The 69,694-nt window shown below is 43.1% G+C and overlaps 6 protein-coding genes across 12 annotated transcripts in view; 2 read left to right on the top strand and 4 right to left on the bottom strand.

Annotated features, from left to right (window-relative positions):
- LOC106602585 (pre-mRNA-processing factor 19) overlaps positions 1-5,096 on the bottom strand; it is a 9,329-nt gene extending 4,233 nt beyond the window's left edge. Inside the window, exons 1-13 of the mRNA XM_014195301.3 lie at positions 4,880-5,096; positions 4,405-4,554; positions 4,110-4,186; positions 3,852-3,993; positions 3,430-3,500; positions 3,127-3,195; positions 2,882-2,923; positions 2,559-2,633; positions 2,055-2,130; positions 1,696-1,805; positions 1,370-1,525; positions 1,148-1,217; positions 68-241 (exon numbers count right to left, since the gene is read on the bottom strand). Coding sequence (XP_014050776.1) covers positions 68-241; positions 1,148-1,217; positions 1,370-1,525; positions 1,696-1,805; positions 2,055-2,130; positions 2,559-2,633; positions 2,882-2,923; positions 3,127-3,195; positions 3,430-3,500; positions 3,852-3,993; positions 4,110-4,186; positions 4,405-4,554; positions 4,880-4,898 — 1,231 coding nt within the window. The 5' untranslated portion in view covers positions 4,899-5,096. The remainder of the gene's footprint in view (positions 1-67; positions 242-1,147; positions 1,218-1,369; positions 1,526-1,695; positions 1,806-2,054; positions 2,131-2,558; positions 2,634-2,881; positions 2,924-3,126; positions 3,196-3,429; positions 3,501-3,851; positions 3,994-4,109; positions 4,187-4,404; positions 4,555-4,879) is intronic.
- Positions 5,097-23,005: 17,909 nt separating this feature from the next.
- On the bottom strand, positions 23,006-25,062 carry LOC106602586 (transmembrane protein 109-like). Its single transcript, XM_014195302.3, has 3 exons — positions 24,625-25,062; positions 24,284-24,386; positions 23,006-23,500 (listed from the first exon to the last, which is right to left on the bottom strand). Exons 1-3 carry the CDS (start codon positions 24,823-24,825, stop codon positions 23,127-23,129), a joined length of 678 nt encoding a protein of 225 aa, XP_014050777.3. The 5' UTR covers positions 24,826-25,062; the 3' UTR covers positions 23,006-23,126.
- A 1,531-nt stretch (positions 25,063-26,593) lies between these two features.
- Positions 26,594-29,362, bottom strand: si:dkey-9i23.14 (L-asparaginase). Of its 3 annotated transcripts, none has more exons than XM_014195392.3 (7): positions 29,266-29,362; positions 28,578-28,714; positions 28,353-28,448; positions 28,096-28,256; positions 27,870-27,953; positions 27,542-27,704; positions 26,594-26,867 (listed from the first exon to the last, which is right to left on the bottom strand). In XM_014195392.3, exons 2-7 carry the CDS (start codon positions 28,710-28,712, stop codon positions 26,715-26,717), a joined length of 792 nt encoding a protein of 263 aa, XP_014050867.1. In that variant the 5' UTR covers positions 28,713-28,714; positions 29,266-29,362; the 3' UTR covers positions 26,594-26,714. The 3 variants fall into 3 exon arrangements, with proteins under 3 accessions (XP_014050867.1, XP_014050866.1, XP_082830344.1); XM_014195391.3 differs by lacking the exon at positions 29,266-29,362 and adding an exon at positions 28,931-29,232; XM_082974218.1 differs by lacking the exon at positions 29,266-29,362 and having other exon boundaries at positions 28,578-29,233.
- Positions 29,363-30,602: 1,240 nt separating this feature from the next.
- Positions 30,603-39,972, bottom strand: tmem176 (transmembrane protein 176). 2 transcript variants are annotated; one of them, NM_001141900.1, is given in 7 exon segments: positions 30,610-30,963; positions 32,011-32,127; positions 34,902-35,072; positions 38,492-38,548; positions 38,761-38,871; positions 39,504-39,654; positions 39,831-39,972. In NM_001141900.1, coding segments are annotated over 6 exon segments (642 nt in total). In that variant the 5' UTR covers positions 39,630-39,654; positions 39,831-39,972; the 3' UTR covers positions 30,610-30,903.
- On the top strand, positions 39,957-55,816 carry si:dkey-9i23.16 (uncharacterized). Its single transcript, XM_014195304.3, has 6 exons — positions 39,957-40,190; positions 46,650-46,731; positions 47,131-47,244; positions 54,787-54,843; positions 55,152-55,322; positions 55,479-55,816. Exons 2-6 carry the CDS (start codon positions 46,651-46,653, stop codon positions 55,602-55,604), a joined length of 549 nt encoding a protein of 182 aa, XP_014050779.1. The 5' UTR covers positions 39,957-40,190; position 46,650; the 3' UTR covers positions 55,605-55,816.
- A 283-nt stretch (positions 55,817-56,099) lies between these two features.
- Positions 56,100-67,509, top strand: LOC106602588 (uncharacterized). 4 transcript variants are annotated; one of them, XM_014195308.3, is made up of 5 exons: positions 56,100-56,279; positions 58,149-58,257; positions 59,631-59,802; positions 63,109-63,191; positions 63,499-67,509. In XM_014195308.3, the coding sequence occupies exons 2-5, from the start codon at positions 58,165-58,167 to the stop codon at positions 64,207-64,209; spliced, it is 1,059 nt and encodes a 352-aa protein (XP_014050783.3). In that variant the 5' UTR covers positions 56,100-56,279; positions 58,149-58,164; the 3' UTR covers positions 64,210-67,509. The 4 variants fall into 4 exon arrangements, with proteins under 4 accessions (XP_014050783.3, XP_014050782.3, XP_014050780.3 ...); XM_014195307.3 differs by lacking the exon at positions 56,100-56,279 and adding an exon at positions 56,316-56,391; XM_014195305.3 differs by lacking the exon at positions 56,100-56,279 and adding an exon at positions 56,336-56,536.
- Positions 67,510-69,694: the final 2,185 nt, after the last annotated feature.

Below are 69,694 nucleotides of genomic sequence, written 5' to 3'. Positions count from 1 at the left end.
CTAATCTTCTCTCTCACGTGTGCGCTCACACACACACACTTCTCTCACAAACACACAGCAATCTCACCTGTAGCCAGGTAGTATCCGTTCTCAGAGAAGGCGATGGAGGTGACGGGGCCGATGTGGCCGGGGAAGTTGGCCACGTTGGTGCGCTCCTTCAGGTCCCAGATCTTGATCTGAGAGTCGGCCGTCCCCGTCCCGAAGATCAGACCGTCAGGGTGGAACTGGGCACAGGTCAGAGCTGGAGGGGTACAGGACAGGATGTGCAAAGAACATGTATTTGCAATGTATCAGCGTGCTTTCGGAGAGTACAGGGGACTGGGTGGGTGGAAATATGGTCTTTTATTTCGGTTACTCCAGTTAGGTACTAGGTCAGTCAATTCACAGGGGGGAGGATGGATTAAATGTTATTGTTTTTTGTCTATCTATTTACATAGGAAAGACAACCTGGCATTTAGGGGGCTTGATATGTGTGAAATTATTTGGTGGGCTGACCCCACAGGAAATGCTACTTTTGGATACTGACAGACAATTAGAGGAAGCTGGTCCCTAGCAACATCTGGTCAATAAAACGTCTTGTCCCTAGCAACATCTGGTCAATAAAACGTCTGGTCCCTAGCAACATCTGGTCAATAAAACGTCTTGTCCCTAGCAACATCTGGTCAATAAAATGTCTTGTTCCTAGCAACATCTGGTCAATAAAATGTCTTGTCCCTAGCAACATCTGGTCAATAAAATGTCTGGTCCCTAGCAACATCTGGTCAAAAAAATGTCTTGTCCCTAGCAACATGTGATCAATAAAATGTCTTGTCCCTAGCAACATCTGGTCAATAAAATGTTTTGTCCCTAGCAACATCTGGTCAATAAAATGTTTTGTCCCTAGCAACATCTGGTCAATAAAATGTCTGGGAAGACAAAGAGACAGGTCCAACGGTATGGTCCAGCGATTAGAGCTGCCACAATCGCCATGGTTCAAATCCAGACTAGTGTCCTGTCTAGAGGGTGTACCTATACATCAAGCTGCCTCACACCACAGAAACAGGATATATGCTCCTGCCCTATGGGCCGTTCTGCCTTGGACAAGGCTACTTACGTACTCCGGTCTCCTCAATAGAAATAATAAAGAGCGGGAGAGAGAAGCACTCACCACATCCTGCAGCCTCATCAGTGACCTTGGTGAGAACACGACCTGTTTGGATGTCAGAGAAGGCCCAGTACTGATGGAGAGAGAAAAGGGACGAGATAGAAAGTAGAGAAAGAGGGGGAGACAGTAGATTAAAAAGTCTTCACATAACATTCTTGACATCCAAATCCATGTGTGTTTTTTGTATTTGTGTGTGTACATGTTTTGTGTGTGTGTGTACGTTACCTGATCCTCGGAGGAGCTGAGCAGGTAGTCTCCGGTGGCGTGGAGGGAGAGCCCAGTGACGCTCGCCTCGTGAGCCCGCACCACCTGGACACAGTTGCCCCCGGTAACGGACCACACGCGGATAGTGCTGTCTGGAGAGGCCGAGAACACTACCGACTGGAGGGAGAGAGGGAGAGTGCGCAGAGAGGGAAAGGGGGGAGCGAGAGAGAGAGAGAGAAATTGTTGTGGTAAGGGATAGAGTTACAGAGTAATTCCAGTGCAAGACATTGCTGCGGACTATGTGAATGGAAAGTAAAGGAAAGGAAGTGTGCGTGTGTGTGTCTCACCTGAGAGGGGTGGTAGATGACAGAGGTGACCTTCTTGGTATGTCCTTTCAGGGTTGCGATGATCTGCTCCTCCTTCTTATCAAACACCACCACGTTCTTATCAGCCCCGCCTGTAGAGGGAGACAGAGAGGTTATGGGTTGAGTCCCAAACGTCACCCTTCTGATCAAGAGCAGTGCACTATATAGGAAATGTAGGGTGTGCCATAGTATTTTTGGTTTCTTCAAGGGAGGGAGGAAGCATTTTGATGGAATTCACACAGAAACAATGTGTGTGTATATCTACAATGGGCAGTGGACTGTGTGTGTGTGTGTGTGTGTGTGTGTGTGTGTGTGTGTGTGTGTGTGTGTGTGTGTCTCACCAGTGAGCACTTTGTTGGTGTCGGAGGGACACAGGTCCAGAGACAGGATCCCAGGCACACTGGCACTGTGGAGACCCTGACAGACAGACAGGAAGAGACAGAGAACCATCATTTAGAGCTGTGTTCAGTAGGAATGAAATGGAAGAACCATCATTTAGAGCTGTGTTCAGGAGGAATGAAATGGAAGAACCATCATTTAGAGCTGTGTTCAGGAGGAATGAAATGGAAGAACCATCATTTAGAGCTGTGTTCAGGAGGAATGAAATGGAAGAAACATCATTTAGAGCTGTGTTCAGTAGGAATGAAATGGAAGAAACATCATTTAGAGCTGTGTTCAGTAGGAATGAAATGGAAGAACCATCATTTAGAGCTGTGTTCAGTAGGAATGAAATGGAAGAAAAATGATCTGAAACAGGGAGGAACCTTTCTGAACGTGCCCAAGGTTTGAAGAATAAAGTGTTCCAACACCAGCCATAGCTAGAGGTCACACACACACGTACTCACAGCATGGGTAGCCACTTGTCTGTACTTGCTGAGGTCCTCCGTTCGGACCAGCTCTTCTGGAACAGTCTTTCCTCTCTGTGGGAAGACAGAGACGGCAGAGGTGAGGTTTGGATAAAAAGGTATCCTAGCATGGCTACGTCCCAAATGTCACCCGACGGCCACCGTTCAAAAGTAGTGCCTCATGTAGGGAGTAGGGTGCCATTGGAGACACAGCCCATAGCCTATACTAAGCTGACAACTGGTTGGACATTAGGTTGGTTCTTCTATGAATAGCAACAGGGAAGTTGTTTGAAAAGGACTTCTTTGGCGTTTGGAATAGTTACCTTCTTTCTCTCTGTGGTCAGGACAGTGGCCTTGTCTTGCAGCTGTGGAGAGAGGCGGACATCTTAGTATAGGCCACTCTGTGCTGTGTAGTGTGACAGCATGGTTGATTGGTTATTTCAAGGTTTGATACACCACAGCCTTATATGGTACTATTTGCAATGAACGCACATGACAGTCTAGTATGACAGTGTGGTATCATTCCTCTTGTACTGTGAATGTGAATGTATGTGAGGTCATCGCTTACCTTCTGTATGATCTCTGGTATCATTCCCACCTGCTCACTGACCTCCATGGGCTCTCCTGCACCTCCAGCCTGCGAGATGAAACACAGAATCAATAACAAACGAGAATGGTACATTCCTTATTAGAAAATGTGTATTTGCGTCAGCTGTTAAAAGTCATATTTTTATGGACGAAATAGATACTACAACTTTACAGGTCTCACTTAGACCGAAGACTTCAATCAAGAAACAGACTTTGAGCTCATGCGAACCAGTTAACTATCAATTTAAACATATTGACTGAGGGCTTTGAGCCAATCACTGACCGTGACATGGGGCTGGGAAGCGACTGCCTGAGCCACCACCAATCCCGCCTGTGGCTTCAGAGTGGCCAGAGCTACGGGGAGAGAGAAGGGTAAAACATAGCAGAGGAGAAATGAGAAGTGACACCCCATGGCCACTAACATCCAAAGCTGTTTCCAGATGAACATAAGAGTGTGTGCTAGTATGCTTTCATGTGTGTCTGTCTATAATACTGTGTGTGTGTGTGTGTGTGTGTGTGTGTGTGTAAGTGAAAGAGTGTGTAGGTGTGTTAGAATGTATAATCAGAGTGTACAAGCATGTGTGTGTATATAAGTGCATAATGTGTGTACACAAGCGCGTGTGTGTGTGTGTGTGTGTGTGTGTGTGTGTGTGTGTGTGTGTGTGTGTGTGTGTGTGTGTGTGTATATATATATATATATCTCACCCTCTCTGGCGGCAGTGACCTCCTTGGTGAGACGGGCGATGACCCTGCAGGCGGCGTCGTGCTGGTAGAGGGCGTGGCTTAGTTCTTGACGCGTCGTCTGCAGCTGCTGCCTCAAGGTGAAACTGTGGAGCATCACCGCATCCTGAGAGAGAGAGAGAGAGAGAGAGAGATCGTTTTAGAAGAGTGGGTGTGTGTGTGTGTCTGTGTCTCTGTTCAGACACAGGGAAGGGGAGTGTAGCCGAGTATACATGGACTCACCCACTCGTCCTGCAGAGCTTTGAGGATGGCTGGGATGCTAGTGGATGAGGGAGCTTTGGGTCTGATGGGGTGAGAGACTGAGGCAGGGGGGGAGACAAAGATAGCTTAATGTAGTGAGATATCCCCTGACTAGTGGGGTTACCATTGTTGTTGAAGTGGCAGAATGCACTTTAGCCTAGAGATCACCGGGCGCCATGCAGGAATAGTTGGAAGTCAAATAATATGGATTACCCTTATTGTGTTGACTTCAGCTCAGCATCAGATCTGAACACACTCTCCTCCATGTCTCCCTCACCTTTAATGTCTATCAGCTGCTCCTCGGACAGAGGCTGGCCATTCATAGGGTCTGCTCCATTCTCAGCTATGTACTTCTCAATCAGCCGCCGCTCGAACACCTGGTTGGACACCGGCGACACGCACGGGTGTTCCGGGACCTCATTTGATACTGGATGGACGGTAGAGCGAGAGGGGTAAATGTGCATGCCCGCAATTACAATATTATTAACGGCAAACGTAACCCTAGTCAGAAGATGGAAGGACACATTACCGTTAAAGTGTATTTTGCAGATATAACACCGATGTCAAGCTGATCCACAATGTTTGAAAAGGGTTGCTTGCTAATTGAAACGTATAACATGCATATGGTGACAATAATAAGGGAAGGTTCTAGAGACATTATTATACACAAACATACGTGATATTTTCGGTCTGTGTACCGCTAACGTTCCGGAAGGGTAACTCGACTCATTCATTCATTCATTTGAACTTACTTGCACAAACCAGGGACATTTTCAGTAGCTAGCTAAACCTTCGGTCGTTCGTTCCCTCCAAGATCACCGTATCAGTACAGATAAATTAATGTTCTTCGGATCCAACTGTAGCTTCTTTTTGTGTTGATTGTAATATAATAATACTCCGGGTAAATAAAATGTTGATGTATTAATTTTTCTTTCCGTATGATCCGCGGCTGCGCGTGTCGGGTGCAGCTCCGACTATTGCATGCTGGGATAGCATGAGTCTTCCGACCCCGCCCCTAGTCTGAGGTCCCCAACAAACTATAGTGCTATTCAAAATCCTTGGGACACTCGTACCTTAAACCATAACCATTTTAAATGTCAACTTCAATGGGGGTAAGGGCACCCCAAAGATAGCAAGGATCAACAAGAGATAGCCTAAATACTATATGGTCATCAAATTGTGTCAAAGGCAGTGCTGAAACATGTGTGAATCTGCTTTTACCATTCATGGCAACTCAGAAGAAGTAGACTTATAGTCTAGAGTAGTAGACAATGGACTTGATCGGACAGCTCAGAGCCTCTGCTCTTTTCTGTCCATAGAAACAAATGGATTGGTGGAAGAGGCAGGGCAGGCCAGGAGCAAGGAAGGAGGGTGTGGTCAAGCAAGGCATCCCCCCTAGGCTAAGTGCCCTAAGGGTTTTATCAGAACAGGCGTAGGTTAGTTTCGCCTTATCCTTTTCCCGACATGAGTTTGTTGTGTAAAAAATAAAAAAATACAACAACTAAAAAAGTTAAAAATAAAAAATATCTAAGTAAAAATGTAAAAAATCCTAAGATTATAGCACACAACTCTGCAGGGGGAGGGGGAGGGTGTTAAGGAGTGCATTCACATATATCTACACACTTTCATACGCACACATGTTAGTACAATAATTTTTCTCTTTTGTTTTTTTGTTTTTTTTCCTCCTTTAGGTCAGTTTCAGCATTATGGACATGGGTGTATCTGTAGTCCATTTGGCCTGTCCCACAGCCTCCTTCAGTGATGGGTTGCGAGTGGCTCTGTTGATGAACTTCTGGCCGATGATTGACTGTCTATTGTTGATTGATGTGAGTCCAGATATGCTGTTAACGTAGTGATTGCTGATGTATCTTGGTAGTCTGTAAGCCATTTTTATTGCCATGTTTTGGATTGTCTGTAGCCGATTCATCTACTGTGGTGAAGCTGTTATCCAGGCTGGTAGGGCTTATTCAAAGAGAGATCGGATGTATCTGATGTAGACTTTCAGCACTGTCTGAGGCGAGGCTCCATATTTTGTTCCACATAGCGTTTTTAGGTGGTTTAGTCTTTTTCGTCCCTCTCTCTGGTATGTCCTTCCAGGGTTGCGATGATCTGCTCCCCCTTCTTATCAAGAAATTCTGCATACATTTTGCGATGTTAATTTCATATAAAGCAATAATAAGTCATATTTGTTCAGTTTTAGGAGAATTGTAAGCATAATACATAATATAAAAACAGTTAGAAACATTTAAAGTGCTACATTTTGTTTATTTTCCTGAACAAAAAAAGGGGTGGCTCAGAGTTCCAACATAAAGAAATGCATGCCCCCATAATCTGTAGGTACTAAAAAATATATAACTTGGACAAAAGAAACACCTGGGGTCCAATCTTCAATTAAGACTTAAACTCAGCAAAAAAAGAAACGTCCCTTTTTCAGGACCTTGTCTTTCAAAGATAATTCGTAAAAATCCAAATAACTTCACAGATCTTCATTGTAAAGGGTTTAAACACTGTTTCCCATGCTTGTTCACTGAACCATAAACAATTAATGAACATGCACCTGTGGAACGGTCGTTAAGACACTAACAGCTTACAGACGGTAGAGAAATTAAGGTCACAGTTATGAAAACTTAGGACACTAAAGAGGCCTTTCTACTGACTCTGAAAAACACCAAAAGAAAGATGCCGGGGTCCCTGCTCATCTGCGTGAACGTGCCTTAGGCATGCTGCAAGGAGGCATGAGGACTGCAGATGTGGCCAGGGCAATAAATTGCCATGTCTGTACTGTGAGATGCCTAAGACAGAGCTACAGGGAGACAGGATGGACAACTGATCATCCTCGCAGTGGCAGACCACGTGTAACAACACCTGCACAGGATCGGTACATCCGAACATAACACCTGCGGGACAGGTACAGGATGGCAACAACAACTGCCCAAGTTATACCAGGAACGCACAATCCCTCCATCAGTGCTCAGACTGTCCGCAATAGGCTGAGAGAGGCTGGGTTTGAGGGCTTGTAGGCCTGTTGTAAGGCAGGTCCTCAGCAGACATCACCGGAAACAACGTCGCCTATGGGCACAAACCCACCATCGCTGGACCAGACAGGACTGGCAAAAAGTGCTCTTCACTGACGAGTCACAGTTTTGTCTCACCAGGGGTGATGGTCGGATTCGGGTTTATCATCGAAGGAATGAGCTTTACACCGAGGCCTGTACTCTGGAGAGGGATCGATTTGGAGGTGGAGGGTCCGTCATGGTCTGGGGTGGTGTGTCACAGCATCATCGGACTGAGCTTGTTGTCATTGCAGGCAATCTCAACGCTGTGCGTTACAGGGAAGACATCCTCCTCCCTCATGTGGTATCCTTCCTGCAGGCTCATCCTGACATGACCCTCCAGCATGACAATGCCACCAGCCATACTGCTCATTCTGTGCATGATTTCCTGCAAGACAGGAATGTCAGAGTTCTGCCATGGCCAGCAAAGAGCCCGGATCTCAACGTCTGGTACCTGTAGGATCGTAGGGTGAGGGCTAGGGCCATTCCCCCCCAGAAATGTCCGGGAATTTGCAGGTGCCTTGGTGGAAGAGTGGGGTAACATCTCACAGCAATAATTGGCAAATCTGGTGCAGTCCATGAGGAGGAGATGCACTGCAGTACTTAATGCAGCTGGTGGCCACACCAGATACTGACTGTTACTTTTGATTTTGACCCCCCCCCTCCCCTTTGTTCAGGGACACATTAATTAATTTCTGTTAGTCACATGTCTGTGGAACTTGTTCAGTTTACGTCTCAGTTATTGAGTCCTGTTATGTTCATACAAATATTTACACATGTTAAGTTTGCTGAAAATAAACGCAGTTGACAGTGAGAGGACGTTTCTTTTTTTGCTGAGTTTAGAGTATTGCACCATATCAAAGAAAAATAAATAACAATTTGCAAAACTGCAGCATCCCACAAATTGAAATAAATGTAAAAAAGAAGGATGCCATTACACATGTGCATTTAAATTATAACTTTTTTAATGTATATAAACAAAGTGCATATAAATTTAACAATTCAAAACAAATACAATCTGAACAACATAATAATAGAATATTGCACCATATCAAAGAAAAATAAATAACAATGAGCAAAACTGCAGCATCCCACTTAAAACATTAAACTGGTCCTTCTTTTCAATCTCTTCTTTATTGCCATGTTATAACCAGCAGCACACAGCAATGCTGACCATATTTTGCTTTTATGAGAGATTTGCATTCAGAAATGCAAGCTGCCTCACTTTCGAGGGGCTGATGCGGTTTCTTCTCTCAGTAATTATTTGTCCCGTTTTCGAGATGACCCTCTCAGAGGGAACGGATGGAGTCACTATGCAGAGTCTCCCTGTCATGACTTTAGTAAGCCGTGGGTAGACAGAGGCCTTGTTCTTCCACCAGCTCAGAGGATCTGCAGATCTATTTGGAGGAGGGGATCCTCCAAATAGGATCGGACCTCCATTTTGGCATCTGCTGAGGGATTCCTTCGTGCTGCATCCCCAGTTGCTCTCTCGTCAAACAGCGTCCAAACAGCAGACGTTTGTGGCACTACTGCTGGTGCTTCTGCTCCATCTGATCCCTCTTCTTCCTGTTGCCCTGGTGCCTGAGCCAGCTGACTGCTGGTGCTGTCCCTCCCTGCTACTGAGGTTATTCTTTGAAGAGCCTCATCAATCGCTCTGGCATCACTGAAGGCTAACTCCTTAAACCTGAGGTCAAGTGCAGCGGTTTCTGATAGCACGTGATTATATTCCATTCTGTGGAACTTTCTGTCCATTGATGAACATAGGGTGTCCATCAACTCTGTCACATGTCCTGTGGATACATTTGCTTCTCTCTGGCGGCTGGCTGTGATTCGCTGCAGACCCTTACACAGGATTATCATTTTTGAGGCTGTCACATAGCTGAAAAGAGAGAACAGTAACTTATTAGTTCAGGTTCATTGTTTTGTCTACTGATACTACATTCTCATCTACTGCTCGTATACATATATAATACTGGATTAAATAATGATGTAGTAATAACTGCTTACTGTACCTATCTCCCCTGATCTCCACAGTGAATCGCTCAAAGGGTTCTAGGACTCTGCACACCTCCTCCACCACCTCCCATTCCTCTTGGGTCAGATCATCAACAGGTACATTGACAATGGCCAGGGTAGAGATGATGGCATCCTTTGGCTCAAGAAACCGCTTCAACATCTAAAATATTGAATTCCACCTTTTTAGTGCAGTCTTGTTTAGGCCTCAGCTCAGGCGTCCCCCTCTGGCGTTGTGTAGACTTTAGTTTTTCAGCACCTACTGTGCTCCTGTGGAAGTATTCCACAGCTGCTTTCACTTTGTCCACAGTGGGCTTCATCACCTTCAGAGCATCGCTTGCAATCAGGTTGATTGTGTGGGCAAGACATGGATGATGGCTTTGGTTATGTTAGCTTCATTGTCGCTAACACAACAGACCACTTTTCCATCTACTTGCCATTCTCTGGCCACTCTCAACAGTTCCTCTGCCAAGTTCTCTGAGGTGCATCTGTCGCTGAACTCAAAGCAGTCCAGAAGACAGCTAGACATTAAAATCTTCAATGAAGTGACATGTAGCCAACATGTAAGAAGTGGTTACCCTTGATGTCCAGCAGTCAGTGGTAAGGCAAACTGCAGTAGCTTTTTGGACTGTTTCCCGCACTGAAGCCTGTGTGCTCTCGTACAGTTGTGGAATAGGTGATTTTGAAAGGGTTTTCCTGCTTGGAATTGTGTACATTGGATTTAGACTATTGCTATAATTTCTAAAACCCCTGTCCTCCACGATCGAAAATGTCTGGAAATCGGTGGCAATCATTTTAGCCAATGCAATATCAATTTGGCCTTGTTTTGCTACAGACATAGACTTTGGCATAAACTGGTCCGTAGAAGACTGCGTTGCTGTGGATTGCGGAGTAGACCTACTTGACTGAGTGGATACATCTCATGTGGAGGTGCTGGCTCCACCACTATCACTAGCAAGCCAGCTAGTTTCGCAAAGCTCCGCTACAGCTAGCTTCACAGTTGGGTGCACAGTTCACATATGCCGGTGCAGGTTGTGCATAGAACCGGCTTTATATGAGATTTTGTTTTGGCAAATTCTACACTGTGCTCTAACATGGTCTACATTATTAAAATGCATCCAAATACTACTGTGCTTCCGACTCATTTTCCAGCTGTTGTTTTCACAGCTGTCCTTCCTCTCTCTCCTCGGCTACTAAGTGTGTGACTGTGAGTGAGTTGGCTTGGCCCTCCCTCACGCATCTTTGGTTCATTGGTTGACACTGCGTGTCTGATTGACAGGAACAACAGGTGAGGCTGTTAGTCTGAGCAGACAGTCAGAAAGAGCATTTAGGCCTATATTATTTTATTTATTTTTTTGTTCTTTGAATTAGTTAATTCTATTCATTTAAATATTTTGATTATTCATATATTTATAAATAGATTCGGCTCTTCTGATGCGAGCCGGCTCCCAACGTTCACCTACAAGAGCCGGCTCTTAGAGCCAACTCGTTCGCAAACGACCCATCACTACTCCCATTATCTTCAGCGACAGGACTGGACTGAAGAAGCCTCGAAGAGAACAGAGAAGTCTCAGGACAAACCCGCCGTCGATCTACTGGTCTCGACGTCGTCCTTCAATGAGCACGCTTTTTCCACCCCCGAAAGCTCTTATAAAAAAGCAATATAAAAATATAACACCTATAGTGAGGATCACTGTGTGAGCAATATGCACACACCCACAATCCACCCCCAGTGGTGTAAAGTACTTTAATTTACTATTTATATTTTTGACAACTTTTACTTTCACTTCACTACATTCCTAAAGAAAAGACTGTACTTTTTACTCCATACATTTTCCCTGATACCCAAAAGTACTCGTTACATTTTGACAGGAAAATGGTCCAATTCACACACTTATCAAGAGAACATCTCTGGTCATTTGGCGGACTCACTAAACACAAATGCTTTGTTTGTAAATGGTGTTGGAGTGTGCCCCTGGCTATCCATACATTTTGAAAACAAGAATACCGTGCTGTCTGGTTTGCTGAATATAAGGAATTTGAAATGGTTTATACTTGTCCTTTTACTTTTGATACTTAAGTACATTTTAGCAATTCCATTTACTTTTGGTACTTAAGTACATTTAAAACCAAAGACTTTTACTCAAGTAGTATTTTACTGGGTGGCTTTTACTTGAGTCATTTTCTATTAAAAACTTATTCGGGATCGGTGTCCCTTCCACGGGACGGTTGAGCTAACGTAGGCTAATGTGATTAGCATGAGGTTGTAAGTAACAAGAACATTTCCCAGGACATAGACATATCTGATATTGGCAGAAAGCTTAAATTCTTGTTAATCTAACTGCACTATCCAATTTACAGTAGCTATTACAATGAAATAATACCATGCTATTGTTTGAGGAGAGTGCACAGTTTTGAACATGAAAAGTTATTAATAAACAAATTAGGCACATTTGGGCAGTCTTGATACAAAAGTTTGAACAGAAATACAATGGTTCATTGGATCAGTCTCAAACTTTGCACATACACTGCTGCCATCTAGTGGCCTAAATGTAAATTGCAGCTGAACTGGAATAATACATTATGGCCTATCTATTGCAATTCAAAGATGATGGTACCAAAAAAATACAAAAGAATGGTTGGTTTTTCTTTGTATTACCTTTTACCAGATCTATTGTGTTATATTCTCCTACATTCCTTTCACATTTCCACAAACTTCAAAGTGTTTTCTTTCAAACGGTACCAAGAATATGCATATCCTTGCCTTAAGGCAGTCGCTCTTTGTGTTCCAGGAAGTTTACTGATTACTATTATTATTTTAAAAATGGGGGGGGGATAGATCCGAGTGGGGCAGCGGGCCTCCAGTTGCCCATCCCTGTTGCTTTTCACTGCCTTTCACATCTTCTCCTGACCTACTAGAGACTGCATTTCTAGTCTGGACAGCCTGCGGCCTAAATGGCACCCTATTCTCTATCAAATGGACTACTTTTGACCAGAGCCAAGGTCAAAAGTAGTGCACTATATAGGGAATTGGTGCCATTTGGGATGCAACCTCAGTCTCAAGTCTCCTCTATCCAGTACCAAAAGGGTTAAGCCAAGACCATACAGTGGGAAACACTGTCCTAACATGCCCTACCCCTGCTTGATTGACTGTAACACCGGTTTTGTTGTGATTATTTAGATTGCATAGAAGACATTTCTGGTGTAGTTGTACTGTATACATTATCAGTGTCACTGTAAATTGGGGTGTTCTTTTATTTATTCATTTAGTTTATTTGTTGATAATTATTTGTTGTTTGTTCGTCTTATACCCCCCACAAGCTGTTCATAATATAATTGATCATATTTCTTGTATGGGCCTATGTTTATGCCAATACTGTCTATGCCAATACAGATGATGTGGAGTCTTTGGATCCTGCTGGGCTCTCAGTGTAGGTGAGTTGGTGCTTACTTTGTATTCCCTATTTTTTTAAAGAAAGAATAGACAGTTTAGAAATTACTAAGGGGGTGGAGAGGGGAGAAAGCTGGAAAGAATGACATAATGATTTTAACCCGGTCTCCAGCCAGGAGTTGCATGTGTGTTGTGAGCCAGGAGTGTCACCACTACACCACATTGAAAGGTCACGAAGAAACAAAAACGTGTGAAAACGCATTGATGAACAAATTGAATCCTGGAGGAGGATTTGGTTGACATTTCAAGATGAATGGACGGCAATGTTTAAAATGGAACTATCTGGTAAGTAAGGCCTACTGCTGCTAGTACTACGCCAGCATTATTGTACCTGTTATATCTCCTGCACCACACCTTCCTACACCACCAACTGCATTAGTCAACAGCAGAAACCTAGGGCCCATCACTAATGGCCCCCTATTCCCTATCTAGGGCACTACTTTTGACCAGGACCCATAGTGCACTTTATAGTGAAGATAAGATGCAATTTGGGATAAAGACTCAAGTCAGCAGATGTCAAGGATTTTTAGATAAAAGTTGTTTAAAAGGGTTTCAATCTACATTATCTGTATTTACCACTTCAGATAATGTTCATCTCCACTTCCTCACTCCCTCTTTCTCTATTCTCTCTCTCTCTCCATCCCCCTCTTTCACTCTCATCCATATTCCTCTCTCTCTCACACACACACACACACACACACACACACACACACACACACACACACACACACACACACACACACACACACACACACACACACACACACACACACACACACACACGGCTACGTGGTGCCCGACCTGCACAAGCGTCTGTTCCACGGGCATCAGCTGAAGATCTTCCTCCCGAAGAGTGCTGAGAAGCTGGAGTTCACACCCGCTGCACAGCTCCTGAAGAAAATCCTGTACTGGAACCATGGCGCCCGCACCGCCAGGGGAAAGGTGTCTGGGACAGGAACCGACAGGAGCTGGTATCTGGACCAAGTGAGTGACTGTCTCTTTAATTGTCCAAGTCAAATTTCCCCTCGGGGACAATAAAGTATATCAAATCAGATCATACCACCAGAGGTCATCGGGGGGGGGGGGGGGGGGGGGGGGGGGTTGAGAGGGTTGAGGGGATGGTATCCTCCTTATAACATTTTGTCAATGAGGCCTTTTTTGATTTTGGCAATGAGGCCTTTGATCTACTTCCCTAGAGTCAGATGAACTCGTGGACACCATTTTAATGTATCTGCTTAAGTTTGAAGGAAGTTTCTAACTCGTGCTAGAGCAATTGCTAACTAGCGTGTGCCAATGACTGGAAGTCTATGGGAACAGCTAGCATGCTCTAAAGCTAGTTAGCATTGGCTCGTGAAACTACCTCTAGACTTCCTTCATACTGGACACAGAGACATAAAAATGGTATCCACGAGTTCATCTGACTCTGGGACTACGGCTTTCTCTTTAATTATTACTCTTTACTGTTGTCGGTACAGAACCTTTTTTGCCTTGGCCTTTTTCTCGCTTTTTCTCTTACTCTTGCTCGCTCCTCCCTTCTCTCTCTTTCCACCTCCTCTCTCTCACCTGCCCCTTCATGTACCCCCCTCCTCCTTTCTCTCCCTCCTTTTCTCTAATTCAACATGAATTCTTGTTTTCTATCTACTGACTATATACTATTATACAACGGGTGGGTCTAATCCTGAATGCTGATTGGTTAAAACCGCATTCCAGCCGGTGTCTATTCCACAAGTTACCACCAGCTAAATCTATGATGTTAAAATGCCTATTTACTCTGTTCTATCTGACTGTGCAGTCCACTGTCTCATCAGCCCAGGCAGGGAAGTTATAAACTTGATCTCCACTATAAAAAGCATCTAGACATTATCTCACATTTCTTTTAGACCATCATTTAGTTTTCAACAGCGGAGAGTTGTGTAAACCTTGCTGTCTGTCTGCAACATTGTTTCAATATTCAAATTGGATCTCCTGCTGTCCCATAGTAATGAACGTGTACTGGTCGGGAGTCGGGACGAGACAGACAGGCAGGCAGTGTTTCTCAGCCGGTCGAAATCATGAATCAGCTGGCATCATTTTTATGGACATATACAAAGAAATGTCAATTGGAAAAAGGTCAAACGAAATGAAGTGCAGATAGTTCGCAGTCTTTCCAGCTTCAGTTTGAAGTTATTGTGCTAGCTGTGTTGTTGGCTAGCTATATACTAATATCTCACCATTTCCTTTAGCGCCATCCTTTACTCTTTCTATCTCTCTCCTGAAGTGCGTGGCGGGCAAGGATCTCTACATCTCATTGGAGGGCATCAAACGGGCCGACGCCACGCTCTCTTTCTCAGGCGTCAACGCCAACGTCACCCTGGTGCATGATGGGGCAGTGTTTGCCCAGGACCTCCCAGACTACTTGAACCGGGTCAAGACCCTTTCCACCAACACCTCAGACGTGGGCTAATACACGCTGAAGGACACGAGGGACAGGGTGGTCTCCATCGTCAGGATGAAACTCACAGGTGTGATTGTGAGGGGTTGTGTGTGTGTGTGTGTGTGTGTGTGTGTGTGTGTGTGTGTGTGTGTGTGTGTGTGTGTGTGTGTGTGTGTGTGTGTGTGTGTGTGTAGGTAGGTCATTGATTTTAACCGCTTAGCTTTGCCCCACTCAGAGGTTGTGGTTTCGCTGTGTTGCCATACGTTGTTAGTTAGCTCTGAAGTGTCACTCACTTCTACTGAATCCCGGATTGAAAAAATGGATTAGTTCAAATCAAAGTTACACAAATGTCTCACATCATATAGCCAACGTATCTGGGTTCCACTTTGTTCAAAAGCGTGTGCACTGGACAGATGCTACTGGCTATTCGAGGGTTAACGATTTTAACCCATTTCGTGTGGGGTCTGCTTTGCTGTGCTCAAGTTGAGTTTTTACTCGAATTTTCACCTGTAGTTGTCTACTGCTGGGTTGTTAGTCTCTAAACTGTCATACTCACTTCTTCTGAATCACAAATTCCCTTGTGTGTGTTGGGAGAGATGGGGTGCAGGCCAGGGGAGGCTCGGGCGGGTTGCAGGGAACCAGGGTCTGAGGCTGAGGACAAGGGGAGCGAGTGTAACAGTATAGCTTCCGTCCCTCTCCTCTCCCCAACCTGGACTTGCACACATCAACAACTGTCACCCCACGAAGCATCGTTACCCATCGCGCCACAAAAGCCGCGGCCCTTGCAGCGCAGGGGGAACAACTACTTAAGGTCGCAGAGCGAGTGCCCTCACTGATTGAAATGCTATTAGCGCGCACCACCGCTAACTAGCTAGCCATTTCACATCGGTTACACGAGGGCAGGGGAAGCAGGTACGGAGCAGAATCCAAAGAAGCCGTAGAGCAGGGGTCCAGGTCAGGAAAGCAGGACTGACGAGACGAGGGACTGGGGACAGGGACCAGAGGCAGAGTGGACGGAACTGTAGCGGGGAGAAAAGCTGCACCAGGCTAGGGAAAACATGATAACAAGCTCTAAGCAGGAACAAACGGCTAGAAATGTAGACTGACTGAGCAGAGATTACTATCTGGCAATGGCAGGGCTGAGTATTTGTAGAGGTCTTGATTATGAAACAGGTTGCAGCTGGTGGGGATCTGCTCCACCTCCAGCACACCTGACTCCACTCACACAATCGCATGCACACAGAGCGAGAGAGAGGGAGAGAGCACTGGGGGAGTGGTAGCAGGTTAGGGAGACACAGGATGAGAAGTAGAGGGTGTGGCAGGGGCAGATGTAACAGTTACAGCCTTAGTCTAAAATTGATTAAATAAATAAAACATCTTATTAATTTACACACAAAACCCCATAATGTCAATGGGAAAACAGGTTTTTGTTCATTTTTGTAAATGTATTAAAACTAAAAAACAGAAATACCTTCTTTTCATAGGTATTCAGACCCTTTGCTATGAGACTTCAAATTAAGCTCAGGTGCATCCTGTTTCCATTGACCATCCAACTTGATTGGAGTCCACCTGTAGTAAATTCAATTGATTGGACATGATTTGGAAAGGCACACACCTGTCTATTTAAGGTCTCACAGTTGAAAGTGCATGTCAGAGCAAAAACCAAGCCATGAGGTCGAAGGAATTGTCCGTAGAGCTCCGAGACAGGATTGTGTCGAGGCACAGATCTGGGGAAGGGTACCAAAAAATGTCTTCAACATTGAAGGTCCCCAAGAACACAGTGGCCTACATTCTTAAATGGAAGAAGTTTGGAACCACCAAGACTCTTCCTAGAGCTGAACGCCCGGCCAAACTGAGCAATCGGGGGATGGTCGATGGTCACTCTGACAAAGCTCCAGAGTTTCTCTGTGGCGATGGGAGAACCTCCCGGAAGGACAACCATCTCAGCAGCACTCCACCAATCAGGCCTTTATGGTAGAGTGGCAAGATAGAAGCCACTTTTCAGTAAAAGGCACATGACATCGGGCTTGGAGTTTGCCAAAAGGCACCTAAAGGACTCTCAAGACTATGAGAAACAAGATTCTCTGGTCTGATGAAACCAAGATTGAACTCTGGCCTGAATGCCAAGAGTCACGTCTGGAGGAAACCTGGCACCATCCCTACAGTGAAGCATGGTGGTGGCAGCATCATGCTGTGGGGATGTTTTTCAGCGGCAGCGACTGGGAGGCTAGTCAGGATTGAAGGAAATATGAACGGAGCAAAGTACAGAGAGATCCTTGATGAAAACCTGCAACAGAGTGCTCAGGACCTCACTGTGGCTAAGGTTCACCTCCGACAGGACAATGACCCTAAGCACACAGCAAAGACAATGCAGTAGCTCGAGACAAGTCTCTGAATGTCCTTGAGTGGCCCAGCCAGAGCCCGGACTTGAACCCGATCGAACATCTCTGGAGAGACCTGAAAATAGCTGTGCAGCGATGCTCCCCATCCAACCTGACAGAGCTTGAGAGGATCTGCAGAGAAGAATGGGAGAAACTCCCCAAATACAGGTGTGCCAAGCTTGTAGCGTCATACCCAAGAAGAGTCAAGGCTGTAATTGCTGCCAAAGGTGCTTCAACAAAGTACTGAGTAAAGGCTTTGAATACTTATCTAAATGTGATATTTCAGTTATTTGTAAAAAAAAAAAAAAAATTGCACAAGTTTCTAAAAACCTGTTTTGCTTTGTCATTATGGGGAATTGTGTGTAGATTGATTGGGGGGGGGGGGGGGGGGGGGGGGGATTTAATCATTTTTAGACTAAAACTGTAACGTAACAAAATGTGGAAAAAGTTAAATGGTCTGAATATTTTCTGAGCGCACTGTACGTATAGGTAGGGGTAAAGTGACTAGGCAACAGGATAGATAATTAACAGTAGCCGCAGCGTATCTAATAAACACCCTATTTAGTACACTGGGCTCTGGTCAAAACATAGACCATAAATATCCAAGTATGCTGAGTACATAGTAGTAACACATTGTAAGTGGTCAGAGATACAAACTGGTGCTGCATAGAGAAGTGGTGTTGGCTGAATAGAATTCTTAATATTCAATTACCTCTGTTAGGTCATGTTGAAGTGTGAGTACGTCATGGAAATAGACACAGCATCAGGATCCCTTCCCAGCGGTTTGGTTTACTGGCCCTTCGTTCCAAATGGCAGCCTATTCCCTATATAGTGCACTACTTTTGACCCGGGCCCATAGGGGAATAGGGTGCCATTTGGGACACACATTGTTTGTCACTAATTAGTTGGATATTTGTAGGACTACAGGGCTGCTCAGTGAGCTGTGGGAAGGAGGGGGGATAGAACACAACATGCTAAGAGTGAAACACACATCATCTGTCAATCACCCCCTCCTGTTCCCCTTACGGCTCTGCAATGTCTCCCAAATGAACTCCCTCGCCCCCCTCCCTCTTTTCTCCTCTCCGCCTCCCTCCGTCGCTTCCTCGTCCCCCCAATCCCCCTCCAGACAAACATGAGAATGAAGCAGGCAAACCCCTCCTGGCCCTCCTCCTGCTCGGTATCCCCGCCCGTGTCTGCTTCTGTTGCAGGAAGGAGATCTTCAAGAACAAATCCCCGACACCATCGCCATCCAACTGGACAACCCCGAGACTCTGCACCCCCCTCCCGGCTACACCACGCCCGGAGGAGGGGTGTCCCCTGGACCTGGTGTCCCAGTCAGTGATAGTTAGATGGTGGCTTGGCTACCAAATGGCACCCGATTCTCGCTATTCTCTAGGTCTCTGGTCAAAACGAGTTCACTTGGGAATACGGTGCCATTTGGGACAAATCCCTTGTAGAAGTTGCCTTTAGGTTCCCCCTCTAATCTGTTTCCCCTCGTCTCCCATGCTGTACTACTGTAGTAATGACATTGTTGCGGTGATGCATGTTTTGTAGTTGAACGGTATTAACTTGACGTGTGTTTTTCTGTGGTTATTCCAGACGTTCTGTGTGTGTGTGTGTGTGTGTGTGTGTGTGTGTGTGTGTGTGTGTGTGTGTGTGTGTGTCGTTTTCTTATCTTTGTCTTGTCATGTACCATAATGTGTTTGAGTATACAGAGGTCCTTCTGTCTATCTAACTTTGGGAACTGTGGTTGTACTGTATAGTATCTGTTTATGTACTGTTTATGTACTGTATAGTATCTGTGTATGTACTGTATAGTATCTGTTTATGTACTGTATAGTATCTGTTTATGTACTGTATAGTATCTGTTTATGTACTGTACTTGTGTGTGTATATGTGTGTATATGTGTGTATATATATATAGTATTCAAAATACTTTATTTATCCCACAAGGGGTAAGTATGTAGGCTGGAGTGCAGATACGTAAAAACATAATCACAACTACACAGCACCAATAGTGTATTTGAGTATATAAAAGTATATTTGAGTCCCTCTGTCTAACTCAGGGAACTGTGGTGCTCCACCATGTACAGGGAGGTTACCCTCAGGTTCACCCTCCCCCAACTTCTCCCAGTCTGGGATGCCAGACCAGCCTCAATGGACCGGACCCCCACCTCAACTAGTGAGTCCATCCATCTCTCCTCTCTATCCTTTAATACTTCTCTCTCTCTCTCTCCCCCACAAACTAGTGAGTCCATCCATCTCTCCTCTCTATCCTTTAATACTTCTCTCTCTCTCTCTCTCTCTCTCTCTCTCTCTCTCTCTCTCCCCCCCAAACCAGTGAGCTCATCTTTCTCTCTCTCTCTCCTTTACTCTTTCTCTCCATCTGTTCATTATATCAGTGTTCGGTATGATTCTTGTTAGGAAACCCTCGTAGTCCCCCTGTCAGGTGTGAAAATCCTCAGGAGAAGAAACAAGGAAGAGAAAGTGTGACAGTGTTTTGTTTCAGTGCTTCAGCCCCCCCACAGTGGGATGGCCCCCCGCACAACCAGCCACAGTACAATCCTGGTGCTTCTCCGATGGTGGGGCTTTATACTCTTCTCTACTCTATTCTACCCTACTCTACACTCTTAGAAAAAGGGGTTCCAAAAGGGTTCTTTGGCGGTCCCAATACGAGAGCCCTTTTTGGTTTCAGGTAGAACCCTTTTGCGTTCCATGTACAACCCTCTGCAGAAAGGGTGTGTGTGTGTGTGAGGGGTATGCTCCGGTGATGTACAGCGCCCCCTCAGGGAAGGAGGAGATACAGATGGAGAACATGTCTCCAGCTGATCCCCCTCCTTGCCCGTCCACCACCCTAGGTCAGTCCTCACTCACCCTCTCATACACACAACACACCCTCTAACACACATATACGCACACCCTCTGACATTGTTCCTCCCTCTTCCCCCCCAGGCCTCGTCGCCCGTCTCCCCGCCCGCCTCTGGCGCTGTGCACTCCACAGACGGAGCCTTCCTATTCAACATGGACACAGGAAAAAAACACCCCCACCAACTTCCTGTAGAATCGGTCCAATCGGTTAATATAGCCACGGCTCTGTGCCAGTACGGCTCAGTGACTGTTATATGGATTGGAGAGGAAGCAGTATGTTGTTGATGTAACTGTGAACTAGACGACATTGCCCCTCAGATCACCTATCCAGTGTTATTTTTCTGACATAAGACATTGTATTATACCTTTTTACAAGGCCATATTTAGATGACCCCTGTTAAACCATGGGGCCTGTTTGCAATTCAGCCAATCGTGAAGAATAGAGCTGACTACTTCAAAATGGAGTTGCCTCAATGGCGCAGCCCATGCTGTCACGGATGCTAGGATGGTACATGTACAAAGATGAGTCCTCTATCTCTATGGTGCGGCCTTACATTTTTGTAATGTGTCTTTTTTTCCAAACTCAACAGTGAAGATGGTATCGATCAAACACTGGTCGTGTTCCCCTGCTGAGACGTTGCATGCATCAGCCAATGGTTGCGTGCCACGTCATCGACTGTGCCGTCGGGCACCCGATAGCTATAACATATGCTTAGCTGATACGTAAAATAGCTATCCAAGAGTTGTAAGAACTGACATTCGTCAGCAACGTCTGAGGAGAGGAACACAACCGATAACTGCCTTTCAGGGCTCTACCTGGAACCAAAAATGGGGACAGCCGAAGAACCTTCTTGGAATCATTTTTTTCTAAGAGTATCATTATCCAATCAGAACATTCAGAACCCACATCACACCTAATCATACAATCAGAAGCCACTAGGAAAACTCATCATCCACTCAAGATAGACCAAGCAAACCTCTCCTCTTTACAAAAATCAAAGGTCACTGATAATAGAATGATCTAATAAAGGTAAATGAATCAATAAACCATTATGAATTATTAGTTATGTAGCATGCTTAATGAATAATCAATGTTTTGATCGATTAGTCCGATTAGTCCCAGAAAGTCTAGTAGAGGCTGGAGAGGGAGAGAAATGTGTGTGTGTATTTAGTGTGCCCAAGAGAGCAGGGGACATATGGTAGAGGGAGTAAAAAGTTCAAGGGTTTCCTAACGTTGAGGGAAAGGAACAGGCAGAGCAGGATAGTGATAAACAGTGTGGGAAGTCAAAGGGGGGATGCAGTTAAACTGTTGGTGGTGTGTACTGGTAAATGCATGTGCGTGAGTAAAGAGAGAAACTATATAATGGCTGTTTTGTTATCTTGACCTCAGAACGTTCTCTGAATAAAGCCGAATGAAGCTTTTGCAGAAAGCTGAGTCCTTGCCTAATTATTTAACCCATTGTCTTACAAACCTTGGGAATTAGTCAAGGCTTATTGATTATTATCATTAAGATATAAAATTCATTTATCAGTCACCTACTTCATCCTGCAGCCATCACCTGCATTGCGGGAGGCTCTAGTGTCGCCCAATCATGAAGCTGTTTTTGTTTGACCCACACGAACATGACCAAAGACATGACTGAAACCAACTTTGCCTCGATTTATGTATACAGTGGATATATACAAAATGAATGAGATATGAGTCTCTCTCTCTCATTGTTTATACAAAGTACACACATATGATTGCAAATTATGATTGTGTGATATGGGAGTTGGAGACATGATTATTTTAACACTATAAAGAAATACTTTTATAACAATGGCACACTGCTATGTTCATCTGAGATTTGTTGTAAAACCACGTGTCCAACTCTTGGCTGTTGCGGTTGCTCCTCCCCCGATTTCACTCCTCGAATTTCGTCTAGTCGTTTGCTTAAGCCTCACCACGCAAACGCACCCAGTACCTTCACCTCTACCAAAGGGAGATTGTCCTGGGGTGTATTCATAAGTGCACAATGAAGAAAACAGTTTTGCAATGGAAAAATGTATTTTGGGGACAAATTCAGTTTGTCCCTACCCGTTTCAACATGGTTGCTTCCATTAGGTTCCTAATGAATGTACCCCATGTCAGGTCAGGGGGTGAGGAAAAGGAATTCTACATTATTATATTCAGGGACAGGGCATTTCCAGACCATGTAACAAGAACTGGAAAAACTCCTGGACCTAGTTGGTCAAGGGGAGAATCTCAGATGCCGCTTGATCAAGCTCAAGCTTTTGGAGTCACTTTTAAAACGTTCTTCCAGAACTGCTTTTCTCACTGTCTCATCCCACTACACACACACACACACACACACTTTAAAAGGAATGGACAGATCTCAAATGTAGGTAATAGGAAGTATGTATCCATTTGTTTGATTTGAGAACTTGTTTGTGTTGTATGCCGCCATAACTGGAGGAGTGAGAATGAAAGGTGATCAGTGTAGACATGAAGAAAATATCATTTCCAACGCCATATCGTTAGACCTTATGGAATGTTTACTTTGTTTTTATTCTACGAATATCAATAGCATTTATAGCAGAATAGTCGGTAGGAAATGCACACATCCACCTCAATAAACAGAAAATACCATACTCTGTCTCCTTGAAAACAAGCTAATCAGCTGTCAATTCTGTTTCACACACAAAATAACTAAGAGATCTTTATGAAAAAGGCAAACTCTTTATTATGCAAAACGATTACCAAAACATTTGCAAACAAAACGTTGTGTACAACGTCGTGGTTACGATCCAAGATCTAGATTATGTTCAAAACAAGGCCTTTCAGTTCCCATCCATCCATCCCTCACTCCTCCTCTCCATTTCTCTCACTTGTCTCTCTAGCACCCTCACTTGATCCTCCAGGTCGGTTTTGTCGCCCCCGGTGCCAGAATGCCCGATACCCAATAGGACGCAGACGCTCACCAGACCAGCCAATCGCAGCGCCGTAGTCTCTGTTCCAGCGCTGCGGTCACTTAGGATCAGGCCAAACAGTCCTAAAACCACACCCAGCTTCAGTAGCCACAGGACCCGCCTCAGAGTGGATGCCACCAATTGGAAGACCAGGGACAGCAGCCAGTAGCCAATGAGAGCCAGCAGAAGCCACTGACCGATATAGACCACAGCATCTGGGGTGATACTGTTAACAGGCATTTCAACTGAAGGAGAGATCGAAAGAGAGAAATACAACATGATATTAGCGCATTTTCTGGCCTAGTATTCTTAAAAATGCTTCCTTTACTTGTCTCCATTCCAAGACGTGGCAAAAACGTAGTCTTAGCAGTGTGTTGCGATGTAATTATTGTACCGGTAGTTACAGTCACAAAGCCTAGTAGGTTACTTTTTGGCAATGTGGAGAAAAAGGTTTGCCCGTCTGGCACACACCTAATCCAGGGCATGTCTGTCAGTGGGTAAAGGGCTCCCTTGGCAGGTCAGACTTTCATCCAATTGTGTTGTGTGTTTACAGAGAACAATTACAGTAAATTACAATGTGAGAGTGTATCTAGTACTGTTACATGGGTTGTGTGTTGAGATGTTGCACAATATGGGATCAATCAATAGATGACATAAGAATGATTTACTTGAAATTACTATTTGTGTATTGACAACTGTCTGTTCTATGATTGAATAGTACACTGGTTATCAGCCCTGGTCCTGGGGAGCTACAGGTTGTGCAGTTTTTTTTTGCTCCAGCCCAGCTCTAAAACACCAGATCCAACTAGTCAACTGCTCATCAAGACATTGATTAGGTGTGTTAGTGCTGGGCTGAAACAAAAGTCTGCACGTGACATGCTTTAGCTCTCTGGGAACAGTATTGGTGACTAACTGGAGTATTGCATTAGCTTTCTGGGCCTGTATTCATAAAGTGGGAATAGGAGTGTTGATTTAGCATCAGTGTTGCCTTTAATATTATAATGAATGATCCTAGAGCAGTCGTTTACCATCAACTCCTGCTGCCCTCAGGAACTGGGTGAGGTACTTCATAACCACATTTGCGCCACTGGCCGCTACCGCAGCCAGATACTTGACCACCCGAAAGAAACACTGATAGGAGGGGAGAGAGAGAGAGAGTTGTTAATGATATAGGGTTCTGTTTGAGGCAAACACATGGGCCACTAAATACGGAAATAAAACAAGCATGCACAAGGGTTCCCGTATAGGCCGACTTGTTGCTACTTGCACCTACCTAATTCGACAAAAGAACTGACATCATTAGACTAAGAATTTGTGATACATACTACTGTTAAATTGAATTTAGAGCAGGCTATTCTTTGTTCCTCACCTTCTGTGCAGTTTCAACAGACCGCGCCCCGACCAGGTGGACAAGGTAACCGTGCGTCTCCTGGGACAAATCCGTGAGCGTCTCCCGGAGGACTTGCATCATTCCCGGGGAATAGTTAAATGACTTCTCGAAGCGACTATATTCTCCCGAACAAGTAACTACCACGGTGCTCAGCACACACAAGACGAAACACACTTTCATTTTCCCCCCCAGACGCCTTACATAAAGTCAAACAATTAAAAAAAAACATCCAACGTCTTTAGATTTAGTTGAATATGGTTTCACTGCATAAGCATATGCTACAACAATCTAAACAGGCCACTCTACGGACAGAAACATATTGGCTACAATGTAGCCTATGTCTTAGATATGGAAAGAAAAAAAACATAGTCTAACAGTTTCCAGGATATAGAAAGTGGGCAGGCCAACACAAAATGTATTACAGTAGTTGCGTTGCCCTTCTTCATCTTTAAGTTTGATTGGCAAATCGCAATCAACTGACAAATGCATACACCGCCACCTACTGTACTGGAGTGTGACGACTTACCTATACCACTACAGTATATTCTTTTGACTAACCCTGGATTTCTAATAAAATAACTCAAACCTCACCACTCCCATCACCCCCACCCAAAATACCATCCACCCCCGTCCAACCTCTGACCCTGTCAAACACACTCTCCCTTTCTGCACACATTCCACAAAATAGTAATACGTGTTCAACCGTTTCCTCTACCATACAGCCATTACACATTCCAGTACCATATTTCCTATCAATTTCAAAAAGGAATTCAATCCCGTATGCCCTAATCTCATCCTACACAACATAACCTCCTCCCTTCTGTTCTCATTACATGATACTATCTCCCGTAAAGATTTCCTTGTACTATAAAAATGTCTGCCCTTACTACCTTCATCCCAATGTCTCTGCCAGCAATCTAACCCATTTTTTCAAATGAATGTTTTAATTTCTCCTCTACCCAACTGCACCTGTATATCCACAAGAGTACTTTTCACTGCTCTTTTTGCTGTTATATCTACTATATTATTTCCATAAACTCCTGCATGAGCCGGAATCCAACCGAACTAAATGTCAATACCATTTCTTTGTAACCCCAACAACTGCATCATTACTTCTAACCATAAATCATCACGTTCTGACTTTCCAGATCTTAAACTACACAAAACCGATGCAGAGTTCAAACATATTACTACTCTTCTTGGTTGCACCTCCTCTATCCATTGCTATCCAACAATTATCGCAAGCATTTCTGTTGAATATACAGACAAATCATTTGTTAGACTTGCATAGACTAACATCGAACTCAATAATAAATACACTTGCTCCCGTCTCCCCATTCATCGTATCCTTTGAACCATCTGTATACACTACAATACAATAATACAACTGATTACTAATATATTGATCGACTATTATTCCTTCATTATCATCTTCACACTACTGTTTATTTTTTTTCGATCAGGCTAAAATCAAGTTAACTTGCCCTAGCTTTCTATTTGCAATATAAAATGAGGGTTTGCGTAGACTGGATGGAATTCCTGAAACGTTGACGCCGTAAAACCTGCCCACCGGGTAGAAAAGGGGAAGTAGGGCACGCTCGCCACCTACTGTCAAGAAGTCGACATTAAATAGCTTATCCAGCAGGTCGCAACGTTTCAGAACGTTCCGATTGAAATAGGCCATGTAGAACAAACATGCTTCTCTGACATGCAGAATAAGGATTCACATTAGCTATGTTATTGTCATTTCTATCTGCAACGTTCGACAACGTTTGGCAGTTGACGGCACCAAATGTATTTTATTTTATACCAACCTTTATTTTCATACCCTGATCTCCTGTTGTTGTCTATTTGTTCGACCGCTTACAAATATGTAGTAGTAGGTGTTTATATCACACACAAAATAGCTAAAATAAATGTCTGAACAAAATAAGTGAAATTAAAGTTTATTTATTCAACTGTTATCATTGGCCCCGGTGTTTATTTTATTCCCTATGGTCCTGGTCAAAAGTAGTGCACTATATAGGGAATAGGGTACCATTTGGGACAAACTTCAGGGTCTTCTTCCATTACTTGTTCCTCTGGGCTTGGGCCTTGTAGGTCAAGTAGGCCAGCTTGGTGGTGAGCTGCTCAGTGAAGAGGGGGTGGAACGCCAGCATGATCCTCAACATGTTGCCTTTACGGGCCTCGTCCACCGGAGTCTGGCCCCAGATATCTATCTCCTGGGTGGGAGGGGAGGAGAGGAAAGAGAGAAGAGAAAGGGCATGAGAGAGAAGGACAGGAGAAGAGAGGTGAGGTAAGGTGGAGGAGTGGATCGGACTCTAAGGTGAATTTGGAAAAAGGACATTCATTTCAATTGTCAGATGTAGTGGTGGTATGTTGAGGATGCTGCTGAAACTCAAACTGTAGAGCAAAAACACTTAGGTGGCATAACGGTCCAGTTGCTACAGTACTTTGGTGAAGATTCAATTACTACCTCTTTTACCTCTCCTACCCCACCCTGAGATGAGCAGGGTCGCACTGTAGCAAAACCATTCAAAACATTGTGCAACTGAAAATGTGTTTCTTATTGGACAAGTTCAGATAGTACCTCCCTGTTTCAGCCTGTTTGCTTCCGTTTAGTGCCTAGTGAGTGAACATGACCCTGGTTCTTACCAGAGGGTGGCCCCATACTGCCCCACGGCTTCTTATACCTCACACCTCCCCTTCCAGCTAACCCATTTGGTAGATCAGGGGCTGTATTCACTAGGCACGAAATGGAAGAAAACGGGTCGAAACTTTGAGGAACTGGGAGGGACTACCTGAACTTGTCCAATAAGAAATGCTTGTTTTCGTTTTTTCAGTTGCTCAGAGTTTTGCTACATTTTTCAATAATGAATATGACCCTGGTTCTTACCAGCGGGGTTGCCCCATACTCCAGCAGCCTGCGGACCATGACTGTGTCCCTCATCTTCACAGCCAGGTGCATGGCCGTGCGTCCATTGTAGTCCTTAGAGTCCATGTCCACTCCAGACAGCGCCCAGGCATGAAGCAGCTGGTAGTCTTTCTTGGCCACCGCCCTGAGAGGGAGGGAGCGGTGGGAGAGGGAGGGAGATGGCGGGAAATGGGAGGAGGGGGAGAGAGAGACGTGGGTCAATATTTCTATAACAAGAGTGGCATCTTATTTTTGAATAATGAAAGCACGACTCAAAATGATTCATGTTTATGAATAAGGAGTTACTCACTGCAGCAGCTCCACGCCGATCCTCACTGAGGGCATGGCCAGTGACGCCTCTCTCATCCTCAGGAACTTGACGACGTCATAATGCCTGACATGCAAATGTGAGCCACCATTATCTGGCTTTAGTGTGTGTGCTTTCAATGTTGCTTTATTAGTCCACTTCTAGACTTATTCCAGGTCGGCTACTTACAATGACGCTTTGACAAAGCAGAGCAGGGTGAGTGGGCTACCTGTTGATAATGGCCAGGCGTAGGGGTGTGTTTCCGAAGCGGTCTTTCAAATGCTGGGAGGCTCCTTTGGCCAGCAGGTACTTGACCATGTCCAGGTTACCGATCTCACAGGCCTTCAGCAGGGGTTTGGTGCCGTCATAGTCCCCACAGTTCACATCCATCTTGGGGGGGGGGGGGGGTATATATGCAAGACAAGTGTGTGTGAGAGTGAAGAAAATGTACCCAAATAAAGAAAACACAGACACACTACTGCACACATTTTCTAGGATCTCCTGGAGGGAGAGGAAGTCGTTGCTCTCTACAGCTCCGTTGGCGAAGGAGGGAAGCAACTCTCCCAACAGTCCCTTGCGCTCCTGAAGGAAACACAAAGAGTTGAACCAGGTATTTATCATCATGGAGTAGGTGTGCAAGTCAGGTGTAACATCACTGATAAATGGGCAAATGGGTCTATCCAAATTATAGGTGAACTCATATGGCCTTGCCTCTATGTCCTTGTTCCGCAGCCAGCTGAGCTCTAGGACCTTGCCCAGCCATTGCAGAAACTTCTTGTCCCTGATCACAGGGCCTGCGATCACGATCGGTTTTAGGCTGAGGTCCCTCGCTGGGGGTTTCTCCATAGCTGGGACAAAGAGCAGGTGGTATGTATTACGATAGATAAACACGCAGAATGGGTAAAATATCAAAGCTACCGAGCTATCTAGCTACTCTGCTAACGTTACTAGTAGCTAGCTAACTAGCTATCACATCAAGTTCAGATAGCTAGCTAATTGCAGCACTTAGCTATCTTCTCTCTGCTGCATATTGAAGTGGTGAACTAACTAAAGTAGCTTACTACCTTTCTATAGTATCACGTTACTTTATAAACATTGAACAGTTAGTTCATGTAAGCAAACTAGTTTGCTCATCAAGGTATTAGAGCTTGTCAACAAACCAACACAACCGTTGGAGGGCGCGCGCCAGGTGAATGGCCAGATTATTTTGTTGCTTTTGTTTTACAACTGGTCATGTCCACTAGGTGGTAGCAAAGCTATATATTGATCTAAATACGAGCCTCTTTTGGTGGCGCAAAATGACAAATGTGCATACACTTGTTCTGCGACCAGATACAGTAGATTCAATTCACTATTTGTAAAGACCTTGGGTTGTTTAGGCAAGAAAACAAAAGTTCACCCTGTTGCTGTCAATTGTCAGTGAAAGCAATGGGATGTTGACGACCATGATGATGGTATATTTGTGGCCGTTGGACAGAAGTCTTCCGTGTACTGAAAATTCCTTGGCAGAAAGAACAGAGATATGTTGCTAGGTTACTCAAATTACAAATAAAGACGTCATCCCTTCTGACACCAGGGAGATGTTCAGAGAGAGGGAAAAAGAGGGAGGGAGAGAAAATAATCATGTATATTTATTTATAAAGGGCTTTTAATATTTGTCCCTCATAAATAAAAACAAATGTAATGATGGAGTGAATAAGTAAATGTAAAGAGCGAGAAAGAATGATATGGGAAAAAAAGAAGGTTAGGAAGGGTGGATGGAAAAAAGAGGGGTGGATTGTGTGTGGGTGTGTGTGTGGGAGGGAGGGAGGGAGAGTGTGAGATGGAATGGAAGAGGGGGCCAGAGAGGAACAAAACAATGAGTTTTTTTAATAATCTGGAGTCAGACTCCATCGAAGCAGTGAACGGCTCAGCCACTCCACTACCGTGTAACCCTGCCTCCCTCCCAAATGGCACCCTATACCCTATATAGCGCACTACTTTTGACCAGTAGTGCACTATATAGGGAATAGGGTGCCATTTGGGTCACATTCCATGTCTCTGAAAGAAGAGACTGTGAGGGAACAGAACAGGAAGAGATGAGGGAGGTCAGGAGGTCGGCAGCTGGACGGCCCAGTCACAGTGTGTGTGTGTGTGTGTGTGTGTGTGTGTGTGTGTGTGTGTGTGTGTGTGTGTGTGTGTGTGTGTGTGTGTGTGTGTGTGTGTGTGTGTGTGTGTGTGTGTGTGGTGTGTTTCGAGACGAGAGAAGAATCTCTCTGGCCTGGTGCCTAGAATGGGAGAAAAGGCTTTGATTCGAACGATACCAGGAAGTGTACTGTACATGGGAGCCATCCAAAATGAAGTCAACTGTTTCAAATGGTTCCATTCAGTTCCATCCATTCACTGGAGGTTCCATCTGGCTCCCAGAGCACATACATAACCTGGTTACAGAAACACTTCCTGGAGAATCTTATGATGACATTTGATGACATTGCTGTCTAAACCTTCTTCATGTTGTTCTATCATTCTAGGCATTCTAGCGTCCTGTCCATGAGGTGTACTTGTGCATCAAGCTGCCTCACGCTGCAGAAACAGGCGATAGGCTCCAGCCCCTATGGGCTGTTCTGGCTCGGACAAGGCTTACTTGTGTTCTAGAGAGAGAGAACACTTTGTCTTGACTATCCGGAGAGAAGATGAGCGGGACTTACTATCAGAACAGATGGAGGTCATTTTACAAATGCATTTTGAAGAACAGTATTTTTTTATATAAATGATTTTATTTAGGTGATAATATACAAAACAAATGAGGAATTTAGGGAAAATTAAACCATTATTTAACACTGCATTGTAGTAAAACACTGCATACTATGGAATCACATCCAAATCAATTCCACAGCCTCATGTTACACATTCAAAGACATAACATAAAGCCACAATGGTAGAAACTTAAACAAACCATCAGTGGCGGACAAATCATCAGTATCATAACAGGGGAATTGGTGGAAATCTGTCTGTAGATGTGATTGGTCAGTTAAAGTCCTTCTGCAGCTGTTATTGGTCAGTTGAAGTTGGGGGCAGTGACCTGTATGGGAGTCGAGGGAACATCTTGATTGATAGACTGGAAGAGAGAGAGAAAGAAAGAAAAAGGGAGAGTAGAAAAACAGATTAACTAATGTGAAGGAACATTTTACATTGACTTCAGGTGTCCCTGGCGGTAATTTCCACGGCACTACTCTATTGCCACTACTCTATTGCCACAACTCTATTGCCACTACTCTATTGCCACAACTCTATTGCCACTACTCTATTGCCACTCTCTATTGCCACTACTCTATTGCCACTACTCTATTGCCTGCCCTGTGGCATCCTCTGTGTATTTACACAATCTTGTAAATATTTTATTTGTACGGAAACAATCTCTGAATAAATGGGCGTCGTTTTTATCGCCCTTTCATTTTGTTTGGATTCTGTCTTGAAATATTATTCCTCATTGCCAGCACTTTTGTTTTAAATATGGCAAGCATATGTTGTGATTATAAACAATTAACATATAATAATAACATTTAGACTGAACATATCCGCAAATAAATCCAAGTGAACAAATTAAAATATCTATTCCCACCACATCCTATGATGAATATGATCATGGTAATTAAGCAATAATATCCCAGATAATAACGAATATTACAGTGATAAACTAAATATTAAAGGGGAAGTATTTTACAATTTTTTTATTTTATTTTATTCAACCTTTATTTAATTAGGCAAGTCAGTTACTAACAAATTCTTATTTACAATGACGGCCTAGATGGTTCGATGATTCCTAACCCGGAAAGTAGTCTATGGGCCAGGAGACACTGTAATCTGTAATCTGCATGTACTCTGACATTGTAATGTTGTGGTTTTGTGGACTTTATATTGTACATTTGTAATAATAGAGTAATAATGTATTTTATGATGTATTGTTTTATTTATGATGTAGGCTGTTGTGTTTTACTGTGATGTCATTTTTTTTTAACCCTGTTTGGACCCCAGGAAGAGTAGCTGCAGAATGGGGATCCTAATAAATACTAAATATAATGTACATGGTAATCTTGTAATCTACAACTGTAAATTAAATAAAATACTAAAGTTCCCCTTTAATGTATTTTCCTGTCTGTCTTACTGAGTATGGTCCGAAACCCCTCCTCTTTTTGTACAGGATGTAAGAGAGCGTCGAGGAGACGATGATCTGGATGATGGTAAAGAGAAGGAGGGACGACTTTACTCCATAACTGAACACCTGAGGTAAAAAGAGAGAGAGAGAGAGAGAGAGAGAGCGGGGAGCGAGGGAGAGTCAGAGAGAGCTAAAGTTAAACTGAGAGCAAGTAATTTGTAAGAACATTTGTCACACATCGTTTGTAATATTGCATTGTGAGGAAACAGATCATTTGAATATGAGAGATTTATCATTTCAGATTAAATATCATTTCTCAATGAGTCATAAACGTGATGCATCACAAACACGTTGGGGTAACAACGTACAGTACCGGTTAAAAGTTTGGACACACCTACTCATTCAAGGGTTTTTCTTTATTTTTACTATTTTCTACATTGTAGAATAATAGTGAAGACATCAAAACTATGCAATAACACATATGGAATCATCTAGTAACCAAAAAAGGGTTAAACAAATCAAAATATATTTTATATTCTAGATTCTTTAAAGTAGCCACCCTTTGCCTTGATAACAGCTTTGCACACTCTTGGCATTCTCTCAACCAGCTTCATGAGGAATGCTTTTCCAACAGTCTTGAAGGTGTTCCCACATATGCTTAGCACTTGTTGGCTGCTTTTCCTTCACTCTGCAGTCCAACTCATCCCAAACCATCTCCATTGGGTTGAGGTCAGGTGATTGTGGAGGTCAGGTCATCTGATGCAGTACTCCATCACTCTCCTTCTTGGTCAAATAGCCGTTACACAGCCTGGAGGTGTGTTTTGGGTCATTGTCCTGTTGAAAAACAAATGATAGTCCCACTAAGCGCAAACCAGATGGGATGGCATATTGCTGCAGAATGCTGTGGTAGCCATGCTGGGTAAGTGTGCCTTGAATTCTAAATAAATCACAGACAGTGTCACCCGCAAAGCACCCCACACCATCACACCATCTCCTCCATGCTTCACGGTGGGAAGCACACATGCGGAGATCATCCGTTCACCTACTCTGCGTCTCACAAAGACAAGGTGGTTGGAACCAAAAATCTCAAATTTGGACTCATCAGACCAAAGGACAGATTTCAACCGGCATAATGTCCATTGCTCGTGTTTCTTGGCCCAAGCGAGTCTCTTTTTGTTATTGATGTCCTTTAGTAGTGGTTTCTTTGCAGCAATTCAACCATCACATCAAATCAAATATTATTGGTCACATACATGTGTTTAGCAGATTTTATTGCGGGTGTAGCGAAATCCTTGTGTTTCTAGTACAACAGTGCATATCTAACAAGTAATATCTAACAATTTCACAACATATATCCAATACACACAAATCTAAGTAAAGGAACGGAATTAAGAATATATATAAATATATGGATGAGCAATGTCAGAGCGGCATAGATTAAGATACAGTAGAATAAAATAGAATACAGTATATACAGTTGAAGTCGGAAGTTTACATACACCTTAGACAAATACATTTAAATTCAGTTTTTCACAATTCCTGACATTTAATCCTAGTAAAAATTCCCTGTCTTAGGTCAGTTAGGATCACCACCTTATTTTAAGAATGTGAAATGTCAGAATAATAGTAGAGAGAATGATTTATTTCAGCTTTTATTTATTTCATCACATTCCCAGTGGGTCAGAAGTTTACATACACTCAATTAGTATTTGGTAGCATTGCCTTTAAATTGTTTAACTTGGGTCAAACGTTTCGGGTAGCATTCCACAACCTTCCCACAATGTTGGGTGAATTTTAGCCCATTTTTCCTCACAGAGCTGGTGTAACTGAGTCAGGTTTGTAGGCCTCCTTGCTCACAACACTTTTTCAGTTCTGCCCACACATGTTCTGTAGGATTGAGGTCAGAGCTTTGTGATGGCCACTCCAATACCTTGACTTTGTTGTCCAGAAGCCATTTTGCCACAACTTTGGAAGTATGCTTGGGGTCATTGTCCATTTGCAAGACCCATTTGCGACCAAGCTTTAACTTCCTGACTGAAACAAGTCTCTTCTTTTTATTACCTCTACAGCAGAGGTAACTCTGGGTCTTCCTTTCCTGTGGCGGTCCTCATGAGAGCCAATTTCTTCATAGCGCTTGATGGTTTTTGCAACTGCACTTGAAGAAATGTTCCGTATTGACTGACCTTCATGTCTTAAAGTAATGATGGAATGTTGTTTCTCTTTGCTTATTTGAGCTGTTCTTGCTATAATATGGAATTGGTCTTTTACCAAATAGGGCTATCTTCTGTATACCAATCCTACCTTGTCACAACACAACTGATTGTCTCAAACGCATTAAGAAGGAAAGAAATTCTGCAAATTAACTTTTAACAAGGCTCACCTGTTAATTGACATGCATTCCAGGTGACTACCTCATGAAGTTGGTTGAGAGAATGCCAAGAGTGTGCAAAGCTGTCATCGAGGAAAAGGGTGGCTACTTTGAAGAATCTAAAATATATTTTGATTTGTTTAACACTTTTTTGGTTACTACATGAATCCATATGTGTGATTTCATAGTTTTGATGTCTTCACTATTATTCTACAATGTAGAAAATAGTAAAAATAAATAAAAACCCTTGAACGAGTAGGTGTGTCCAAACTTTTGACTGATACTGGATACTGGCGACACGCACACGCACACACACGCACACACACACACACACACACACACACACACACACACACACACACACACACACACACACACACACACACACACACACACACACACACACACACACACACACACACACACACACACACACACACACACACACACACACACACACACACACACACACACACACACACACACACGCACACACGCACACACACAGACCAATGATGAAAAAGGTACTAACAGTGGCATAGTGCTGGTGGTCACATTCATACTCCTCCCCGTAGTGTGTTGCGGCGGCCAGGGGGTGGTTACACGGTGTCTCTGGGTTATTGTGGAGATCAATGAAGTAGAAGATGAGGGCCAGGAGAGAAACCAAAATGGCCACCAGTGTCACTACCATACACACACCCAGCTAGAGGGACAGAGGGAGAGAGAAAGAGGGAGGAAGAGATAGGGGTGGGAGTCAGGGGCCAGACCTCATTGATTATAGTGTACATTTTTATAATGTAGGGTGTGTGTGTGTGTGTGTGTGTGTGTGTGTGTGTGTGTGTGTGTGTGTGTGTGTGTGTGTGTGTGTGTGTGTGTGTGTGTGTGTGTGTGTGTGTGTGTGTGTGTGTGTGTGTGTGTGTGTGTGTGTGTGTGTGTGTGTGTGTGTGTGTGACTATCTGTGATAAAGTGAAAATCTGAGGCTCGCACCCGACCCACAAATAAATAAATAAATGCGCTGTAGGCTAGAGTCAGAGATGGCAGAATTCTTTTTGACAGGGGGTGGAGGATTTTTTGTGTGCCTATTTGTGATATGTTTCTGCTTATAATTTTGCTAGGCTATTTGTGAGTCAACTTGTCTATTATTGGATACATGCAGCTTTTCTTCTGTCATTATATGTTTCCCTAGAAAACGAAATAAGCCCTTGCACACCAGAATCAGTTTGACCAGTTGTAAGGAAATTGAAAGCTGTGAAAATGACCCAACATGTTTCTGATAAGATTTGAGTTTGGCTTGGATGCATATTTATGTGGTTGAAATACTGTCAGCTTTTATGACGCTGATAGATCGCAGCTCTACAGCCGGTCCCTAACTGTGCATTCACATTCTCTCAAGATTCTGAAATAAATAAATAATATTTCTCTACTCCTGTTCCCGAGTCAAAATGTGCATTTGGTGTATCATTTTACCCTAGAAATGCTTCATTCTGCAGGAGTTAATATTAAGACTATGTGAGAGGTAAGTGTCCAGATTTCAGTTTCAATTAAACCCATCTGAACAGTAGGCTTCAGTTCCCTTGACGTGTCACAGGCCTATTTGAAGTCCCCACCTTGTCACTGCCGTATAGCGCCTCACAATCTTCACACATAATATATGCACTGTTATTATCCTCTTTTACCACTTCACCAAATCTTTCCCAAACATTACTTTTATGGCCCTCCCGTCTCTGTATTTTCAACTCTCTATTTTGCAGCTTTTCTCGTATTGAATTAAACTCCGGTATTGTCCTTTTTGCCTCAGTGGTTCGATGTGTGTTCCCAAAAGCGTTTGGCGTGTAGGCTATTTGGCGAGCGTAAAGTTAGGCCCCAAAGTTTAGGCTTTCACACTAATGCCAAAAACATGAAAGAAAACCCTAAATGCAGTCTATAGGCCTAGATATAAATTGCACAACAATGATACATGTATAGATTTTTTTATGTATTATTTTCTCTTTATTCAACCCAACTGCCACCTACCTGCCCTTCATTTTCATAATATTTCATAACCCTAAACCAATGATGTATAAATAAACACTAGATGATAGGGGACACTGTTTTGAACCCACCGTGCCTCCATCTTGGCACTCCAACAACGTTGTAAAAAAAAATTGGTAGCTATTGCCACGTTTCTTCTCTAAGAGCTGAGCCGTGTGGCTCAGTTGGTAGAGCATGGTGTTTGCAACGCCAGGGTTGTGGGTTCGATTGCCACGGGGGACCAGTACGGAGAAGAAGAAGAAAAAAAAAAAGAAATGTATGCATCCACTACTGTAAGTCGCTCTGGATAAGAGCGTCTGCTAAAATGTAAACCTTAACGCATACTTTTAAATGATACGATATGCGTTAAACATACAAATAAAGCAATATCTAAAAACATTTTCCTTAAAGTATAAGTTTTTGAAAGTATTAATGTTACTGTCCCCACTAAAACAACAAAAATACTTAAATACATGCAATTTTGTCCTTGAAACATTTAAATGAAATAATGTTGAATTCCATTCAATCCTATAGAACTCGCCAACTTGTAGTCCTAAAACCCGGAAATTAGTTACCTCTGGTTCATTCAGCCATCCCTATGCGAAAAATGAACACTGACAATAAGGTCAAAGGTTAACACAGGCTTAGGAGATCTTATAAGTTTTGTTCTATGAGATGATAGGAGTCAGTTAACATGACCTTTATGAATTATGAAGCCTTTATTATGAAGTGCTTAATGTGCTTTTTTGAATTACATAAATTCTTCAAAATTCACAAAAGGTGATGTTAGCTGATGAAGATTATCTCATAGAACTAAATGTATAAGATCTCCTAAGCCTGTGTTTACTACAAACCTTATTTTGAGCGTTGAACCTCTATGGGATCGGTGTCCCTAAACCGGGACAGTTGTTGCTCAATATGCGATAATGTGACTAGAATGACGTTGTAAACAACAGCCAACTTTCTAGGACATAGACATGTCTTATTGTTAATCTAACTGCAGTGTCCAATTTACAATAGCTATTACAGTGAAAAAATTCCATGCTATTGTTTGAGGATAGTGCACAACAACAAAACACTTTTATCATGGCAACTGGTTTGATTCATTCACCTATGAAGGTAAATAATGCACTTACATTCAGTAATCTTTATCTGATTTGTCATCATAAGGATCCCATAAAATGTAGCGTACTTGTGTTTGATGAAATCCATTTTTATATTCAAATGTTGGAACTGGGTTCTACAGTTTGCCACACCCCACACCTGCTGTCTTTTCTGTAGGGAAGCTAATGATCCATCATGTATGACATTCCTGGCAGTGTGTAAACTTAAATGTTTTATTGCCATGGGATTTCTGTATGTTCTCTATAGTTATGTATGGTAATGTTAGGCTCCCGAGTGGTGCAGCGGTCTAAGGCACTGCATCTCAGTGCTAGAGGCGTCATTACAGACCTTGGTTCAATTCCGGGCTGTATCACACCCGGCCGTGATCGGGAGTCCCATTGGGCGGCGCACAATTGGCCCACTGTCTTGACCTTTCTCTTGCATTTAAAAGATGATGCAACAATTATTTTGGGGAAACCGCATGTTTTTTATTTCTATTATCTTTTACCAGATCTAATGTGTTATATGCGCTTACATTAATTTCACATTTCCACAAAATTCAAAGTGTTTCCTTTCAAAAAGTATGAAGAATATGCATATCCTTGCTTCAGGTCCTGAGCTACAGGCAATTAGATATCATTTTAGGCGGAAATTGAAAAAAAGGCTGCAACCCTTTAAGAGGTTTTAAACAAAAAACCCTACAAAAACACCATTCATTTTCCCCATAGGCTTTGTCCAATGAACCATGGCGGAGGTAGTGCCTACAAAAAGACGCCATTACTATTTCTCTCTGTGGAGGACTGCTTTTCTGGGGAGTGCTAATATTGCCGACCAGTGGCTTCAAAGCCTCTCATTGGCCAATACATAGAATCAGCAATCCAGAGTTTATATACATCATTGCCCTAAACCTGGACGACCCGCGGATATAACCGTGGGGATTGCGGGTTATGAGATCACTAGTGTGAGTGTGTGTACGCGAGCATACCGTGTGGTGGTATTCATACTCACCGATTTCATACTGCTGTGTTTCTCTATCACTATGGCAATGACTCCTGCTGCTATGAACTAGACACATCAGATATAAACAACTCCCAATTGTCAATAAAATATCATAACCAATGATTAAAAGAATGAGTGGCTGATAAAACAATAATGAAATTGAATGGCAACACTTAAAAAAAAAAAATGGTAATCACAATAACAAATTTGATAGAATAATTTATGTAACCATTCAGTACAGAGAGTGAGTATGAGTGAAGGTTAGGTTACTCGGTTACCGATAGGCCACTCCACCAGGGTACCCCAAAGGTCACGACCTCTGTGAACTCAGTGGAGAGGAGGGGGATGGAGTAGGACATCACCATCAACCCAATCATTACCTGGGACACCTGCCAGATAGATAGATAGATAGATAGATAGATAGATAGATAGATAGATAGATAGATAGATAGATAGATAGATAGATAGATAGATAGATAGATAGATAGATAGATAGATAGATAGATAGATAGATAGATAGATAGATAGATAGATAGATAGATAGATAGATAGATAGATAGATAGATAGATAGATAGATAGATAGATAGATAGATAGATAGATAGATAGATAGATAGATAGATAGATAGATAGATAGATAGATAGATAGATAGATAGATAGATAGATAGAACACACACAATCACACACACAGGCCGGTTTACTGTAAATACACTTTGTGGGAACTGCTGATGTAAAAAGGGTTTTATAATATGATTGACTTATTGACACAAACACATTAGGTTCCAGGCGTTCACCACAAATCAATGTCTGACATCTTTATAGAGACAGTAAATATAATGAGTCATGTACAAATACATATTTGATTCTTAAATGCATCAGTCAAACATAATGTGAAGGGAAAAAAATTAAAACAGGACACTAAATGCACAGGGCTGAACACAACATGCAATAATAACCACCCCCTATTGTAGTATCTCCGTCTATAAAAAAGTACAAATAGTCTTTGACATCTGACGCTCACCCCCAAAGCCTTTGGCTCGCCTTTCTGGATGCTCTCGCGCAGAGCCCGCTGTCTGTCGGTCAGTTTATCCGAGTTGATGTCCGTCGTCACGCTCACTGACAGGTCCCTTGAGACCGACACAGCCATCCTTGCGCTCTGGAGTCCTTTGGCGCTGGGGTTCAAGGAAAAGGACAATACGCAATGTGTGTTCAATTGTTAGGCTATTAAAGTGATTGACCTTACCAACACTTTTATTTGAATTATTATTAATTATACAACAATAGTGAAACCTCCTGGGTGGACCGTTATACAATCAAAAATCCTATTAGGATAATCGACGCATCTTACCTTTTCCTTTCAGATACAAAATCACTTTAGTATGCCTAATTCCACAAACTCAACTTCTTGTTGCCTAATCTACGAATTAGAAAAATAGATTTCGCAACATAGCCAGTCCGCGTCCGTTCCCTTAACTTTTTGTGTCTCCGCCCGTTCTTGGCACGAACGAAACACGAGTCGGATTAGCTTACTTTCACTGGTGCGAAGCCTCCAACCCTAGCCCACTGTCACCCCCTCGTCTTGGGAGACAGTGATACAATAGTCAATATAAACATTCGTAGCAACCGTTTTTGTGACAGCCTGGACCTACACGGTCATTCTGCAACAAAAAAGGACCGTGTGCATACAACAGGGGCTGTTTTCATCAAGGTAAGTCCGTTTTAAAATAGCTCATGAATTTACGTAAATGGTGGATGAAGTTGCGCTGATCTTCAGGGGCGAATCGAGAGAATATGGCAGTTTAGCCCTGATGTGTAGGCAACAGAACAAGATTATTGAGAAATAAGAATGGTAAATAGGCGTTATACATTTGTTTTTAACTGACCTGTATCTTTAAATAAAGGTTTAATAACATGTAGGCTAATTAAATAAATAAAAGAAGACTATCTTTCTATTATGGCGAATATTTGTGCCTGGTGCCCTGCCCAAGCCCCCCTCACATTCACTTGTCCTTGAACGTCATGTTGCGTCAATACAGTTCAGACCAGTCGGCTGGACCGTGTTAATGTACCGTAGTTCATTGCTCTTTCCCCTGCTTTGTTTTCTTCCCTCTCTCCCCTCCTCTTATTTCGTTTGCTTGGCCTAAACAAGCAAACCCTTCCCCACTTCGAATACAGTTGAGTGCATAGTGCATGCAGTGAGGTCTGTGTTTGAACAGCGTTCTACACTCTAGAATAATGTTTGGTGAAGCTGGTCTGGAAATGAAATGTTCCCATGCCCCCATATCTTGATTCAATTGTAATACATCTCCCCCCGCCCCCGTCTCTCCCCAAGCCCACTGTGCACATCTGTTTTTCATCCAGCAGCAACATTCCACTATATCCAATGGGGACTAGGCCAACTCAGACATGTGGTTTAATTCTCTCTCTCAGACCCCCCCCCCCTCCCTCCCTGCCTCTCTCCCCTCTCCGCCTCTCTCCCCTCTCCTTTTTTCTCTTATTCTCTCTCTCTGACTCTCTCTCCCCCTCCCTCCGTGCTTCTTTCCCTCTCCACCTTCTCTCCACCCGTCTTTTCTCGCACCTTCTCACTCTCCTCCTGTCTCAATCTCTCTTTCTCTCGCTCTCTGGCTCTCTCTATCTCTCTCCCTCTCTCTCTCATCCAGTCATTCACACCACTCATCACTACAATCCAAGTCCTTGCTAGGTCAAATGCACCTCGCCCCTCTTGCAGTTACAGCTCAACATGCACATGCACATGCTTGAAGGGATACTTCGGGATTTTGGCAATGACTCTGGTGAAGTAGATCATCTTAGCTTGGACATTGGAGGAAGGTTACATCAGATAAGACCATGGCTGCAGACAGTCTGAATAGCTATTTTACAACTATAGCTAATACATTAGTTAGCAAGTTACCTTCTCAGTCAGGTTGCTTTGAGGAGAGTCAGGTCCAGCTGTTTTACTCACAGCAGGGGATTCAAGTAGATGATTTTTCATTTGAAAAGGTGTCTGAGTCAACTGTGCTAGAGAGGCTGAAAGAACTTGACTGTTCCAAAGCAACAGGCCTTGACAACATTCCTGACAGATTTCTAAAGGACGCTGCGGTAATTATAACCCCATGTGTAACTCACATTGTGCATCTGTCTATTGAACTAGGCTGTTTTCCCAGTGAACTGAAATTTGCAAGGGTAATTCCTGTATATAAAAAAGGGAATAAGTTAGATCATGGAAACTATTGGCCTGTCTCAATCCTGTGGGCTTTATTCGGAGGTCATGGAAAAGATTATGTTCAAGCAGATTGACAGTTATATTTCTTTACATAACCTATTCTATGAGCTCCAATCTGGCTTTATGAAATCCCATTCCACTGACACCTGCCTACTATATCTGACTGACCACATAAGGAAGGAAGTAGATGGAGGGACATTTTATGTTATGGTTATGTTAGATCTCCAAAAGGCGTTCGATACAGTTAATCATGAGATTCTGTTAATCAAACTAAGAGCCATGGGCTTTAACAACTTAGCAGTAAAATGGGTCAGCTCTTACCTGTAAGAAAGAACAGATGGTGGATGTAGATGGGACCCTGTCTAAACCCCAAATCTTGAACTGCGGGGTACCCCAAGGGAGTATGCTGGGTCCACTTTTATTTCTATTGCAAATAAACAATCTGAAATCTACAGTGGGGGGAAAAAGTATTTGATCCCCTGCTGATTTTGTACGTTTTCCCACTGACAAAGAAAGGATCAGTCTATAATTTTAATGGTAGGTTTATTTGAACAGTGAGAGACAGAATAACAACAAAAATATCCAGAAAAACGCATGTCAGAAATGTTATAAATTGATTTGCATTTTAATGAGGGAAATAAGTATTTGACCCCCTCTCAATCAGAGAGGGGGTCACGTGGGGGTCACCTGGGAGCCAGAAATCTTTCTGGCTCCCAGGTGTCTTTTATACAGGTAACGAGCTGAGATTAGGAGCACACTCTTAACTTCTTTGGGATAGGGGGCAGTATTTTCACGTACGGATAAAAAACGTACCCGATTTAATCTGGTTACTACTCCTGCCCAGAAACTAGAATATGCATATAATTAGTAGATTTGGATAGAAAACACTCTAAAGTTTCTAAAACTGTTTGAATGGTGTCTGTGAGTATAACAGAACTCATATGGCAGGCCAAAACCTGAGAAGATTCCATGCAGGAAGTGCCCTGTCTGACAATTTGTTTTCATTCTGTTACATCTCTATCGAAATTACAGCATCTATGCTGTAACGTGACACTTTCTAAGGCTTCCATTGGCTCTCTAAAGCCGCCAGAAAGTGGAATGGGGTGTCTGCTGTCTCTGGGCAAAGTATAGGAGCAGAGTTTGTAAGTGGTCAGCCTGGGGACAGTGAGACTGGAGATGAGCGGTCATGAGAACTCACCATGTTTTTCTTATCTCTTTGAATGAAACCGAATATTATCGCTATTTTACGAGAAAAATAGCATAAAAATGGATTTTAAACAGCGTTTGACATGCTTCGAAGTACGGTAATGGAATATTCTGAATTTCTTTGTCATGAAATGCGCTCGCGCGTTACCCTTCGGATAGTGACCTGAACGCACGAACAAAACGGAGGTATTTGGACATAACTATGGATTATTTGGAACCAAAACAACATTTGTTGTTGAAGTAGAAGTCCTGGGAGTGCATTCTGACGAAGAACAGCAAAGGTAATCAAATTTTTCTAATAGTAATTCTGAGTTTAGGTGACCCCGAAGTTGGCAGATGTCAAAATAGCTAGCCGTGATGGCCGAGCTATGTACTCAGAATATTGCAAAATGTGCTTTCGCCGAAAAGCTATTTTAAAATCGGACATAGCGATTGCATAAAGGAGTTCTGTATCTATAATTCTTAAAATAATTGTTATGTATTTTGTCAACGTTTATCATGAGTAATTTAGTAAATTCACCGGAGGTTTTCGGTGGGTATGCTAGTTCTGAACATCACATGCTAATGTAAAAAGCTGTTTTTTGATATAAATATGAACTTGATTGAACAAAACATGCATGTATTGTATAACATAATGTCCTAGGAGTGTCATCTGATGAAGATCATCAAAGGTTAGTGTTGCATTTAGCTGTGGTTTGGGTGTTTGTGACATATATGCTTGCTTTGAAAATGGCTGTGTGACTATTTTTGGCTGGGTACTCTCCTGACATAATCTAATGTTTTGCTTTCGCTGTAAAGCCTTTTTGAAATCGGACAATATGGTTAGATTAACGAGAGTCTTATCTTTAAAATGGTGTAAAATAGTTGATTGTTTGAGAAAATTGAATTGTGGTATTTTAGTTGGTTTTGTATTTCGCGCCGTGTGATGCCATTGGCTGTTGGCTAGGGGTTCCGCAGGCGGAACGGGGTTCCACTAGCGGAACGTCTGTCCTCAACAGGTTAAAGGGAGTGCTCCTAACCGCAGCTTGTTACCTGTAAAAAAGACACCTGTCCACAGAAGCAATCAATCAATCAGATTCCAAACTCTCCACCATGGCCAAGACCAAAGAGCTCTCCAAGGATGTCAGGGACAAGATTGTAGACCTACACAAGGCTGGAATGGGCTACAAGACCATCGCCAAGCAGCTTGGTGAGAAGGTGACAACATTTGGTGCGATTATTCGCAAATGGAAGAAACACAAAAGAACTGTCAATCTCCCTCGGCCTGGAGCTCCATGCAAGATCTCACCTCGTGGAGTTGCAATGATCATGAGAACGGTGAGGAATCAGCCCAGAACTACACGGGAGGATCTTGTCAATGATCTCAAGGCAGCTGGGACCATAGTCACCAAGAAAACAATTGGTAACACACTACGCCGTGAAGGACTGAAATCCTGCAGCGCCCGCAAGGTCCCCCTGCTCAAGAATACATATACATGCCCGTCTGAAGTTTGCCAATGAACATCTGAATGACTCAGAGGACAACTGGTGAAAGTGTTGTGGTCAGATGAGACCAAAATGGAGCTCTTTGACATCAACTCAACTCGCCGTGTTTGGAGGAGGAGGAATGCTGCCTATGACCCCAAGAACACCATCTCCACCGTCAAACATGGAGGTGGAAACATTATGCTTTGGGGACAGGACAACTTCACCGCATCAAAGGGACGGTGGACGGGGCCATGTACCGTCAAATCTTGTGTGAGAACCTCCTTATCTCAGCCAGGGAATTGAAAATGGGTCGTGGATGGGAATTCCAGCATGACAATGACCCAAAACACACAGCCAAGGCAACAAAGGAGTGGCTCAAGAAGAAGCACATTAAGATCCTGGAGTGGCCTAGCCAGTCTCCAGACCTTAATCCCATAGAAAATCTGTGGAGGGAGCTGAAGGTTTGAGTTGCCAAACGTCAGCCTCGAAACCTTAATGACTTGGAGAAGATCTGCAAAGAGGAGTAGGACAAAATCCCTCCTGAGATGTGTGCAAACCTGGTGGCCAACTACAAGAAACGTCTGACCTCTGTGATTGCCAACAAGGGTTTTGCCACCAAGTACTAAGTCATGTTTTGCAGAGGGGTCAAATACTTATTTCCCTCATTAAAATGCAAATAATTTTATAACATTTTTGACATGCATTTTTCAGGATTTTTTGTTGTTGTTATTCTGTCTCTCACTGTTCAAATAAACCTACCATTAAAATTATAGACTGATTATTTCTTTGTCCGTGGGCAAACGTACAAAATCAGCAGGGGATCAAATACTTTTTCCCACCACTGTACCTGTACATGTGACCTTTTCCTATATGCAGATGATTCTGCACTGTTGGTTTCCCACAAAGACAAGAATGTGGTTGAGAAAGCCCTCAGTAAATGGCTATATGACAATAAGCTGTCACTTCACCTTGGAAAAACAGAATCCATGTTGTTCGGGTACAAAGTGAAACTGAGGAAATCCCCAGATTTTAAGGTGGTAGTAGGTGACATAGCAGTCGCAGCAAAATACTAGTTTAAGTATCTTGGATGTGTGCTAGATAACCATCTGAAAGGGGAGAGCATGGCACAAAATGAACCATAAAATTAGGTTCCTGGCTAGAACCTCCAAATATCTGGATAGGAATGCAATGGGGACATTGGCAGGGGCTCTTGTTCAGTGCCACTTTGACTATGCATGCTCTTCCTGTTACAATAGTGCCCCCAAGATATTACAAAATAAATTGCAGACATCTCAGAACAAATTAGTCAGGATTATTTTTAAACTTCCAGCATCTCGACTATTACCACTTTGAAAGCCTTAGATGGCTTAAAGTGGAGGAGAGAGTCGCTCAGATAAAATTGTGTCTTGTACATCAGATTGTCCACAGTATGGTCCCCAGATCCCCAGATAGTTGTTTATTAGGAACGGAAATTTTATTAATTATCGGATGTTGTGAAACAAACAACAATTGTGTCTTTCATTGTTTGTTGTCATTACAATCGCTGCCTAACCTTGTATTCCTACTTCCCCTTTCCCTCTTCAAAAGGACCACAATGGAAATAAGCTGTTAAGCTGTGTTGTGTTATCCTTGATGATTTTCTTAAATTGTATGTGGAGGCGTCACCAGCTGGAGCACCCTTATGTATTGATTTTACAAATTGTCAAATAAATTAAATCAATCAATAAAGGTACTCTTTGCCAAAATCCTGAAGTATCCCTTTATTAAGCAGAGTTCAAATATCATGCTGGAAAGCATAGAACTCTGTGTGAATCACCAATCAAACCTTTGAACCCAAAATTGCAAACCTGCATTCTACTGTTTATCTGCGTTCCAGTGCCTGTGATTACATTTTGTGTTTGTCAAATCAAATCAAATGAAATGTTATTAGTCACATGCGCCAAATACAACTGATGTAGACCTTACAGTGAAATGCTTACTTTACGAGCCCCTAACCAACAATGCAGTTAAAGAAAATACAGATAAGAATAAGAAATAAAAGTGACAAGTAATTAAAGAGCAACAGTAAAATAACAATAGCGAGACTATATACAGGGGGGTACCGGTACAGAGTCAATGTACAATTTTTAGGGCCTTGCATTGGTTACATTTTGTGATTGATTCTGATAAGCATGTCTCCTCTCCTCTCTCCTTTCTCTTCTCTCCTCTTCCTTTTTTTCTCTCTCTTTTCTCTTTCCTCTCCTCTCTCCTGGACCAAACCCTTTAATTCAGGATGATGTCATCCACTGAGTCAGGAACAGGTGGTCCTAAACTACATCGCCTCTTCATCAAGTTTGACCCAGAGGTTGTAGCGGTAAGAGAATTGAATGAGTAATGGACATGAATTGAATGATTACTATACACTCATACATATAGATAGTCAATACATCTACCAGACTGCTCTTTCCCTCCTTATTGTACCATTCAATTGTCTTTTAAGAGTGGAATTCATATATCTATCTTGTCACCATGCATCAGACACGTGCTCCACGGAGTACGCACTTGCTCACTTCCCCTCATAGACTTAAAAGCATTGGACTGGTGAAAGCAAGGGCTAGAAGGACCGATTGTCCCCATCATACTTTTTGCACTAGTCATTTCTCATGAGCAAGAATGAATGGAACTGGGAGAAGGCTAGAATCGGACCACAGAACTGAGTTTTATAATCATCGAAATAGTTCCTTTAGATGCAGTTCTCTCTTTTCTCCACCAGGTGGTGTCGATACTGCTGGGTCTATTCCAAGTGCTGTTGGCGGTGCCTCTGTACTACATGGACATTGGCTTGCCCAAACTACAACTTATGCTCCCTTTATTTATTGGCTTCCTGGTAAGATCCTAATTTAATAAAGCCATAAATAACTTTGTTTCTGTCACAGGAGGCTGCTGAGGGAAAGACAGCTCATATTAATGGCTGGAATAGAGCGAATGGAATGGCATCAAAGACATGGAATCCATGTTGTTTTTATTTTTCTCTATACTTTTTCCCCCTTGCCATACCATCCCTACTCTAATTGGAGTAAACTAATGGACAACAATAGTTCTACTGCTACTTAAAGCTATTTCACTCACATCTACGGTACCTGTAGTTGAAAAATTATACACATATTCCACATTTCTTCAAGTGCTGGATTTTCACCCACATTCGCCAAACCACCATTCATTCAGATCTTAACTCCAACCCTCTGATATCCACAGATTAACCCATCTTTCCCAGTATAATGCCATTTTGCTATTTCCTTTTGCAATACATCCCTCCATTTGACTATGATGTCTTACGAGGGTCCTGAACCTATCTATTTGTAACATTTCTACCGATATTGCCCTAAAAATAAATACTTTACTCAAGAGTATAATGATATTTCCCATTGACTGGTGGTGTTTTTTCAGATCCCATAACAATACAGTTTGCAGGTCCATCTGAACCCTGATATTATGACATAACAACCATTCCTGGACCTGATTAAAAAAGTGAGCCACGATGGACAGTACCAGAAAATATATTCTATTGATTCTGTTTCCTCGTGGCAGAGTCTGCACAAGGCTGACTGTTCAATGCCCGATATACTGGATTGAGCATTATTTTTGTAGCAAGTATTTATATAATAGCTTAAATTGAAGCGAAGGGATTGATGTGTCAATTGTGGTTTTATTTTTAACATTTTTTTATTTAACCATTATTTAACTAGGCAATACAGTGAGCAACAAAAGTATTGGGACGGTGACACATTTTTGTTGTTGTTTTGGCTCTGTACACCAGCACTTTGGATTAGAAGTGACACAATGACGATGAGGTCAAATTGCCGAACGTCAGCTTTAATTTGAAGGTGTTTTCATATATATCGGGTGAACCGTTTAGAGATTACAGCACTTTTTGTACATAGGGGACCAAAAGTATTGGGACAAATTCACTTACAGTACCAGTTAAAAATTTGAACACACCTACTCATTCCAGGGTTTTTCTTTATTTTTATAATTTTCTACATTGTAGAATAATAGTGAAGAAATCAAAACTATAAAATAACACATATGGAATCCTGTAGTAACCAAAGAAGTGTCAAACAAATCAAAATATATTTTATATTTGAGATTCTTCAAAGTAGCCGACCTTTGCCTTGATGACAGCTTTGATTGGCGCTGGAGGGGATGGCTGCTGTTTTATGGGCTCCTAACCAACTGTGCTATTTTGTTAGTTTTTTCGCATTGTTTGTAACTTATATTTTAACTTATTTTGTACATAATGTTGCTGCTACTGTCTCTTATGACTGAAAATAACTTCTGGACATCAGAACAGCGATTACTCACCTCAAACTGGGCAAAGAGTTTTTCTTTAACGAGTCCAAAGCAAAGGATATACTGCTTCCTCGGGAATGGGCCCAAATCCCCGTCATTTGCGTGAAGAAAAGACAGAGAAAAAGGGGGCGGAGGTCGGGCTGCCTTCTGAGAATTCTTAGCCGAGTGAGTAAACCCCCACTACCATCTGTTCTATTTGCCAACGTGCAATCATTGGAAAACAAAATGGATGATATACGATCAAGACTATCCTACTAATGGGACATTAAAAACTGTAATATCTTATGTTTCACCGAGTCGTGGTTGAACGACAACACGGATAATATAGAGCGTGGTGGTATTTTCCATGCATCGGCATTTACAGAGAAGCTAGGGGGTGGGTGTTTATTTGTCAATAACAGCTTGTGCGCGATGTCTAATATTAAAGAAGTCTCAAGGTATTGCTCGCCTGAGGTAGAGTACTTTATGATAAGCTGTAGATAACACTATCTACCAAGAGAGTTATAATCTATATTATTCGTAGCCGTCTATTTACCACCACAAACCGATGCTGGCACTAAGACCGCGCTCAACCAGCTGAATAAGGCCATACTCAAACAAGAAAATGCTCATCAAGAAGCGGTGCTCCTAGTGGCCGGGGACTTTAATTCAGGCAAACTTTCTCTTTTACCTAATTTCTACCAGCATGTCACATGTGCAACCAGAGGAACACAGAGACGCACACACAGAGACGCATACACAGCTCTCGCATACATAGCTCTCCCTCACCCTTCATTTGGCAAATCTGATCATAATTCTATCTTCCTGATTCCTGCTTACAAGCAAAAACTAAAGCAGGCAGTACCAGTGACTCGCTCAATACGGAAGTGGTCAGATGATGCGGATGGTACACCACAGGACTGTTTTGCTAGCACAGACTGGAGTATGTTCCAGGATTCATCCAATGGCATTGAGGAGTATACCACCTCAGTCATCGGCTTCGTCAATGAGTGCATCGACGATGTGCCCACAGTGAGCGTACGTACATATCCCAACCAGAAGCCATGGATTACAGGCAACTGGATCCTGGACTTCCTGACGGGCCACCCCCAGGTGGTAAGGGTAGGCAACAACACATCTGCCACGCTGATCCTCAACACTGGGGCCCCTCAGGGGTGTGTGCTTTGTCCCCTTCTGTACTCCCTGTTCACCCACGACTCCGTGGCCAAACACGACTCCAACACCATCATTAAGTTTGCTGATGACACAACAGCCTGATTACCGACAACGATGAGACAGTCTATAGGGAGGAGGTCAGAGACCTGGCAGTATAGTGCCAGGACGACAACCTCTCCCTCAATGTGAGCAAGATAAAGGAGCTGATCATGGTCTACAGGAAAAGGCGGGCCAAGCAGGCCACCATTAACATTGACGGGGCTGTAGTGGAGCGGGTTGAAAGTTTCAAATTTCCACATCAACAACAAACTATCATGGTCTAAACCCACCAAGACAGTCATGAAGAGGACACGACAAAACCTATTCCCCCTCAGGAGATTGAAAAGAATTGGAATGGGTCCCCAGATCCTCAAAAAGTTCTACAGCTGCACCATCGAGAGCATCCTGACCGGTTGCATCACCGCCTGGTATGGTAACTGCTCGGCATCTGACCGTAAGGCGCTACAGAGGGTAGTGCATACGGCCTAGTACATCATTGGGGCCAAGCTTCCTGACATCCAGGACCTTTATATTAGGTGGTGTCAGAGGAAAGACCAAAAAATTGTCAAAGGCTCCAGTCACCCAAGTCATAGACTGTTCTCTCTGCTACCGCACGGCAAGCAGTAAATATAGGTCGAAAAGGCTCCTTAACCTCTCTAGGGTATGTGGGATGAAATCGTCCCACCTACTCAACAGGCAGTGGAATCCCGTGGCGCGATATTCAAATACCTTAGAAATGCTATTACTTCAATTTCTCAAACATATGACTATTTTACACCATTTTAAAGACAAGACTCTCGTTAATCTAACCACACTGTCCGATTTCAAAAAGGCTTTACAACGAAAGCAAAACATTAGATTATGTCAGCAGAGTACCCAGCCAGAAATAATCAGACACCCATTTTTCAAGCTAGCATACAATGTCACAAAAACCAAAGCCACAGCTAAATGCAGCACTAACCTTTGATGATCTTCATCAGATGACACTCCTAGGACATTATGTTATACAATACATGCATGTTTTGTTCAATCAAGTTTATATTTATATCAAAAACCAGCTTTTTACATTAGCATGTGACGTTCAGAACTAGCATACCCACCGCAAACTTCTGGTGAATTTACTAAATTACTCACGATAAACGTTCACAAAAAACATAACAATTATTTTAAGAATTATAGATACAGAACTCGTTTATGCAATCGCGGTGTCCAATTTTAAAATAGCTTTTCGGCAAAAGCACATTTTGCAATATTCTGAGTAGATAGCTCGCCATCACGGGCTAGCTATTTTGACACCCACCAAGTTTGGCACTCACCAAACTCATATTTACTATAAGAAAAATGTGATTACCTTTGCTGTTCTTCGTCAGAATGCACTCCCAGGACTTCTACTTCATCCACAAATGTTGTTTTGGTTCAAAATAATCCATAGTTATGTTCAAATATCCTCTGTTTTGTTCTTGCATTCAAGACACTATCTGAACGGTGACGCGCGGACGCGTATCGTGACAAAAAAATTCAAAATATTACATTACCGTACTTCGAAGCATGTCAAACGCTGTTTAAAATCAGACCAGGAGACGTCCTTTCCGTTCAAAGACTCAAAATCTAAAATGGACTCTTCACGTGCACGCGCACGCCCGTCTCATTGTTCTCAGATCGACCACTTACCAAATGCGCTACTGTTTTTCAGCCTGGGACAGCAGAGTCATCATTCAACGTTCTGGCGCCTTCTGAGAGCCTATGGGAGCCTCAGAAAGTGTCACGTTACAGCAGAGATCCTTTGTTTTCAATAAAGAGAGTGTAGAAGGCCAAGAAATGGTCAGAGAGGGCACTTCCTGTACAGAATCTTCTCAGGTTTTTGCCTGCCATATGAGTTCTGTTATACTCACAGACACCATTCAAACAGTTTTAGAATCTTTAGGGTGTTTTCTATCCAAATCAAACAATTATATGCATATTCTAGTTTCTGGGCAGTAGTAATAACCAGATTAAATCGGGTACGTTTTTTTATCCGGATGTGAAAATACTGCCCCCTACCCTAGAGAGGTTAACGGCTTCTACCCCCAAGTCATAAGACTCCTGAGCAATTAATCAAATGGCCACCCGGCCTATGTACGTTGACACCTCCCATTTGTTTGTACGCTGCTGCTACTCGTTGTAAATTATCTATGCATAGTCACTTTACCCTTACCTACATATACAAATTACCTCGACTAACATGTACCCCTGCACATTGACTCTGTAATGTTACCCCTTGTATATAGCCTTGTTATTGTTATTTTATTGTGTTACTTTTTATGACTTTTGACTTTAGTTTTTTTGGTAAATATTTTCTTAACTCTTTCTTGAACTGCACTGTTGGTTAAGAGCTTGTAAATAAGCATTTCACGGTAAAGGTCTACACCTGTTGTATTCGGTGCATGTGACAAATAAAGTTAGATTTGATTGGAGTTACACTCTTGCCATTCTCTCCACCATCTTCATGAGAAATTATTTTCCAACAGTCTTGAAGGAGTTCCCACATATGCTGTGAACTTGTTGGCTGCTTTTCCTTCACTCTGTGGTCCAACTCATCCCAAACCATCTCAATTGGGTTGAGGTCAGGTGATTGTGGAGGTCAGGTCATCTGATGCAGCACTCCATCACTCTCCTTGGTCAAATAGCCCTTACAAGGCCTGGGGGTTTGTTTTGGGTCATTGTCCTGTTGAAAATCAAATTATAGTCCCACAAAGCGGAAACCAGATGGGGTGGCGTATCGCTGCAGAATGCTGTGGTAGCCATGCTGGGTAAGTGTGCCTTGAATTCGAAATAAATCACTGACAGTGTCACCAGCAAAGCACCCCCACACCATCACACCTCCTCCTCCTCCATGCTTCACAGTGGGAACCACATATGCGGAGATCAACCGTTCACCTACTCTGCATCTCACAAAGTCAAGGCGGTTGGAACCAAAAATCTCAAATTTGGACTCATCAGACCAAAGGACAGATTGCCACCGGTCTAATGTCCATTGCTCGTGTTTCTTGGCCCAAGCTAGTCTCTTCTTATTATTGGTGTCCTTTAGTAGTGGTTTCTTCGCAGCAATTCAACCATTGAAGGCCTGATTTACACAGTCTCCTCTGAACAGTTGATGCTGAGATGTGTCTGTTACTTGAACTCTTTGAAGCATTTATTTGGGCTACAATTTCTGAGGCTGGTAACTCTAATGAACTTGTCCTCTGCAGCAGATGTAACTCTGGGTCTTCCTTTCCTGTGGCGGTCCATATGAAAGCCAGTTTCATCATAGCGCTTGATGGTTTTTGCGACTACACTTGAAGAAACGTTCAAAGTTCTTGAAATTGACTGACCTACATGACTTAAAGTAATGATGGACTGTTGTTTCTCCTTGCTTATTTGATCTGTTCTTGCCATAATATGGACTTGGTCTTTTACCAAATAGGGTTATCTTCTGTATACCACCCCTACCTTGTCACAACACAACTGATTGGCTAACACGCATTACGAAGGCAATAAATTCCACAAATGTACTTTTAACAAGGCACACCTGTTCATTGAATTGCATTCCAGGTGACTACATCATGAAACTGGTTGAGAGAATGTCAAGACTGTGCAAAGCTGTCATCAAGGCAAAGGGTGGCTACTTTGAAGAATCTCAAATATAAATATATTTTGTTTTGTTTAACACTTTTTTGGTTACTACATATGTGTTATTTCATAGTTTTGATGTCTTCACTATTATGCTACAATGTAGAAAATAGTAAAAATAAATAAAAACCCTTCAATGAGTTGGTGTGTCCAAACTTGTGACTGGTACTGTATATGTATTAAAGTAGTAAAAAGTGTTTGGTCCAATTATTCATAGCACGTAATGACTACATCAAGCTTGTCACTCTACAAATTTGTTTGATATATTTGCTGTTTGTTTTTGGTTCTGTTTCATATTTGTTTGTGCCCAATAGAAATGAATGGTAAATAATGTATATTGTAAATAAGAATAGAACATGTTTCTAAACACTTCTACATTAACGTTACAGACGCACAAATGTAATAACCCCAAGACATGCTAACCTCTCACCATTACAATAACATGGAAGGTTAGCACTTTTGGGGGGGAATGATATTTGTACTTCTGTAACTTTCTCACTCATCATTATTCACGATTCATTCAGGATTATCAATAATCATAGTAGCATCCACATTAATGCAGAAGTGTTTAGAAACATATTCTATTATTATTTACAATAAAAGTGACTCCAAAATTACACAAAATATTATTTGCCATTCAATGGCCATAATAAATAGGTATGGTGACAGAGGGCAACCTTGTTTTACGCCTCTTGACAATTCAAAGTTCTCAGAGAAGTAACTGTTATTTATTATTTCACATAAAGGATTGTTATGCATGACTTTTACCCATCTTATGAGAGAGTTCAAAAATCCAGGGACCGTATCAGATGAATTCTCAAAATCTGCTAAAATGATTATAGCTGGTTTCTCTCATTCTCATAGTTTTCCATTATTTCTAGTAGTTGCCTAATGTCTCCAATGTATCTTCCTTTTAACAATCCCGTCTGATTTTGATGAATCAGACGGGATTGTTAGGACCTTGTTTATTCTATCAGCAATACATTTAGCCAATATTTTTGCATCACAACATTGAAGGGTGACCATGTGTTTGATATATTTGATACCATTCTACCAATTCTGCTCCAGCCATTACCACGAGCCCGTCCTCCCCAATTAAGGTGCCAAGCTTCCTCTGGCTTCTGTTTATATGCATAGGCTATATGTTATATAGTGTGCATCATTGGAGGGTTTGGTTTTCTTTTTTCACATCTGTAGCAATTGAAACAACAGATATTGTTTCTACTTTCTTTTAAAGTTTGTGACGGCAGGGTCGTTCGCCTTCGCCTGTGAGAAGTCTCCCGGCAGACAGCTAGTAAGACATTACAACAGTCACGTGTTGCATTGGAATATACACTGCTCTAAACGGGTGTAATCGATTCCATTACTCAAATGTCCACCTGGGTCTACCTGTACAGTAGTCCACATATTGGGCTGAACATGTTGCCCATGGGCTACTGTGCAATGTATATACCCTATTACGTGCATGAGAAAATACATCCATTATATAGCAACATTTAGGTCCAAGACCTTTTTTTCTCTTAGGAACAATTTCATCTTTGGGGCCAGGAGATTTTCCTGTCTCTACTTACTCTATCTTCCATGTTGTGTCTTTCTCCCCAGCTGACGGGCTGTGCCTACACTAACGTGGCCAGCCTGTTGGCGGGCCTACTGGCTCTGTGTATGTACAGCGTCTCCCTACACTCCGTCCAGGGCACTGCTGAACCCTGCACTCTGCCAAGCATCGACCTGTATGCCGGGGCTGCACAAAAGTGCCCAGGAGAGTACCTGGAGGTAAGGAATGATTTGTGGGTGGGTGGTTGATAAGTGTGGGTATGTCTGAGGACAGTTTGTTTTGTTTGCCACTATGCTATTTTAGTGCCCTGTATTGTGTGTGGCACTGTTTTTTGTGTTGTTGTTTATCCTTCCTTGTCTTTTTCTCGGTCCCAGGGGTTCTTCAGGAGTGTCACAGTCCTACTCATCGTTTATGACCTGGGGGCTCTTATCCTCCACTCTCTCCTCTCTTTGTCCGCACTCAAGGGACTCAGAGTGGGACTGTGCCGAATGATCAATTAATCAATTAGTCAAACTGATTAACCAATGGATGCTAGTTGAAAAACCTATTTTAGAAAAATATTAATCTGTTTTATCATATTTTTATCAGTAACCACATTTCCTTTAACTTGTTCAAGTTCATGATTGTTTTTTTCATGGGTTTGTTTATTCCTTTCCAGCTTTACAGGCGTACCATTTTTTGAGAAACCTAATAAAATAATTTGTATAAACTCTGTGGACTTCTGATGCTTATTTAGATTGAGGGTTGTGTGTTCAGTGTAAGGTCACTGCTGGCTTTTCATAATAACCTATAAATATCAGGAACAACATATTCTTTCCATACTGTTTCACTTGTGGTTAGTCATTACGTTTGGATACATATAGTGCTGCCAATATGTTTTATTAGTGAGTCATGATGACAGATATTGGCCATTGACATAATGTTCCACTTTTTCCAACAAGACTTCATTTACTTTACTGGGTACCTCCCTGCCAACCTGTCCCTGCTGGCATTCATGGAATAATCGTGTCACGTAGGAGTGGGTTTCCCTTCAAATCAGATGCGCGCTGGATGAAACCATTGCCCCAAGAAGTGGATAAACTGTCAAAGAAAACTGTTCATGCTATCTAAAGATTTGCTTTCAGGTTCAGCAGCAACATGATCACAATATATTTTCATGTTCTTTAGTTAGAAAGGTAATTCAATTGACACTGCATTTAATACCCCCCCACGGAAGCAGAAAATGGGTCGTTCCAAAAATGGCGGCGGTTTCTGGTAGTGTGAAGTGAAACTTTCAAAATATTGCTGGTAAAACATAGCTATTCTTTAATCCATTTTGAGGATTATCGTCGAACAGATATTGAAGAAATTATTGTTGGACTACTGCTGTACCCGACGCCAAGCAACACGATCGAATGACGTCGTTTCTTTGAGTATTTGGAGATCGCGAACGGTGGGCTTTCCTCAAAGTTGACGGTAGCAAGAGTGCCTTTCATTGAATGTGATCATACCGATTGTTGTTGTCATCTCTACACGGAACTCAAACAACCCGTTAAGGCTAGCCAGTCCGTAAAATTACGTTGGATTCTTCTTTTACCGGTTAATTTCACTCAACCAGATTGCCTTGTTTGTATATTGGGGTCAGGGCTCCCGTGCCCGTTTTACGTCATCCGTCACCAACACATAGGTTGATGCCCGTCAATGTTGTGTGCCCTGTCGCAACGAATTTCTTGATTTGCTAGCAGCATAACGTACTTAATTGTACCCGCTAACTTGCTTTATAATGTGATAGCCAGTCTGCGTGCTGTGCCTAACTATAGCTGGTTGACAACAGTATTAGTGTTGGTCAGCTGATGGCAATCCATCAATCAAGATAGCTAGGGTGCGTTCAGCAGGGCACAATGTTGTGGAACGTTACAAACATGCCTCTCTGACATGTAGAATAAGGAACCCCGACGACAGATATCAACAGGGGGTCAGCTCCCACCCAGCCCAGTCAAAGCTGTTCTTTGTCCTGGGACCACACTGGTGGAACAAGCTTCCCCCTAATGTCAGGACAGCGGAGTCCCTGCCCATCTTCAGTAAATTTATTTGAAACCCTACCTCATCAAGAGTATCTTAAATAAGAAAACAATTCCCTGCAATAGTCTTTTCCTACTAGCACTGACTTTGTTGATAACTACTTTGAGGGAAAATGTACTTACTATGACTGTGGTATGTTGTCTCACCTAAATATCTTAAGATAATTGTAAGTCTCTCTGGATAAGAGCATCTGCAAAATGACTAAAATGTAATAAAATAGATCTATTAATGTTATTTCTAACTGCAACGTTCCACAACGTTTGCCTACTGAATGTGGCCCATGTTTAATGAATAGGCAAAGATGTAGCCAAGATAGCAAGTGGCTGAAGTAACTTAGGCCTGATCAGGATTTAGCTCGAGTCTGGTTTATCAAAGCCTAAAATGTATGTAGTAGAGCTTGGCCAATAAACCGAGACATATCAAATTTTAACACCGACCGTACCGATCACTTATCGCAGGCATTTTGCTGATACCGTTCATTACGATAAGTAGCCTATTCTAGAGAAATGTGAAGTTTGAAATTACATAAGTTTGCTAATATTGGTGAATATAATGGGACAATTGATGGCTACAATCATCGAACTAGTAGTAGTTGAAAGGATAGTTTTAAAAAAAACTGGTGCACAATGTTATAAACTTATTGTTCTATTTATCGTTATTGCATCAATTCAGGCATTTTATTGCGATATGGATTTTTGTCCCTATCGCCCAGCTCTAGTATGTAGTATCATGGTGGAACAATGCGATATTTTAGTGCTCACATATAACTGTCAATTCTGTCTTGTGTGATAACGCTAGATTATAGTCTAGAAAATGATTTCCCATTTAATATTTGATCAGCCTGCCTGTTCATTTATCAGTTTGTGTGGATCTACTTTGTATCCTGTCAGTTTCAAGTACATTTTTTTCTCAAATGATCTATGTTCAGTAAACTGATGACATTTGACATTGACAGCTCACTTTTCCCTCCATCTGATTGACAGCGGTCCTGGCAAATCAATGGACAAGCTTCAGGACCTCAGCCAATCCGAGTTGGAGGATTTGCTGGACAATACAGAGCGGGTGGAGTCCATGGCATTGGAATCTGATGAGGTAAGCGATCACGTCTTTGCTTTGTCTTATTGTCTGTCTATTGTGTCTTGTATAGATTGAGATGTAGCCTGGTCCCAGATCTGTTTGTGCTCTAACCAACTCCTATGGTCATCTATTATTGTCATACACCATGTTAGGCATGACACTGACCACAGGAGTTTGCAAGACGGCATAAAACCGATCTGGGACCATGCTAGTCGAGATGCGCCGCTCTTACTGAAATGCCTCTAATGTTTTGTATCTGAGTAAGGGATAATGAATAGCCAAGCTTTGTCTATAGGCCTATCTCTGAGCTTAGACCTTGCTTTTTCTGTCAGGTCACACAACTTGGCTATTACTCAATGTAACCCCTAGATGAATGATTAATCTGAGGATAGACATCTAGGTCTCATCTCACTCTGACCAGTAGCAATGTCCAGGCTCATCCTGCCCTCAGCAGTTTTTTTTTTTTTTACAAGGTCATATTGACTTATTCTCTTCCACCTTTGTCCATAGGTCCAAAACACTAACCATTGAGGTTCATCTGTTTGTCTTCACTCTTCACATGGGGAGTTATGTTCGCTAGATGCAAAATGACCTGTTCCCGGCCAACTCGTCTCGTTAGTTAAGCCGTGTTAAGTTGCTGCCGTCTTGGCTAGCCAGGTCTGCCTAAAAAAAAAAAAAAATTCCTGATCTCAAGCAGGGGACTTCCTTTTTAAATAAAGTTGAGAGAAAAAACATGGATAGAAACACATCACCAGGCAAACCTGTCCTTGTCATAGTGTAAACGGTGTCCGTGTGCTAGCTTAGCATATAGCGGGGCCTCTCTCTGACTACCCTCTGACTGGGCTTGAACCTCTACCTCGCCAACACACGTGAACGCCAGCATGACAACGTACGAACCAGTCGAGCTATAGAGAAGGATCCAATTGGGTAGCGCCGTTGGCAACATTTCAAGCTAGCTGCCGTGTGAGCTCACGGCACGTTCTTATCTCCGTTACACTAGCATGGCCGGGACACTGGTCTCAGAAGAGAGGACCTGGCAGCTTCTGTCAAACACAGACTGATACTGTATGGCAATGTCATCACTCAACGTATTGCCGTGATCTACCAATCACAGAGCCGCGTAGAGGAGGCGAGAGTAGTGCCCTGAGCAGGACTTGAACCCGGGTCGCCTGACCCCAAGACGAACGCACTATCCACAATCCTTAAAAACGTTATCCCAAATGGGAGAGATCTTAACATGCTGATCAAGGCTAGGGTCGTTTATGAGAATTAGCTAGCTATGTAAGTTGACGTCCGGTCACTACGATATCTGTTGTACATGGTCCCGGTCAAAAATACATTAAAAGAAATACAATGTATTATTGACTTGTCTTCTTCCTCGTCTGTAGATTCAGAACATTCAGCTGGAGAGGGAGATGGCACTGGCCTCCAACCGTAACCTGGCAGAGCAGAACCTGGACATGAAGCCTCGCCTGGAGAGACAGAGAGAACATCTGGTGGAGAGATACTCCGAACTGGAGGGAGTCAGAGAGACCTACAGACAACACTGTGATCAGAAAGGTAAGGGATGGAGGGAGTCAGAGAGACCTGCAGACAACACTGTGATCAGAAAGGTAAGGGATAGATGGAGGGAGTCGGAGAGACCTACAGACAACACTGTGATCAGAAAGGTAAGGGATAGATGGAGGGAGTCAGAGAGACCTACAGACAACACTGTGGCCAGAAAGGTGAGGGATAGATGGAGGGAGTCAGAGAGACCTACAGACAACACTGTGATCAGAAAGGTAAGGGATGGAGGGAGTCAGAGAGACCTGCAGACAACACTGTGACCAGAAAGGTAAGGGATAGATGGAGGGAGGGATGGAGGGAGTCAGAGAGACCTACTGACAACACTGTGATCAGAAAGGTAAGGGATAGATGGAGGGAGTCAGAGAGACCTACAGACAACACTGTGACCAGAAAGGTGAGGGATAGATGGATGGAGGGAGTCAGAGAGACCTACAGACAACACTGTGATCAGAAAGGTAAGGGATAGATGGATGGAGGGAGTCAGAGAGACCTACAGACAACACTGTGATCAGAAAGGTACGGGATAGAGAGAGGGAGTCAGAGAGACCTACAGACAACACTGTGACCAGAAAGGTGAGGGATGGAAGGAGTCAGAGAGACCTACAGACAACACTGTGACCAGAAAGGTGAGGGATAGATGGAGGGAGTCAGAGAGACCTACAGACAACACTGTGATCAGAAAGGTAAGGGATAGATGGATGGAGGGAGTCAGAGAGACCTACAGACAACACTGTGACCAGAAAGGTACGGGATAGATGGATGGAGGGAGGGAGTCAGAGAGACCTACAGACAACACTGTGATCAGAAAGGTAAGGGATAGAGAGAGGGAGTCAGAGAGACCTACAGACAACACTGTGATCAGAAAGGTACGGGATAGAGAGAGGGAGTCAGAGAGACCTACAGACAACACTGTGACCAGAAAGGTGAGGGATGGAAGGAGTCAGAGAGACCTACAGACAACACTGTGACCAGAAAGGTGAGGGATAGATGGATGGAGGGAGTCAGAGAGACCTACAGACAACACTGTGATCAGAAAGGTAAGGGATAGATGGATGGAGGGAGTCAGAGAGACCTACAGACAACACTGTGACCAGAAAGGTACGGGATAGATGGATGGAGGGAGTCAGAGAGACCTACAGACAACACTGTGATCAGAAAGGTAAGGGATAGATGGATGGAGGGAGTCAGAGAGACCTACAGACAACACTGTGACCAGAAAGGTACGGGATAGAGAGAGGGAGTCAGAGAGACCTACAGACAACACTGTGATCAGAAAGGTACGGGATAGAGAGAGGGAGTCAGAGAGACCTACAGACAACACTGTGACCAGAAAGGTGAGGGATGGAAGGAGTCAGAGAGACCTGCAGACAACACTGTGACCAGGGATGAGATGGGAGGTTATTGATGGATGATGGAGTGACAGATGAAGAAAAGCAACCTAATAGAGGAAGAGAGAGGGAGGATATGGAAATAGAAATAACAAGATGGAGGGAGACACAGGCAGATGTGGCAGGAACAGACTTTGGAGAGAGAGTTTGTAGTGTAGGGGTAGATGTTGTGTGGCCTGTTCAGATCCTGGACACTCAGTTGGTCTCTACTAGTCAAACACAGTGTCTGTGTCACCTGTATAGTGCACTACTTAGGTAGTATAGGGAATAGGGTGCCATTTGGTACTAAGCCTTGGTCTCTACTTGCCAAACATAGACAGACAGACCCCCCCCCCCCTCCAGGCTTCCAGATCTGGCCTGTCTGTCTGTCTGTCTGTCTGTCTGTCTGCCAGGGTCTCCCTGGATACCATCGCATCAGCTCCCATTCCACTGCCGTCGGCGCTTTTTCAGGAAGCAGAACAGGCCATGTGATCTGTGTACATGCGCTCCTGCAGCCATGTTTTGTAAGCTTTTCATGAGAAGCTGTGTTTGACGGTGTCAGTTTGCAAGGCTGGAATTGGTGTCTGTTGTAAAGTCTGTTATTATAGTATGTTTTTCCTGAAGGTGATTAGGTAATATGGAATGCATTGTTATTTCACCCCTAAATCATTCCTAGTGATTCACTTTGACTGGGTTTTAACCTTTACTCAACCAGCATAATTGTGGGAGCTTGCCTTCAATGAGAAGTCTACCAGAGGTATTTGAAGATGCATGAAAGTAGATTGTCCTGTTGCGTGTGTATCCGTGTGTATCCAACATTGAGCTTCATGGCTGAGCTTCCTGAGATTACTTTGTTCTCATTTTTAAATGCGTTTAATAGGCTTGGGCGGTATCCAGATGTTCATACCGTCCTTCTCTCGTCCTGGGATTTACGGTGTTACCTGCATGGCACAGAAGGGGGTGCTAAAAATGCAAGAAAAGCCCATTGGGAGTCTTATTACCAGAATGCTAACAGAATTAGCACAAACTAATAGTGAAATCACATAGACGCTGTTAGCTAAATGCTAACATGCGAAACGAACCTTATTGCAAATTCAGCTCATAAAGTTATACAAGCATAGTTGGTGACTAACGATGTTGTTTTTGGAGAGTGGACTTTTACGAGAGAAATTGTTCAAATGGACCAAGTTGCGGTGCATGCTTTTCTGATGGAAGAGCAGCATGTGTACATGGAGCAGATGGGAGGAGAAGGAAAAACTATAGTAGGAAGCACACGCGGAAAAATACGTCAAACATTTAGTCGTGAATTGCATACAATTGTAACTTCATCACCTCTTGTGTGCCGCATAACTGAGATTCCTATAGATATCGAAACGCTACGGACTCACTAGCTCGCTTTCTCCCGTTGTGCTATTTATAAACAAACACATGACTGGCTCAACTGTTCTGGGGAACTACGGTGAACTTCATAATGTGACCGGTGAAATGAAGAACGCAATCTCCTAACGTATTGCACAAGTTGACTGCAGGTATTTACTTAAGTAGATACAAATATTGAAAAACTTAAAATACATAGTTTTGACGCTATTAATAAAAAATAAAAAAAAATGCTTTTTCCAAATACCCCGGTATACGGTATATACAGTATACCGCCCAAGCCTAGTGTTTAATAACAGGCGTGAAGCATTGTGTTGTCAGTGTCTACTGGGACTTAGAAGCTTGGCATGACATTGGTGTGTGGGAGGTGTTTATTTGTCCTTTCTCTTTCTTTCTCCCTCTTTCTCCCTTTTTCTCTTACACTCCCTCCCTCTATATTGGTGTCTTACTGGCTATCTCTCTCACTGTCTCTCTCCATTTCTGCCCCCTCTCTTTTATTCTCTTGTTCTCCGTCTCTTCCATTCTCTGCCTCACTCACTCCCCCCTCTCCCAGATGGCATCATGGGGCAGGCATCACCGGAGGGGTTGTTCTCCAAACTTCAGACAGAGGGCGCCAGCACGGAGACGGAGTCAGAGGTGAGAGGCCGCAGTGACAGACTTCTCAGGCGGAAAATGAAACCGACGGATGATATTGATGACGAGTATGGGAGACGTGTATCCATCCTAAAACACAGGACCAATGACGACAAAATGATCAGCTTATCTCTTACTCTATTCAACGCCGTGCAGAGGACCAGCAGTTGGAATCAGACGATGATAATAAATAAATAATACATTTTCAGACATTGTCAATAAAGTGTGTCCATATTTACCCCCATCCCTCTCTCCCCTTTTAACTCTCGCTCTGTTTCTTTTTCTCTCTCATCATCTCTCTCCCCATCAGTCCCTGGCAGATGAGTTTCTGGACGGCCAGCTGTCTCTGGACTCGTTCCTTGACCGTTTCCTCTCCCTCCGCTCCCTCGCTCACAAAAGACGAGTGCGGATAGAGAAGCTGCAGGAAATCCTGCGCCAGAAGAAGGAGACCGCCGCGGGCGACGCCTCCACCGGCTCCATGACGTCACAAACGAGCGGCAATCAAGACCCAGCGACGACACAGTCATCGCCATGGAATCATCATCATCCTCAGCAACAACAACCGCAGCAGAATTCCAATCCCAACAACCACGCTAGTTTCCAAAACGGCCCCGGTTCCGCCCTACCTTACACCCCATACCCCGTCTCCCCTCCTAACCCGACAGCCACCTCTGCAGTATCAGGCCCAGGCCCGTCCATTCCCCCAGGTCAATTTCCTCCCTACCCCAGCCCCGGCTCACCTTTCACCTCAGCGGCGGGCTACTCAGCCCGTCCTGCTTTTGGGCCTCCGGCCACTGCCTGCCCATACCCCACCCAGCCTACGTTCCCTGGTGTCCCCGGCTCAGGGTCTGCGTTCGGGCAATACAGTGCCCCCAACACCGCCCCCTACCCCTCTGCGTACACCTACGGTGGGGTTGGGGGGTATAGCTACCCCACGGGCCCTGCTCTGCCCAACTCTCAGTCCCCCACAGGCAGGCCGCAGTACAGGCCCGGGTTTGGAGTGCCACAGCCCTACTCCTGAACCTCCCTCTACTCTCACCCCGTCACTCCTCTCCCACCACACATTCTCCAGTCTCTCTCTCATTCACTCTTTTTTTCCCTGACTCTTTACCTCTCCCTCTCTCGATCTGCCTCTCTCTCTCGATCTGCCTCTCTCTCTCGATCTGCCTCTCTCTCTCTCTCGATCTGCCTCTCTCTCGATCTGCCTCTCTCTCGATCTGCCTCTCTCTCGATCTGCCTCTCTCTCGATCTGCCTCTCTCTCGATCTGCCTCTCTCTCGATCTGCCTCTCTCTCGATCTGCTTCTCTCTCTCGATCTGCCTCGCTCTCTCTCTCTCTCGATCTGTCTCTCTCTCTCGATCTGCCTCTCTCTCTATCTGCCTCTCTCTCTCTCTCTCTCTCTCGATCTGCCTCTCTATCTGCCTCTCTCTCTCTCTCTCTCTCTCTCGATCTGCCTCTCTCTCGATCTGCCTCTCTCTCGATCTGCCTCTCTCTCTCTCTCGATCTGCCTCTCTCTCGATCTGCCTCTCTCTCTCTCTCTCTCGATCTGCCTCTCGATCTGCCTCTCTCTCTCTCTCTCTCGATCTGCCTCTCGATCTGCCTCTCTCTCTCTCTCTCTCGATCTGCCTCTCGATCTGCCTCTCTCTCTCTCTCTCGATCTCTCTCGATCTGCCTCTCTCTCTCTCTCTCTCGATCTCTCTCGATCTGCCTCTCTCTCTCTCTCGATCTGCCTCTCTCTCTCTCTCGATCTGCCTCTCTCTCTCTCTCTCTCGATCTGCCTCTCGATCTGCCTCTCTCTCTCTCTCTCTCGATCTGCCTCTCGATCTGCCTCTCTCTCTCTCTCTCGATCTGCCTCTCGATCTGCCTCTCTCTCTCTCTCTCTCGATCTGCCTCTCGATCTGCCTCTCTCTCTCTCTCTCGATCTGCCTCTCTCTCTCTCGATCTGCCTCTCTCTCTCTCTCTCTCTCTCGATCTCTCTCGATCTGCCTCTCTCTCTCTCTCTCTCGATCTCTCTCGATCTGCCTCTCTCTCTCTCTCGATCTGCCTCTCTCTCTCTCTCTATCTGCCTCTCTCTCTCTCTCTCTCTCTCTCTCGATCTGCCTCTCTCTCTCTCTCGATCTGCCTCTCTCTCGCTCTCTCTCTCTCTCTCTCTCGATCTGCCTCTTCTCCTCCCCCTCCCCTCCTGTCATTCAAGTGCATAACTGTCTCAGGACCTCCCCTTGTGCTCCAATGTGTTAGAAACACTCTCCCATTGGCTGTCGGCCCCTTCTCTCTCGCTCTCTCTCTCTCTCTCTCTCTCCCCTCTCTCTCCACCTATTGGCTATCAGCCTTTTTACTCTTCTCCCTCCCTTTGTGGAATACTGAGCCAATCAACAAGACCTTGGCCATGTACGTTTCAGATAGAAATGGAGCTGACGTGACTCTTTATTCGACATGTCAGAGAGCCATGTTCTACATAAAATATATCTACACATCATGTATTCCTTATCAATGGTTTCACCCTGTAGCACAAGTCCCTTGTGGCACTGTGTTCGGTATATGCATTAGAGTACATTTGACTTGTTCTAACACCCATATCATTCTACACCAATGTCAGATTACATGTGTTGATCATATTCGTTCGTATATGATGATAACTCAATACCCACCCGAACCAAAACGTTTTCCAGGTGCAGTTTTGTTCAGGAATTCTGTTCTGTAAACTCTTTCTTGCTCTTCATTCTGGTTAGAAAGTACTTAAGACAATACTAAAGAAGGAAAATCCTATGAAGTCATAGCTACTCTAGGATCTGACCATGTAATTGTATTCATTATGATCTAAAAGGCTAAACTGATCCAATATCAGCACACTTTCTCTGAGAGGCTTTATGAATGCGGGCCCTGATCAGTGGTCGTTTTGGAGACTTCAATAACCCTGTCTTCTTCCTTATTCACCTGGCTGTGCATGTATGATGTTTGTTTCTTAGCCAAATCTGGACATCTTTACAGTTGTAGGATCTTAATTTGACCAGTTTTTCACAGCAGGAAAATAATCCTGCCGCAAAACGACGTGAATTATTGTGTGGATTATAATTAATGGAGGTTTTTAGGGGTTGATTTAAAAATACATTTAAATAAATTTAAAATTTAAAATTGTCAGGGCGAATCAAGTCTGAAATTACAAACTTTAAAATACTTCTTTCAACCTTGAATACACTACAAGTTTGCATTTTCTGCTGTGCAGGGTGATCAAATTAAGAACCTACATCTGTATGTCCTACAAGTTTAGCTTCCAAGTCTTTTCTTTCGTGGCAGAATGTTTTGGTTGGTTGTTTAGGTATTGAGATGCCTATTGACAATGATGTCGTTGTTTACAGAATCATATCTGTATTCTCTGTCGAGGATCATGCCTGTTTCTCTGGTATCTCCGTTTTTCTCTCCCTCCCACACGCTATAACTTCACACTCCGTTTCGTCCCCCCGTCCCTGAGGGCTCACTTGGCGTTAAACTCACCTCTCGTCTTTCTCTCCTTCCCTCTCAACTCACTCTCTATTTCACCCACTCTCCTTCTCCAAAATCTGCCTGTTGACATGAACTGATGCTTGACAATGATTGCAATGAGGAAATTGTTTATTTCTGTAAGTTCACTTCCAGTGAGAATGTGATTTGTATAAATGATTAAAGAGATGTTATTGATAACAAGGGACTAATGGTCTGCACCCAAAATGGAACACTATTCCCTTAGGGCTCTGGTCAAAAGTAGTGCACTATGTAGGGGAAGTGGGTGCCATTTGGGACTGATCTGCCTGCTTTAGCTTAGAAAGCACAGGATGAGAGAGCTGTGACGGGGTACTACAAAGATTCATACCGCCTTCATGACGGCTCATACAGCATTCATAGACACTTATGTCATCTTAGTCATGAGCGCTTCAACCCTAATCAGTGGTCTTAAACAGAGTGTTACTACATTGGTTGCCACCATGCTCTATGAAGGCGTTATGTAGCGCCTATGTAGGGCCTCTTCATCAGGTTAACTGGTTGGAATGACTGGTCTATGACCAGGGGGCAGTGTCTTACTGGTATTATCACACTACACTGTTCCAAATAGCACCCTACCCCCTACAGAATGCACTACTTTTGACCAGAGCCCTATGGGCAAGGAATAGGGTTCCGTTTGGGACGTGACTAAAGGAAGAAAAGACGAGTCAGAAATTGTGTTTTAGAAGCCCAACGGAGATACGCAGCATTAATAAGGGGGAAATAAAAATACAAGCTTGGAGCTTGTTTTAAGTTTATTTTTTTTATTTTTTTGTGAATATTATTAAACACTGAACTTGATCTAAGAGCTGTGTTCTGACTCGTACTTTGAAAATCTATTTTCTTTTTTATCTACTTATCTTTTATTTTCTCTCGTGTTTGGGAGAGGAAGAAAACAATACTACGGTAACTGCCTGATGCGGGGCGAAAGTTAGTTTTCACTGTTCTTACTCCAATTGCATCAAGGACGATTCAAGTCGGATAGAACTTGATTGAGTTTAATTGATTTGATCTAAAAGGCGTGGGCTTTGCTTGTGTTGTCTCAAACAGAGCTTACTATCAGGCCTTCCTTCCCGCTCTCTGATTGTGATTATCTTTTTCTGGTGTGGGCTGAGAAGACCGAACCAGGGAGATGACACAGAAGAGAGAGCGACGGACCTCTGGGGGGGAAAGGAGGGCACTGGAGGAAAACTCCCACATAACCGATCAAATATTCCTACTCGGTGATTATTTTGATCAATCAATTGTTGTGGAACGATTTCTGTAGCCTATAATGTATGTGAAGTCAAAGTGTAGTAGTCACCGATCTACCGTACAGTAGGCGTAATTGTACAGTTACTGATAGATAAACGGAGACTACATCATTTCAAATCCATACTGTTAACAGAACGATTTATGCAATTTGATAATTTGAGAAATTATACATTTTTTTGTCAAACAACTCTTCGGGGGGAGGAGGTGGGGAAAGCGGGATGGTCCTAGGTTGTTTCGAATATTCAAAGTACGGAGAGAAGTGTCTCATTGAGAGAAAACAGGAGGAGGATAATTTTTACGGGGCTTTCTACACATCTACGGCTCGGTAAACCAGATACTAAAGATAAGAGAAAACGAGAGCGATAGAGGGTGGGAGTGGACGGGTGTGAACGAACAGAAAAGTTGAGTAATGGTTGAATTAAGAGAAGAAAAGAAAACATGAATTATGTACAGCGCCTTCAGAAAGTATTCATACCCCCATTACTTTTTCCACATTTTTTTGTGTTACAGACAGAAATGTAAATGCGTAACATTTTCGACGTTTTTGTCGCTAGCCTACACACAATACCCCATAATGTCAAAACAGATTTTTTTTTTTTACTATTAGTAAAAAATGAAAAGCTGAAATGTCTTGAGTCAATAAATATTCAACCCTTTGCTATGACAAGTCTAAATAAATACACGAGTAAAAATGGTCTTAACAAGTCACATAGGTTGCATTGACTCACTCTGTGTGCAATAATAGTGTTTGACATGATTTTTGAATTACTACTTCATCTCTGTACCCCACACATTCAATTATCGGTAAGGTCACTCAAACACATATTCAACCACAAAGACCAGGGAGAATTTTCCAATGCCTCGCAAAGAAGGGCAACTATTAGTAGATGGGTAAAAAAAAAAAAAAAAATCAGACATTGAATATCCCTTTGAGCATGGTGAAGTTATTAATTACACTGTGGATGGTGTATCAACACACCGAGTCACTACACAGATACAGGCGTCCTTCCTAACTCAGTTACAGAGTTGAATGTCTGTGATAGGAGAAAACTGAAGATGGATTAACATTGTAGTTGCTCCACAATACTAACTTAATTGACAACGAGTGAAAAGAAGGAAGCCTGTACAGAATACAAATATTTCAAAACATACATCCTGTTTGCAACAAGGCACTAAAGTAATACTGAAAAAGAAAAAATGGCAAAGCAATTAACTTTTTGTCCTGAATACAAAGTGTTATGTTTGGAGCAAATCCAGTACAACTGAGTACCACTCTCCATATTTTCAAGCATAGTGGTGGCTGCATCATGTTATGGGTATGCTTGTAATTGTTAAGGACTGGGGAGTTTTTCAGGATAAAAAATAAACAGAATGGATCTAAGCACAGGCAAAATCCTAGAGGAAAACCTGGTTCAGTCTGCTTTCCACCAGACACTGGGAGATGAATTCCCCTTTCATCAGGACAATAACCTAAAACACAAGGCCAAATCTACACTAGAGTTGTTTTACCAAGAAGACAGTGAATGTTCCTGAGTGACCGAGTTACAGTTTTCACTTAAATCTACTTCAAAATCTATGGCAAGACCTGAAAATGGTTGTCTAGCAATGATCAACAACCAAGTTGACAGCTTGAAGAATTTTGAAAAGAATAATGGGCAAATGTTTCACAAACAAGGTGTGGAAAGCTCTTAGAGACTTACCCTGAAAGACTCTCAGCTGTAATCGCTGGTGCTTTTA

The sequence above is a fragment of the Salmo salar genome, chromosome 04 (assembly GCF_965601325.2).
Source record: "Salmo salar chromosome 04, fSalSal1, whole genome shotgun sequence".
In the NCBI taxonomy this organism is placed as follows: domain Eukaryota; kingdom Metazoa; phylum Chordata; class Actinopteri; order Salmoniformes; family Salmonidae; genus Salmo; species Salmo salar.
Note: the sequence above shows the minus strand (reverse complement) of the source record. Positions and strands in the feature narration are given on the sequence as shown.

What these genes read in the sequence shown, in the direction of transcription:
- LOC106602586 (XM_014195302.3), bottom strand. Translation starts at nt 24,825, where the DNA reads ATGAAAGTGTGTTTCGTCTTGTGTGTGCTGAGCACCGTGGTAGTTACT. An exon ending in CTGTTGAAACTGCACAGAAG is followed by an intron (nt 24,387 to 24,624) that starts GTGAGGAACAAA and finishes CCCTCCTATCAG; the next exon opens with TGTTTCTTTCGGGTGGTCAA. An exon ending in GAGGGCAGCAGGAGTTGATG is followed by an intron (nt 23,501 to 24,283) that starts GTAAACGACTGC and finishes TCTCTCCTTCAG; the next exon opens with TTGAAATGCCTGTTAACAGT.
- si:dkey-9i23.16 (XM_014195304.3), top strand. Translation starts at nt 46,651, where the DNA reads ATGATGTCATCCACTGAGTCAGGAACAGGTGGTCCTAAACTACATCGC. An exon ending in TTGACCCAGAGGTTGTAGCG is followed by an intron (nt 46,732 to 47,130) that starts GTAAGAGAATTG and finishes TTTCTCCACCAG; the next exon opens with GTGGTGTCGATACTGCTGGG. An exon ending in GCCCAGGAGAGTACCTGGAG is followed by an intron (nt 55,323 to 55,478) that starts GTAAGGAATGAT and finishes TCTCGGTCCCAG; the next exon opens with GGGTTCTTCAGGAGTGTCAC.
- si:dkey-9i23.14 (XM_014195392.3), bottom strand. Translation starts at nt 28,712, where the DNA reads ATGGAGAAACCCCCAGCGAGGGACCTCAGCCTAAAACCGATCGTGATC. An exon ending in CGCCTGGCCATTATCAACAG is followed by an intron (nt 27,954 to 28,095) that starts GTAGCCCACTCA and finishes TTTGCATGTCAG; the next exon opens with GCATTATGACGTCGTCAAGT. An exon ending in AGTATGGGGCAACCCCGCTG is followed by an intron (nt 26,868 to 27,541) that starts GTAAGAACCAGG and finishes CCTCCCACCCAG; the next exon opens with GAGATAGATATCTGGGGCCA.
- LOC106602588 (XM_014195308.3), top strand. Translation starts at nt 58,165, where the DNA reads ATGGACAAGCTTCAGGACCTCAGCCAATCCGAGTTGGAGGATTTGCTG. An exon ending in TGGCATTGGAATCTGATGAG is followed by an intron (nt 58,258 to 59,630) that starts GTAAGCGATCAC and finishes CCTCGTCTGTAG; the next exon opens with ATTCAGAACATTCAGCTGGA. An exon ending in ACAACACTGTGATCAGAAAG is followed by an intron (nt 59,803 to 63,108) that starts GTAAGGGATGGA and finishes CCCCTCTCCCAG; the next exon opens with ATGGCATCATGGGGCAGGCA.
- tmem176 (XM_082973768.1), bottom strand. Translation starts at nt 39,629, where the DNA reads ATGGCTGTGTCGGTCTCAAGGGACCTGTCAGTGAGCGTGACGACGGAC. An exon ending in GCGAGCCAAAGGCTTTGGGG is followed by an intron (nt 38,872 to 39,503) that starts GTGAGCGTCAGA and finishes TCTATCTGGCAG; the next exon opens with GTGTCCCAGGTAATGATTGG. An exon ending in GGGGTTTCGGACCATACTCA is followed by an intron (nt 30,964 to 32,010) that starts GTAAGACAGACA and finishes TCTCTCTTCCAG; the next exon opens with TCTATCAATCAAGATGTTCC.